We start from the raw sequence: 52,810 nt of genomic DNA, 5'->3' as shown, positions 1-52,810 counted from the left end.
CGAACTTAAAATCAATTGGGTTTTAGAACCTCCCCTCGTATTTGAGATAAAGTAAACTATATTTTTCACTTTTACTTCATATTTTTTACTTTATTTTAGTCAATGTGCATGGAATCAATGCATTCATGAACATGTTTGGTCTTGATGTTCACTGTATTTAATAATGCATGGACATTGCATTAAACTCACAGCATATAGTCCATTCCTTCCGATTCCTTCTATCTTTGGAATGACAAAAGCGAAAGACATAAACATCAAAGCTCCACGCTTGGCATGAGTAGAGAGAATCTCAGTACTTCCCTAAACTCATCACTTTAGCCAGCTCATGCTTATCATAGTTTTCAAAGTTTAAGCTCGCCCATTTTAGAAACACATACTCAATGGATCAAAATTAAGTTCGCCACTTCGCGGTTAGACGTTGTAATCATATTTTAATTCGTTAATTTCAAAATTTAAATCCAAAAACTTTGTAAATAAAATTATAAAATTTCATCATTTAGATATCTTTTTCTTTACTTTTTGTTTGTAAACTTTGTTCCCACGCCAACTTTGCCATTCTTTAATGGTATGAACAGTGGAAAAGAATTACAGCACCTTTTTTGTTTTGCTGTTTTAATTAATTTGTTAATTAACGTGTTAAACCAGCTTCGATAATTAAGCATGATTATTATATAGGCCTATTAGGAAACATTTGATTTTTTAATGGCTTCCTGATGTGGAAACATGCGGGTCCCAGGATTCGAATCAAGGGTCAAGGAAAGATATGGAAAGATCCTGGCGGTTTCTCAAGATCCTTGACAATGTTTGATCCCTTGGGTCTCCCTAAATGGCCGACCGCTTAGGCACTTGCTATCTCCATGCCAGCCAGTACGTGCAAAACACATCATACAGCGAGGAATAGGATTGTAAATTTATAACTAAATATATTGAAATTAGATCCATAAAGAGATAAAATAATTTAAGAAAATTCTGAATCATTTAAAATAGTTTAAATATATTTTTTATTTTTATTATATTTAATTAAATTTTTATATTTTATTTTAAAAAAATTATTTAAAATCAAATTATCACTTGTCATTTTATATCACCTGATATAATATGACATAGTGGATGATGATATAGCATAATGATATAATTATGTAATATATAAAAAAATAAATTATGTTTTAATTAATGATAATTAATTAATCATTAATTATAAGTGTCGGTGTAATTTAAAATAAAAATATATGGATTTTGATTAAATATAATAGGAAAATAATAATTTATTTAAAATTTCTTAGTTTGAAGATTTTTTTTTAAATTACATCATCAACAAATTATATTTATGTTAAAATGGAGAAAATCTCCTTTTTTTTGGGGGGGTTAAAGAAAAAGTTGTCTAGTCAAAGTATGCATAATTGACATCATGGCCTTGTATATTTTGTTTCCCAACTCATAAGTAAGGAGCTGGATGAATCTTATATAAAAAAAGAAAAATCTGATGTTCAAGACGGACCTGAAGATCATGAGCAGCAGCAACCAAATGGGCCTCACCCTATTTCGATGCATCACAAATATTTGAACATGCATAATCGATTCCTATTCCATCATTATACATGATGAGTTTTAATGTTTTTTATTCTTTTCATAAGGCCAGAGCCTACAGGTGGTGCCAACTGCCAAGAATGAGGGAATGCATGGAAAAAGTAATGCTAGCAGGCAGTAGCAATCAAGAGTGTAATGATTTTGACTCATTGCTGAAGCCAAAACACATGACAGTCGATTTTGTTGAAATTTGAATGGTCAGTACAGTGGTGAAACCCGCACATAAAACTAACAAGGAGGAAGCCATGTAAATCCAGCTCCGGACTTCATCGGCAAACTCATCTTTACCCTTTTTCAAGAACCCTTAGCCCATTTTATGTGGGTCTGATCAGGCTTTCATTATTGGGCTCAACCCATCCAAATATTTTAGATGGGTTTAACTATCAAAGTGGAGCTCTTGTTTTTTGTATGGGGCCATAACAATCTTGTTCAACCCAATCGGATTATGCTTTCTTTTTAACATGTATACATGTATTGTATATATACGTACTTTTGGATTAAATGGTACTAAAGGGAAAAGCAAAATAAATACATATTGAAATGAAGATGGGAGATGTTGGATTACTAGATTAGAGTGATTTGAAGGTTTTGTACAAATTGAAACCTCCAAAATTAAACAGTTTGGGATATTTTCCTTAAAGTGATACCAGGGTTTTATTGGAGAAATTAAGAATAGTGGGACATTTCAAGAGACATTTCACTTGGCCAAACCAAACAAAGAAAAAGAAAAGCTACTATGCAATGACCTCTCTTATCATTGTCAATGTATACAATCAGAGAGATTTGTCTTGTATTGTAGTGGGATTCCATAATGATATCTTTCCTATGAAATCAAGGGATAAGTTTATACGACAATGAGCTCCTTTCGTCCTCCTGTTCCTGCTCACTAGCTTATTAAGGGGTAGCTTTCCTCTAAGCTGGATCGCCTTATTTCTGTCGTCTTCTTAGCCACAAACCAGCAAGGACGTTGATATCCTTCCTTTTTACACCCCCTCCCTTTTTTTTTTTTTTTTTTTGTTCTCAAAATTATTTTTGGCATGGTCCTCCTGGCTCAGGACAGTTGGAGAGAACTATAGCAGAAGGGAAAGAGTGGACCATGCCTCAAAGACTTTATACATCATCTTTTTTTATGAAACTTGGGGGTGACTACCATCAGACACAACATGGAATCATGGCTACAACTGTAAAGTTCACTAACTATGAAAAACCCTTTTGTAGTTATGCAGAAGCAGCCTACTCCAACTTTGATTTGTCTTAGATTTTCAAGCAATATTATAATAAGTCTAGTTCAAAAGTCGATTATCCGTGCCTTTTGGCTTTTAGATTCAAATGAAAACAAAAATTTTATTGAAAGGAGAACATCAAAATCCAAGGAATACTCCAAATAAATGAACTTTGGATAAAAACTTAAATCTCCAATGCATGCAAAGCCGACCTCTTTCTATCAATGCAATACTTTTAATATTTAGTCCCCATGTCTCTCCTTTTTTTTTTGGGTTTTGTTATCTGGATATATCTTTTCGAGAGAAATCTAGTGTGGGATATTATTCTTTTCATAAAGCAAAACAATTTACATTCTATAATGCATCCCCATGCACGTGTACCGTAGAGGTTCAAATATTGATGCTATATATGTGTATATATATATATATTCTCAAAAATCATCTCGATAACTACCTTGACAAGACTCAATGTCACGTTTCGGAATATCTTTTTCTCTCCAAAATCAAGATTAGTTTTCTAGAAGTGATCATATATATACTTCTTTCTAAGTGAAATGCTTGTAAATAATCTTCTTCCCTGATTTCCCAGAGTCAACAATTAATATTCGTATAGATAGAAACATGGTGCCCCTTTTCCATTTTTTTTCACTTTCGTTTAATTTTTCATTACCCATTTCAAGCTTGATGTTTAATCTGATTCCTTCTAATTGGGTTGGTCAGTGGCGCATTAACTACTTTCATTTGCTTTTATACTGATAGGAAGAAAGATTATTGCAACTAGGACTTTTCTTTCGTCACCTGTGAACTGAATTCTTAATAAAGAAGTAGCTTTATTCGTGGATTTGAGCTTTAAAAAACGCATGCAAAACAGGTTGAAAGCCTAGGGGCAAAAAAAAAAAAAAATCAGCATTCTTTTCTTCTTTTTTAACTGTGCTAATCCTAAAAGGGGTAGAATACGTCCGTGCATGACACGATTCCCAAAGAACGTATAGGATGCTCTGCATGGGATTAAACGAGGAAACCTTCTTTCATTGGTCGGTTGCATCTTACAAGAAATCATGATCTTATAATTGAACTCTAAAGCTGCTGCGGGACCCTTCCAGTTTTAACTTTTCTCTGCTTTTGATGAGGGAGGGAGGGGAGGGAGATGGAAATAAAAACAAAAGTAAAAGGAAAGAAAGAAAAAGGAGGGCAGAAATGGAGAAAGAAACTAAGTAGATTTGATTTGCATGGAGCCACTTTCGAACAATCCCCGAGGCTAAACAAACAAGGAAAACCATATGGTTAAGGAAAAGGAAATGGGGAGAAAAAGCTAGCAAAATTGGAGAGAGTTTTTCATCTTTAGTTCGAAAAGGAGAATCTGATACCTAATTCCAAGCCTAATTGGTTACACCTTTTTGAGTTGTCATCTAAATGGTTTTGACAAAGATTTGACCAAATTTTTCTTGCAAGTTGGAAGTCAAATTATCTCCAACTGAAACATCAATCCCACTTGAGATTATATATCTCGGATATGACACGAATTGAACGGTCCATATTGATTGGCTTATAGGCACGACGCCAGGGACATGAATCGAAATAGAGTCTAGAAGGTATTGACAGCTTAGTTTCTACAGTAATCAGGGTCTTGCTTTCCAATCTTAGGAGCTTGTTAGTCAAATCATGCGCTGGTTGAAATATTCCAAGTCTTTTGTTGTTGGCTTTTCTTGTTATGAGCAAAAAAATTAAAGAAAACAAGAGATCTAATTTGATCAAGATTTAGATATATATATATATATATATTTTGGCTTTACAGTGATATAATCCAACATGGATTGCCAACCAATAGGAAATGGAAGTGACCCACCAATTAATGGGGAAACATTAAAGATGTTGATATACCAAACAAAAAATTACAAATTGCTACTAATTAAGATTGTGATGGGTCCTTTTAAAAATTTTCTGTCCAGGTGCAAGGATGGCCATGGGATCAAAACGGGCCTTCCTCTCCACAAATCTTGTCCATTGATTCCCAAAATGTCGTTTCCAATCCTCGTTTGACTGGTAGTGAGGGAGGTATAGCTTGAAACCCAAACCCTGTTTGATGCACCACTGAACAATCTCGTGGTTTTGTGCAACCAATTTTTCAACCGAGGGTCCCTTGGGAACGAACCGGAGCAACGCCACGATGTAGAAGATTTCGCCTCCCGGTAGCGCCACGGAAGTACGATTATCCCACCTGAAAGCAACCATGTATGTATTAGAACAACAAATACTACTCCCTCTATCCATTCTATCCATAAAGCTGAAAGCAGCAGCAATGATTCTCTCTCTCTTTCTGCTATTTTTATTCATTATTTTAATCAAAAGAAAACAATTCGTATATCCTAACATTATCACGTCTCCCTCCCCTTAAAAGAACAAACAATGCTTATTATGCCCAATTTTGGAACGTAAGTTTGCGCTAAAAGCTATACCTTAGAAAGCAAAGACAAGAGTTCATGTCATAAGTCACAATCTTATCCTATATATAATTGAGGAGGCTGGAACAAAAGTATCCCAGCTTTCCTCTTGTATCATTTTTAGAATTATTTGCCTTTTCAGTGCAATTTCAAAGCGGCATAACAAACTTGGTTGCTTGGCTGAAATTTACGCCACAACCGCAAACTGATGGGGTTCTGTTTTTTAACTGGTCTGAAAGCAAATACCAGTAATAACCTGAAATTCTGAATAGGTAAGGTAAGGGAGCAAACGCACGCCAACGACAATTGACAGCCCAGAATAAGGATAATGTCGTCCAAGAGATAAAAATCGTTGCTGGAGCCCAGACAAATTATGGTGTCATTATAGCTTGGTTGGCGAATAAATTTCTTTGTCGTTTCTCAAATGGCGAAGACTGCCTTTGGAAGTTACCTCACTTGAAATCTCTTTTTCCATATAAAGAGTTCCCCCCCACCCTATTACCAATATACCCCACGTTATTCGCCCAATTTTACCATAAAACTATCCATAGACGGCAAATCCCTGTTCCTCTCGAATGTCTACTTCTTACTTCGATGCAATTTGGGCAGTGAAAAATAAATGGCAAAAAAAAAAAAGGATATTATAAGGGTGGGGCCCAACCCGTATCTTTGTCCCACCAAGTACTTCCTCTACGTTTGCTTATACGTTAACACACCACCGCTGCACCACACACCTAACATGACGTAAACTGTAACACAAATCGTCGAGTACGGATATGATACGATACGGTTGAGCTCATAGTAAGATTGTACGACAACAGTCAGTACGTTTTAAGAGTTGGTTACTATGCCATGTAATCTCGTGGGTCCCAATAGTTGACTCTTTTAGAAGCAGTAGAAATTATTTGACCATCCTCCCAAAAAACGAAAAAAAAAAAAATCTTAACCACCCGATTTAAAATGGCTCCAGCCAAAGAGTCAGCAAATCAGAGTGAAAGGGCCAGGTGATTGAGGTTTGAGGGGTCGTGATTCAATGTTGTCGATGACTAAGGAAAAAAAAATGACAGTGGGTCCCTGGCCCCACAAGATAACACGTGTCTAGTTCATAAGCTTCTGGTGAAAACCTCGTCATCTCTCACGTGACAGACATGCAGTTTTGACATTTTGAGGGGTCCACAAAATAAATTGGGGAGGAGAAATACTCACTTGCTTCGCAAAAGAGGGTAGATCAGCATGGGCCCACCGATTCCATCTTTCAACATCCCTTTGAATACCGTCCGATCAAACTCAACGATGTCTGATTTGGACACGAACAGGTTCAGCCAAGGGTGAGGGCTGTCCCAAATGCCGTTGGCTTTCGCGTGTTCCTCCGCTCGTTTCACACGCAATAAGAACTCCACGTAGCTGACGTCCACCTGAAACTTCAACCCTCTCACGAATCCTAGCCGTCCAAGAAGTCTGCTTACGGCCTGCACAGGCAATTGAGTAAAATAAAGAGGGAGTCAAGGGCAATCACGCCATTTGGACGGAGCAAAGAGACAACGCCATTCGTGAATTACAGATTCCAGAAGATGATGGGCTTTTGGCCATTTGTGGAACTGTGGGGACCAAAACGTCAGCCAAAATCTCAATGATCAGCGCGGGCTACGACATCTACGCCGTAACGTTACTATTTTAACCCTGGCAAGTTGCTGATTTCACGAAAGCGACCCAACTAGTAAAATACGAGTGAGGGATCATCAGAGTCCCATTCTCGTAATTAAACCCAATAGAATGGGCATTTGCAACAATTTTTTTTTGTCAGAAAATCCAATGGAAGATACATTATACTGTATGGTCAGTTTCAACAATAAAACTATATAATAACAATAAATAATTCAGACATTATTATTATCCTATTTTATATATTTTTTATAATAAAAATTCACAGCATTAGCGAATATTTTTGGTTCTTATTATGAATGATAGAGGACGAGAATAAGCCGTCCTCCGTCGCTGAGGGTTGTACACGTGTAAGCAAGCTCTGAGTTTTCTTTGACTTTTTTTCACTGTCCGGCGGGAACATGGTTGATGATAGGACCCCACTCTTTTTGTTCGTGGTCAACAGCTTTGTAAGGGACCCACTTAGCAAGCACCTAGGTCAAAACTTAGTCATCAGAGTATCACAAGCTATATGCCCCACAGTTTCCAATTCCGGCGAAAGACTCCAGTTTTTCCCCTTTAATCATTCATCGACGGTTACCAATCAAGGTTCTATCTTGTTATGGGAATATATGACGCAGGAGATTATTAAGCCCCCTCCCCCACCTCAAAAAAAGTGTTGGTGAAATTATAAAAAAAAAATAGAAAAGATTGTTACCGTATCTACAGTTGAAGGGTGGTCACTGTTGCGGTAATGGAAAGCCACTTCGAGGCAGTAGAGGACGGAGCCAGCGGTTTGAGGGATGTGAGCCGGGTCGAACTCTTGGTCCGGGCCCAATGGCACCGATGACCAGCCATTGACCTGGTCATCATTGTTGGCGAATACGAACCCTTCGACGTAATCAAACGACTCGCCTTCTTTCTGAGTCACCAGAAACTCAGCATCCCGAGTAAAATCCTCGAACTCAGAATACACCACCCTTATCCACCTTACCTAATCACACAAATAAAAATAAAAAAAACCACCTTAAAACAACCGAAATTACGTAGCGTAAACGTGTCACTCATGCACTTAAAAATGTAGAAATTCATAATATCAACAGCCAAAAGAACAATAGAGAAAATTTGAAAGAAAGTACACCCACCATGTCCGGAGCTAGCTGTAGCTTAACCCTAGCTCTGGTAATAATACCGAACTGACCAAGCCCACCGAGGACTCCAAAAAAGAGTTCGGGGTTTTGGGTTTCGGAGCAAACCGATATTTCTCCTTTCCCAGTTACAACTTCCAATTCCGTCACGTTCGACGTCTGGGGACCATAACGGAAGGCTTGTCCACTAACGCCAGCGTTAGATAGAGTCCCACCCACCGTTAGGCTCAAGTAGTCGGTCCACGACCTTGGAGCCAAACCGAACGTCGAAACACACCGTGTCAAGACGTCTTCCCATAATGCCCCGCCGGAGACATCTATATAAGGAGAGCCATTTACTCTCAAGAACTTGAAATGGTTTTCCTCCGTGGAACGCATGTCTATCACGAGTCCCCCATCGGCCATCGCCTGACCGTTGATCGAGTGGCCGTTACCCCTCGCCGCAACCGTCAGATGGGAAGTTAGCGACGAGGCCTTAACGACTCGGGCTATATCTTCGGCTCCAGACGGTTTAATTAGAGCCAGCGGCCTAACCGAATAAAGACCGCCGAAATCTTTACCGGCTATGCCGGTTTTACCACCGCTCTCGATGCTGCCTTGTAGGTCGAGGGATTTACCTATGCTGGAAACGTCGTCGTCGGGTTTCGACTCGGCGTCGTTGTCGTGTACGAATCGTTCCAAGCAAGCTATCATCTTCGTTGGAAATGGGAATTTCGCCGGTAACCGGTAAGATTTTTTTTCCTGTTTCAGTTTCTGTCTGTTTCTCTCTCACTCTGTTTTTTTTTTTTGTTTTTCTTTTGGTAAAACAAAAGGGAGGGTTGTTGTTTGATTTAGAGCACTATAGTCTACAAATCTAAGCCTATCTTGGAAATAGTTTGGAGTTTAAGGGGGATGAGGGTCTTTAAATAGTGCTGAATTTGGGAAGGAGGAGAGATTGATGACGTCAGCTTAGGTTCAATGCCCTTGTTGACGTTATGATCCTATTGACATACTCTGTCTGCCACTTTCCTTTAATTTATTGGAAAAAATAATACAACTAAAAAAGTTTGCCTTTTATTGTTTCACCCTTTTTTGCCATTAGAATTTTTTGGACAATAACTTTCAGTCCTTTTTTTTTTTGTTATTGAAATTATTTGGATTTCTCAAAAAATTTTCCCCTTTGGGGTGTAGCAATCTTATTTCATGCTAGTTAGTGGTACTGTTTTTTCACTTACATTTTGTACTTAGAATGTTTTGTATAATTGCATTTGCCGTCATTAGAGACTATAAACTTGTAGATTAAGGCATTATCTCTATATACGCTTGATTTCATTATAAATTAATAATTAGGCGATATGATAATGATATAATTATCCTTTACTTTATTTCATTAAAAAATAAGTAGTTACACTTTATTATCTCTTTTTTTTTTTTATTACTAAAGTTACCGTTATAAGTTTTTTCTTCCCTAAATGAAGGTTAAGGTTTACGATATAAAAGAGATCTTCTCGATATCCTATAGATTAAGATCCAATCAATTTTTATACTTACAAAGAAAAATTATTTTACAAAAAATGATGCTAGAATTGGGATTTTTTTTTTAAAATAAAGCTAGGGAGAGATATCAATATTGTCTAATTCTTATCAAATTGAGTTGTTTTTGTTTATATAAAAAATAGTATGAAATGAGAAGATTAGATCAATAGTCAATTCTTTACCCTTTTTTAACTAATATATCTAATACATGGCTTTTCATCCTTAACTTATATATAATTCCTAATTAATAATTAAACCCATAAATATAAATGGCATCTATTCGGTATGCGGATTCATTAAGCTAATTCCGCCGAACCATCCATACTAAATTTGCTAAGTTGGATTTGTTGGTTACTTTGCCGAAAACTTTAATTATTGTTAATCTAAAATGTACTCAAACATTGCAATCGAGATAAATTATTTTTTTTGTAAGTCAACTGTGACTTTCCTTATTATTCAGTTTTTACATCAATTTATCTTTTATCTGAACAAAAACCATTTCTCCTTTTTCCCTTAGAAAAAGAGATAATCGCATGACAATATATTGTTACTTAATTGATGAATAACTCTTTGAGAATGTCATCCTCCTCCTTGGGTTGCTTACAATGTCACGTTTTCTAAATAAAAATGAAAGTGTGACATAAATTCTATAATAGTGATACAAATATAAATTGTTAGCAATGAGGGGAAGTCAACCTACTAATCAATTGTAGCCAAAAAAAAAAAAAAATCGAAGGACAAATAGGTGGTTACTAGTTAGATGGTAGAGGTTTTTGAAGTATACTAAATATTCTCATATAAAAGATTCCACACATTTCACCTGGACAAATAATTGACACAACACACACACATATATATATTCTTTATTAATTTAAGGTTGAAGCTTTAATGAGTCAACAGATGCACCCTTGCAATTATAAGTCAATGAATTTTATATAGTTGTGGCAAACCAAACAAGAAAAATAATTAAAAATATATATTTAATTAAAATGAGTGCAACATTTGAACTACTAAAAGAGTACATGTAGACTGCAAGGCGGAGTAGTGGATAGAAAGAAAGAAAAAAAAAAAAAAAAAGAAGGCAAAGAAGCATACAACAAGATTCGTGAAACCCATTGAAGGATTTTGGCTTAGTTTATAGTTTAGTCAAATAATTTTTTAGTTATGGAAATTCAACGCCATTGTTTTATGGGGTGGGTTCGTGAAGCATGAGCTTATACATAGTAGAAGAAGAAGAAGTGGGAGAGTTGAAGTAATGGAAGTCAAATGAATTTATTTATTATGGTCTGACACTGAATTGTCTTCATATTTAATAGAAAAGCCGGCTAGCAAAGTCTCTCTTTGAATCAATCTTTCTGATTATTTTAATTTAAGCCGGTTACATATATCAATCTTAATTTCTTATATGTATACAACAATATTAACTAACTATTAAGTGACCCGAAAGCATAACTGAAAGGTTCCTTTGTCTATTTTAATTAATTTTCCTTTTTTTTTGGGTTATTAAATATTTGTGGTGAGACAATTGACCAAGCATCTGGCTGCTTTGATCTCTAGCTCAGCTTAGCTTTCTGTCTCTGAAGATATTGTTACGATTGGGAGTATAAGCAAATCTCTCTGACTCAAAAGTGGGCAAGGGGGGCAGAGCATTTAATTCACCCACACGCGTAATGTTCTGATTTTATGCTGATAGAAACGACCAGGTTTTTCCATCAACTTGTATTTGTATGGCTACTCTATCTTGCAAGATAAGTAAAAGGCAAAGAGATATGAGAATCCGAGGCAATGCATCCCTCCTTAAAATGCACAAAACAAATATCCCAAAATTCCAAAGATTTGGAATGCTTTTTGCGACTACAAACCCATCTTAACTAGGAATACAGAATCACTTGTTGTGTTACAGCTAAATATGTTAAAGTTTTTTAATTCGCCATGTCCGTGTGATGATTTTATTTTATAATTATTTTTGAATTTAAAATTATAAATGTTCTTACCTAATTTAATTTGAATTTGTTTTAAATGTGTGAAATGTAAAAAAGTAAATTATCAAATGTACTAAATTTAATCTTTCAATATCAAATTAAAAATTTTGTATTAGTTAATAGACATATCATATTTATTTAGAACATATACGTGTAAAAAATATAAGTTACTTTTAATTTTTATCAAAGTTTTATATATTTATATATAAAGATTAGTTTAGGGAAAGAAAGCTTTCTTTTTCTTTTTAATTTGTTCTTTTGGGGGGTAAAGTTGTTAGCATGTATATACCTAATAATATATATATATATATATATTGCTTTACATCCAAGATAAAGGGTATTTTCGTCCCTAAAAAAAAAAATAGGTGATTGCTTTGTCAATTCAGATAGGATCATCTTTGCATTTAAGTATTTGGCAAGTAGGGGAGAAGGATGACAAATTTTGCCTCCATTACTTGTTTGCTTTGTCTTTAATGGCTTTTAATTTTTATTTTCCCACATTTTTTTTGCTTTATAAAGAAAGAAGGGGGGTGGGGGGCATAATGTTCCCAAAACGACAAGGAGTATGCTCTCATTTTTATCACGCTTAAATTTTTCAGTTCATTTCTTTTTGAAGTTGGGTGGAGGTGGAGGCGGGACCATTGCACAAAATGGCAATGCCCCTTTTTTCCAACACGAAAATAATTAAGTTTGGTTCTTTAATTTGGTTGGCTCATATTAATTTAAGTACGTGGTTTGCTTCTTTCTTTCTTTTTATAACTTATTTTCCATACAAGTTCCGTATAATTTTTTAGGTATCAGTCACACAAGCCCATTTTTTCCCTTTACTTTTTGGTCTTCGTTTGTGACATACACGTAAGGTCCTAGTTTAGGTTATAAATTCCAAGATGGCTATAGTTTCGTATGCCGATTTCTTATGTATTGCTACTTTTTAATCAAATGCAAATAGGCAACATAGCAAGTCTTTTACGTAAAAAATCTTTTGACTCAAATATTATATTCAAAATTTTCTTCACATTTAATTTCTTTTTTTTTCAACAATCATTCGTACGTATATGAAAGGTTAAACTATTATTTTGTTTCTAGAATCACGAAGGGATTAAAATAAAATAAAATAAAGTAGTGGATTGTTACAGTTGATAATATCTTATTCTAAGTTTGTTATGCGTAAAGATTTAAAAGTAAGTTAGAATAATTTTTACCCTATATCCATTGGTATATATGTAAGATTGAGAGTATTATGTAGGCCTACGTCAATCTTTGAATATAAATTTTAAGGATAAAATAAGAGAAATAAAAACATTTATCATCCATCTCATCAGATTAATAATATTCCTCTTATTTTTTTGAGAGGATTGAGTTATATATCTTGTATTAGAAGGATGATTAATTCTCTTTGCAATCTAATATTTCCCTTTTAAGTGCACACCAAACATGAAATAAGACGATAATTATATGTATGTTAATTTATATTTACCCTTTTGCATCATGAACCCAACTTTTTTTTTCTTTGATAATACATAAATTCAACTTAAAAGAAAATTTCCTAAAGGAAATTAGGCCCACAACTCTTTTTTTTTTTTTTTTTTTTTTTTTGTAAAATAAGGTTGTTGGAATATAATTATTGAATCTTAAATCTCCTTAATTCTCACCGCTTTTAAGGAATTATTTATGATTAAGCCAAAAGGCAATGTAGTTGGCATGAACCTTGTTGATGAAGTTGGAAGTTTTATCGAGTGATTGTCGTGATTAATCATGCTTTTGTACACCATAAATCCAACATGAACCTTAGTTACTTAAGTAAACAACAATTAAGTCACTCTCATGGTAGCCTTTATACTACAACAAAACCTCCCTTTTGAAACTGTCTTAGGCAAAAGCAAACGCTCAACACTTTTTATTTCAATGTGACCATCTACATCTTGAACAGGTAACAGTCACGAACAAACCCATTATTAAAATCAAAGGTAATCTTAACTCTTGATTTGCTTTGAGAGCCCACACCCAGACTTGTCTGTTTCCCTTTTGCCCTTGAAATATTTTTTCCTTGGGGTTAATCTTGTGCCGGATTTGCAATGGATTTTGTGATTTCAATTGACAGTGTCACTTAGCATTCCAACAAGCGTGTTTTCTGCCTTGCCCTGTCTTGCACATTACATTATCAACTGCTTCTTCTGATTGAGACTTGTTCGAAGGCGGCACTTTTTTATTTGCTTATCATGTTTTATCTAGGACCGCAGTTCCTTCATTTTGATGTTGACTTGTTCAAATAAAGGGTTCTAATTAAATTACATTAACTACGTAACTTACCTGCAACTTACCTCTTCACATCATCTGATTATTACAAGAAACTTATGTTTTTTAAATTTTTTGTTAACAATATTTGGGTTGCTGAAGATTTTATCCAAACCACCTTTGGATTTGGGGGTCTGAACATAGCCTACTATATACAAGTTTTGTACAATGAACCTAGATTATACTACATGTTCTAATCTTATTATCGGTTAATTACTTCATTAAGCATTGACAAAGTTAGTTGTTTTTGCAACTTTATATTAGTCTTAAAGATCTTCTCTCTTGCGTACAATCTGTGATATGTATATCCTGATGCAAAGAAAGATTAGGCATGATGCCATGCAAATCGATTTGAAAACGAGATGATTTTATACTTTATCTCAGAAGAAAACGTGCTCCAGTTCTACCTTCCCATATGATTTTGATGAAGAAATTTCGTCTCTTACATTGGTATAGATTGAATAAAGAAGAGGTTATTTTAGAATATTTAGGTAGGTGTTTTTTGGAACTTTCATTTGTTTCAAAGATATTCTCCTGTGCGTAATCTGATATTGTGATGCAAAGATTAGGCGTGCTATCCACATGAATCAGTTTGAAAACGAGATGGTTTTCATGGTCTTCTGAAAGGAAAGAGCAACTCAAGTTTTAGTAGCTCTCATATACATGATTGTGTGATGCAAATTGGCGTTGGTCGTCACGCCTAAAGAATTTTATATCTGTTGAATTTTGACCACATTTGCTGATAGATTTCGTGGGATATCAATCTTGTGTAGCGTTGTTTGTTAAGATATCATCTTTTACGAAGTTAGACAATATTAGACATCATAGTTAAGGTTGAATAGCCGCAACGAATCTTGCAGTTGAATATTGGAGCCGAGAATCTTGTGACATCATTCTTTTTCCCTCCCCCTCTTTTCTTGATGAGAACAGCCACAAAAGGTCAATAAGGCAAAGACATAATTTGCTGTCCTAAACAAAAGCGTTTTCTTGTAATAATGCAAGCGAGATATCTTTTGCTACTTGGGGTTGGGAAATGCCAAATTTAATTTACTCGTATTACTATTATGATGTATTGTCAAATAACTGATAATTATGGGTGAGAACTTACAAGCGTACGGGCTTTAGCAAATGGCCAGAGGCAATTGCTTGGAAGGAAAAAAGAAATAATAATCAGGGGAGCTCGAGCAATCCTGTCTTGACACGATTTGATGCTTACATAAGCTTGTTGTATAATACTTCCAAATCCTTCCGTATCATGTAAACAGGAAAGGCTTGATATGAATCTTCTGTCATTAATGCAGAGATTTGTTTGCATGGATGTCAATTGGACCTTGGAATTTCATTCGGGTTTTGAGAGAAAAAAGAGGGTGCAGGAAAAGCATGTGCATCGATGCTGTAGCTTCAGAAAGCCTGTGGCTAGTGCTGACCATGAACTTATTGACATTGGCTGCTACTCTAGGACTTTGTGATATATTGGATAAGTCTAAATCTGATTGCCTATTGGCATGAGCCGCATATATTCAAGAAGCACGTGAAAAACACCGAAGATTGAAGAAAAATCAGCTTTGTCAAGTTCATTGCCATGGTCTAGACTTTTATCTGATCGTCTAATACAGCTGCAATTGGTACGTTATCTTGGTGGTTGATCAATACTTGACCAATATCCCAAAATATGAACATTGACAATTCCGCATTGGTCAGTTTCCATTATTGCAGGTTGCATCTCTTTACACCATTTCTACTTGTTAATCAAATGAAATACACTAAACACCATTATTTTACGCACTACTATAGGAACTCGCCCTGCAGAGTCATAACTGCAAGAATTAGTTTGCAAGGCGAATGCTTACTCTCAACACGTGTAGTTTTTGTTCACTGTGAAGAATCACATGTCAACATGTAATTGAGCTTATCTCATTTTGTTGTTGATTTTGTATTTGCCTTGAGATAATGCTGAAGAATGGTGATGCACTTCTGCTTTTTTATGATGCCTATATTGACTGGATGGAGTATAATCCAATTATCTCACACGATGCAAAGTCATTAGTTTCCACGTTTACTTAATTATATAGGTTTACAATCGGATTTCAGATGTGTTTGAGCTATTAATTTGGATAAATTCTTCCCTGATTGCATGGATTCTAGCAAAAGAAAAGAGTAGCTGAATATTTGCTTTTTCCATCGAGTTGATCATTCATTGTTATGATGATATGATTCAACTTATATTGTCTTCTCATAGTGGCACAGCAACACTATTTGATTCCATAGTGCCTGCAATGTTTGGTTGAAGTAATATCTTACCTGAAATTCTATTTGTCATTCACATAAACTGAACATTGCAGATAACCAATAAGTTGGCAAAACCTTGAATCTGTTGTCTTGGAGGAACTAGACAATGTAGGATAGGTTGAAATCTGTGCCACATAATGGAAATTCGATTCTCATCTTTAGAGTCAAAACATATACAGCTTGTATGCAAGTTCACATTTAGAGTTGTCTAGTTAGGCAGATTATGATTCTGACAAAATATTCCCTCTATTTGGTACATGGCTGAGAATGAATTCAATTTTATCTGAATTAGAAACAAATATTTTGATTATCAACTTTATTTTTGCCATCTGTTGTATCTTTCAGCAAACATTCTATTCCATGTCCTTGGAATTCAAAACATAGGAGAAAAAAAGTAGATCCCTTCCAAGTTTTAACTGGATTTGCTTTGAACAATCAACCAACAAAAAAAAAAAAAAGCAAAAAAGAAATGCTTGGATAAGAACCCATCTAATCAGGTTCTCTATGCTGAAGATAGGAGTGCTTGAAAAGTACTAATTGTTCTAATTCAATAATTTCCCTTTAGATGAGAGTATTTGGTATGGTTAATTTCAGATATTGCCACTGCCAACAATTATTTCCCTTTCAAGTTTGTCTCAAATGGAGCAGTCTATAAGTCCATCTATCATAGTGAAATGAAAGCCTCCATCTAGCGTTCAAATGGGTCATCTTTGATTCAAGTCTGGAAATAAGTAAGATTTTGTCCTATCCCTTGTTGTAAAATTAATTTAAAAGAGAAGAAAAAGGGGAAAATTCCACTATGGTCTTAGGTCCCAATGACATAGCCAATCACAATAGTGTTTGATCACAATGATTTAGAATTTGAACTTTCCACTATCATTATTCAGTCTTTGGAGCATTTGCCATGATGGCTCATCTTCAGTTTATGGACTGCTTTATTCTCTGTACTTTAATAAAAAAAAAATGGGGGGCATATTCCCGGAAATGGAATGGCTTTTTTGATTTGAAACAACCCATCAATTTCTCCTTGCAATCAAGTCATAATAATCTCCAAGAATGCCAACATGTTGAACCTGCAAACTTGTATTCCCACCATTGAGATCTTCGACCGTCTACACCAAACTCAAGTTTGGACGAATTGGAACCGTCTGATCTCTGATTTTTAGTATAGGATAACCTTCAACTTGTATGCCATTTTTTCCTGTTCAACGATACTTGAATTTGATAAGCATGAATTTTCGGACTGCATTTACTGTAGTTTTGAGGTTGAGCTGGCTCTGTCCAGTGAATCTATCTGTGTGAAATAATTCAATCAATACATTAGCTTGTTGCTTCAAGTTGGGGTTTCGTTAAGAAGTTCGTACGGGTAGCTACGAGCAGTTTTATTAGCCATGGACTTACAAGCTAGTTTTTCATGGAACATAAGCAGACATTTGCTGAGGTGAATTGATCATAAGGTTGATGATGTAGAAAATGATCAAGCAGCAGCTGGGAATGCAAGCATTGTTGTCACATCATCACACTGGGAAGCAGCTCAATGCAACATACAGTAAAGGGCAGTTAGAATTAGTCTTCTTCCCCTTGGGGAAGTAAATAGACATTTAATAAATGAGTGATTAAAAATGGCTCTGAAGCCCTTAATTAAGACTTGGACTCATGGAAGAGATACAAAGTTTATCGCTGTGAAGGGCAGGTCAAATTCTGAAAGCTAAAAATCTTCTCACAGAAATTCAGCCCTTGATCACTGGGTGCAAGAAGAGAGGAAAACTATATCACGAGAAGACACAAGGACAAGGACCTCAGCCTTTATAAATTCTTTGGAATTAGGTCAAAATTAAATTGCTGTTGAGTAACTAAGAACTAAGAACCATCATAACAAGAGACTGCTTCCCTTCTTCCCCCATGTTACCCAAAAACAGAAACAAAGCAAAAGCCCAAGAAGACATTGAAGCAAACTTATACAAGTTCTTCTCTCCAGCTCTTTTTTATCAGCATCTATTGCACACTACAACTTCAGTTCTCAAGACAACTTCATCATACAGAACTTCATCTTATCGGTGGAGCTACTTGGAATCCGACTCACTGCTCTGCTTTCAGTCCTAAACTCAAAATTTTCTCTACAAATTGTTCTATGAACATCCCTTAGGCTAATTGATAACATCACGTGCTCCTGGATTATCAATGGGACCATCATGCCAACGAAAGCAATCGACAGCTACCAACCTAAGCAAATTAGATCCAAGATATGTAAATTAGCCCTAAAATTTCAAAATAAATTAGCCCATAAACTTGGTATTTCACCTCCAATTGTAAGACATAACCCAAGTAGACCCTAAACCAAACCTTAAAAACAAACAAATCAACTGAAACAAAGTTTATTTGGTAATTGTAATCTTTTCCTTGATAATGTAATCTTATTGTATCATTCTTACAAAATACGTAAATGGGATAATTTTTGGAGCTTATCACGAAAATTGAATTTAATCATTCCCACAAACAGTTAATCATTGTGATTTTTATGCATTTACAACTGTTGAAAACAATATAAAAATGGTTCAGATGAACAATTTGTAGATAATAAACTCTTTTTCTAAAGCTTATTATTTAAAATTTACAAATGCTTTGTCTGAACTCCCAATGTATCGAATCATAATCTAATCCCAATATCACTATAAAAACTAGCTAGAAAAGAAATAAAGTTGGTAGCCCAAGATTAATGAATAATATGAATCTCATATCTCTAATCTCTACCAATTAGAGACACATGCATCGTCATGAGAATTAAACCCATGATTTGTTTGCTGCAAAACGAAGACTTTGATAAAGAAATTTTAGCCTTAACTGGCATTATCTGGTGAAGAACTTCATATACTCTTTAGGAGATTTGTTCACAGTGGACTTTGGCTATTATCAAAACAGATTCTCTTGCTTCTTAAGGACATTGTTCTTCTAGTTTCCGACTAGTCCATACCATCCAAAGCAGCGAAAATGCAGGTACTATATTCTATTCCCAGTTTGGTGCGTAGAAACAACAAGCCAGGCTGTGTCATTTTTCGTCGGTACAATGTTACCCCAACCCTGCATTAAATTTGAGGTTAAGACAAAATGGGGTGGTAAATGACCAAAATTTCAACCCAAATTTGTGAGTCACCGTCTCCTGCTTGCAAAAGAATACCCAACGTCAGTGGACAGCGACGTGAAATGAATGGGTTTAGAATACGACTTCCTTGTGAAGAAGGTACCTGAACACAGCCTACTGCTATAAAAGAAAAGCCCTGTGCTTTTACTAGTTACACGTTGATTTTCAACTCAAAGCAGGCATGAATGGAGCATTTTGGCATTGGCAGTATCTAGTTGTAGCAGCATTTTTGGCCTATTCCTTCTCCTAATACCCAGGAAAGAGATGATTACACCTTCTACACTTGTGGATATGAAAGGACAAAAAACCAAAGAAATCATAATTGGGAAGAGAAATTGTTTGTTCCAGCAAGACAAAGCGTGAGGTGATTGGTGATTTTGGAGGTTGTTACTTGTTAGTATTATGAAGACTACAAATTTTTGGGGGTTGAAAGTATACCATTACAATTTTCAAAGAACACAGAGAACCTTAAGACAGGGAAGAATCCGGCATTCTTCATGAACCTAACACATTCAGGAAAAGATGGGTTTTTTTTGCTTTCTTTGTCAATTGTACCAAACTTTGTCTTCTTCCCAATGAGTCTTGGGAGGGAGACAGTATACATGAACTTTGAATCTTTCATCTTTACTAGTAATTTAAGACGTTTAGAAGGGTCACAATTCATACCATACAGTCAACTATGCCTTTGGCTACATGTAAACCTGGTTAAGCAGAAGAACATAAAACCTGGTTTTTGAAGCTTATTGACAAAGAGTCATAGTGATTCTCAACTAATTTTTGTCTTTTAATGGTGGGTTTTGATTATCACGGACTTAGATATTCCCATATCTGCCTTAGCTAACGGAACTTAGCATCATTGGCCTATGCAGGGAAGAGAAAAGCTTGCTAAACTAACTAGTCTTGCGCTGAAAAACAAACTTGGCGATGTTATCACCTGATAAAATGTAAACGACAATCAATATGCAAATAAACTTCCCAAACTTTTTGGTTTCTTTTTGCCAAAAGTAAATTGACTTTACAACAAACCGTTGGATTGAAATTAGATGGTTATAGGATCGAGGTTTCGAGAAATGATTAAGAATTTCTTCCCAAACTTCAAGGTAGATAATTGTTATGATTCTTGTCTTAAGTAAGCCCCCACAGTTTCCTGAAGAAACTGGTGTGTTACCCTAATTATTGAGTAATTTAGTACACGCATGACCAATATATACATATAAGTAATGATGGGTGGGATGTGGGAGCTAGCGGCTCCCTTATCTGGTTTTTTCTTCTTTAACTTTCAAATCTGAAGTTAGATATTATGCCTCTAATTAATAATTAAAATTCGGATAACAAGGCCTTAGAAATTTTAATATCATTGCCTCATGTGATGATCAGAAGCTATGATTGATGGGGACGAATTAATCTGTTGAACTAATCCAAAAGAGTAAAACACCATTATTTTCCTCGTCCGAGTTATAATTGAAAACGTAATTACTGTTCAATGGTGCTGCCTTGAACCTTAAAGCGTACTGAGAAGTGAGATCAGCATGTGGTGAAATCTCTATCAAGGGTTTCCCAGTGATGAAAGAGCCCGAAAGACTTTTCTTTTGGGTGCAACCTGACCAACGACTAAACAATGAGCTCCTCATGGATGTTTAATCTATCTATAGGGTTGAAATAATTGGAGTTGGAGCCCCACCTCCCCCACTTTTTACCTCTAAGATCATAAAAGGGATATTGCAGAAGGCTTGAATGAATCAGCTAGTGCGTTTTACTGGCGTTTTGTCCTATATATCGGCCTTGTTAGCTTTGCATACAACATACGGCTAATCATGTCATGTGCATCCCCGTATCTGAAGATACGTACATCAGGCCAGGCTCTTCCAAAACATATGCATCCACTGAGGTGCGGTTCCTGGAATCATCTGCTAATCCCACTTTCATCTCTTAAGATTTTTCAGTTTAATTTCCCCCTAAACCATCACTTTTACCAGGATTAGGTGATGAACCTCCCCTTCATCCTTTTGTACTCTCTCTTCTATCAGATATAAAATGCTTTATACTGAATAAATATGAAGTGGGATTAATCTTTGACATGTGAGGAAGGAGGTAGACTTAATTAATTTGACTAAAATTTCATAGATCTCTAGAAACTAAACAGAAAAAGCTCATTGATCCATGTCCAAATTTATTAAATTCCATTTCGATTTGAGCACAATTGTCTGGAATGGGCCCTCCAACACGTTCATGTAGTCTTGGCAGGTTTTTAAGTGGTGGTTCCTGTAAAATCTGTATATAGTCTGCCAAGCTAAAAGTAGAAGGGGGCCGCACCCTGTATCTTGGCCCTATCGTAGGCAAAGATGTTCTGTAGACAAGAGAGCACAGAATAAAATATCATAATGAGGGAAACAGAACTTTGTGTGACAGATGGTAAAGAGGATCATGTGCTTATAAGAGCAATGGCATCATGTAATCCCTTCAAGGATGAAGAAGAATCTAGGCCAATCACCACCATTATTTATGTTTCTCACTTTTGGCGTGTACTTTAATATTCCCCTGCATGACGATTCACGTAACATAATGATGGTTTTGACTGTTGTTTTCATCTCTAATTTGACTCTCTTGCTGTCCTCAAACTGGCTTAATGTCTTGTTCTCATCATACCCCAATTCCAATTCTCTACTAAATTATAAACATCACATGCTAAAGTATTTCATTTGCCAGTCTTTGTTTACTAGTAGTGTATTTTATTTGGGTTAATTAGTGTCGTAATTGTATAAAGTATATAGCTTGGTCTTTGATTGGAGAATAACAGCCATTGGATATGTGGATGTAGCATGAGCAGTATTAATCATGTGTATGAATATCTAACATGCTAGATTATCTTTATTCTACAATCATCAGCTAGGTATCTTTGGAAAACTTTCAGACTCCAAAATTCCAAATACTAGCTCTTGTTTATAAAATGGTTAGTTGGGATTAATATTCTTCCCAAGGAAAGGTAGCTAGAAAAGCTGCATAGAGCTGATACAATATACCACCTTCTGAACCATAAGTATCCCTCGCCAGCTTAGCATTGCAACTCCCTACCACCCCTGTCTTTCTCTTTCTGATCTGGTAATTAGTGGTGTTTTGCCCATAGCATTCAGATTTGCTTACTTGCCGACATAGGAAGAAAGGAAAGAAGATGCCAAAGGCTCCTATAAGCACAAAATGCACCAGGAAAGAAGTCAATAGAGGAGCTTGGACGGCTGAAGAAGACCAAAAGCTTGCTCAAGTCATTGAAATTCATGGTCCAAAGAGGTGGAAGTCAGTTGCAGCAAAAGCAGGTTTACTCACTGAGAAATATTTTTCTTCAGCTCATTCTTATAGCCATATATCAAACCCTCTTTATTTTATCTTAAAAATGATTCATAGTTTCCATTTTGTTTCAGGTCTGAATAGATGCGGAAAGAGCTGCAGATTGAGATGGATGAATTATCTTAGGCCCAATATAAAGAGAGGCAACATATCAGACCAAGAAGAGGACTTGATAGTAAGGCTGCATAAACTGCTCGGAAACAGGTAAGCTAGTCATACATCTGAATCCTCTCTCCCTATATATAGCTAGAGTGACTTGTGGAATTGATCCAATAACTGAGTCACATTGATTATCATTTAGGTGGTCTTTGATTGCCGGAAGACTACCAGGTCGAACTGATAATGAAATCAAGAACTATTGGAATTCTCATCTGAGCAAGAAGATAAAGCAAAATGAGAAGCAGAATAGAAGTTCAAGAATGCAAGAACCCGTTCTCGAGAATTCCAAGGTAAGCGACATGGACACTGTACCAAAGGAAAGTGAAGAAGGTACGTTCAAGAGAGATGATAATGACTCCAAATCTTGCTCCATTGGTGATATCTTCTTCAATTTTCACAGCGAGGAGCCTCTTAATTTGGACTGGATGAGTCCATTTTTGGAAATGGATGAGACCTGGTTTAACTTTGCATATATTTAAACTTTGTCTCTTTTCCATCAAAAAGTTGTAGGTATATGCACACTTGTTTTTCCAGCTGCTATAGCCAAAGAGCCTTTGGTAATCCAAGGAAAATCCTCCAGTTTCAGCTCTGTCCTAATGTTGACTAAGGTTTTTCCTTGGATTAACAAGTGGAATTGTCATCTTTCTGGTTTTCTTTTCCCCCTTGTCTAAATATAGTTCAGATTGGTCGATTTCAAGCTAGCTACTCCCCAAACAACCAAGAGATAAATACCCAAATAGTGATATTTCCTTGTCGAGCGAGAAAGAAGACTGTCAAATGTCTCGTGTAGCACAGATTTCCACCTTTGGAACTGTCCAGGAGTGTGAGCGTCTGCCCTTAAAAGACGTTGTAAAGATCAAACAGTGATCATTAAAGTTGCCAAAGTGAAGTTGTGTTTCATTATTTTCAGACATAAATTAAAGAGAAAAGAAACGACACTTAGTGGGGCTCACATTAAAACGAGTTTAGTACCGAGACGAGATCATTACAGGCACTTTGATTGATCCAAATTTTGTAATTTTGCAACATTTCTTTTTTGTATCTTTTTCCTTCTGCCTTCTGGCACCATGCTATCTACATACTCTCTCAAAGTACAACAATGGCGACACAAATTCATGGAGATAGTGGCCACTAAGATCCAAAATAGACCAAAAACCAACCCACAACGATAGGTTAGATATAGGTACAAACAATCAACAAGACAAAAACAGAGTTTTTCTTCCCCTCAACTAGTAATCAAATTCCGGAATTTGTTGTCCTTTCTTTGATGTTAGTAACTGTCTAAAGGGCTCAGTCAGGTATGAACCCAAATTGTGAACAAAAAATTGGCAAAAACCCAAACTTTTTATAAGCATTAAAGACAAAATATCTCAACAAAATGTCTAATGTTACACATGTTTGTGTTTTCTTATATATAGTACACAAAACTATGCTTGCTCTAACTAAATTACACCTTGTGGGAAGCCAAATTAAACATTCTCCCCCAAACAGGCTTTTTTCCATACTCTCTAAATATACTTACTAAACTACACATAGATAAAATTTATTGTCATTCCTTGCCACGGAGGGAAGTTAAGCTCTGGTGCAAAAAATGGGAGTACCATGTTGAGGCTGAAGAAAGAGAGAGCTCGAACCAGAAATAGCTAGTGCCATCTTTGCCTCTATCATTGCGAAGTTTTGGCCTAGACAAAATCTGGTACCCCAACCAAATAAATAGAAGGCGATTTGATTCTTTGATGCCTTTGGAAACTCCTTTAGCAAATGTCTCTGGTTTTATAACTAGTCGAACAATGTAGGTAAGAGAAGGTCTGCCCCAGCAGGGATCGACATCCTTCCCATGCTAGTTTTCTTGCTAGTATGCCGAAAGAGAGCAGTCGAAGTCTCAATACTTCATGTAATAGCATGGATACCTGCCAAATAGGATCAATTTTATGAGCAAACTATTGGACTAGGTACTTGGACTATTGACTGTAAGGTGGTCAACATGCCAGAGGAAACAGAGGAATTGAACCTAGAAATCCAGGAATGTAGGTGCAATAAAAAAGTTCAAGCACCAAAACAGCTTGCTCTTTCTGAAGTTTAAATTTCTTCTTTCCCTCTTCATATCTGATTGCACAAGCTGTTTGAGCAATAACACCAGCAGGTAGAATACGGAACTGAGGTCCAACATATTTACAAGTCCTTCAGGACTCAACAGCTTTGTCCATCTATCAACCAAGTTACCACAACTTGTGGCAAATGCTGGTATCATTTCCTCTTTACCAATTACCATGATCTATTAATCATTACATGTATTGCCATACTTCTGCTAGGTGAGCTTGGCTATCTAAACACATAGTACTCTGCTTTTCAATCCATATCAGGAGCAAGTACCACCTTTTTTTCACTTGAGACAAACTATGAATTTAGCACTATATTAAGATTCTGTCACATATGATGAAATTACATTTGTATGATTTCATTGTTTGCTTATATGTAATACATTTTGCCACTGTTTAAGTATGGAGGAAAAAGGGGGTAACCGGAAACTACATAAAGCTAATAATAAATTTTTGTTTTCCACAGCCATGGAACATCGAAGTTGGTGTGGTGTGCAAATATGGTCCATTAATTATCTTAATTATTTGACAAGAAAGAAAATTATGAAGGAATTAACGGTACTGACCATTGATTTCAATTACTTTTGTAGTACATAATATGAATGGAGGTTGCAAGCATTTTAAATTTGATTTCCCTACCTAAAGTAGAGTTGAAGATTTGGTGCGCGCATGTGGAGCAGCGGAAGCACCTTTAACTTGTCAAGGTGAAAAGCTGTTGTTATCAGCCTTCTGCGAATGGCCCCTTTCCCTCCTTCCAAGGTTGAGACTCCCAGCTGTAGAAGAACAAGCAGAGGGTGTTCCATTCGTGGCTTTACAAAATGACCATTCTTATCCGTTAATATCTTTTTCATCAGCTTGGGGGTCTGCCGCCACTGTTAGCCTTGGTCTTGTTTTCATCCAACTCAGACCAGAGAAAGGATTGCAAGTCCTAGCTAGATTATAAGACAGGTAACAATAAAACATCAACTTACCAATGCTCACCTGTACCATAACCAGGAAATAGATAAATAAATTGACTATTTTGAAAAAAATCTACGACAGAGTCATTTCTTTTTTTTTTTATAGCCTATGACAAAGTCATTTCATTCTAGTTTAATCTGTAATTTTGTTCTGATCTCACCCCAAATCGTCAAAAACGAAGTAAAGTTGTTTTGCATGGTCAGTTTTACGCAGAATGCTTGACCGTGGTTTGTTTTGCACCATTTGATGAACGAATGGTGCTACACGTGGCATAATCTGGTGGGTCAAAGCCATGGTTTGAACCATGCTCACCATTTCTTTCATGTCATCATTATGCAAAAGCTTGTAGGAAGGTGCTTTTTGATTCCTCGCTGCCTCAAACACTTCTCCAAGCTTTTGGGCCTCCACCAAACCACATATATTACAGCTTGAACTTGATGAATTAATGAATTAAAAGTTGAAGGCAGTGAGTTTGAACTATCAAATTCTAAGGAATTTGTAAGGCTTGGTCTCTTTATCTATTTGAATATGACATGCTAATAATGAAATTCAAAGTTGAGAAGTGCAGAACTCTTTATTCTGTGAACTCTCAAATGTCAGTCCAAGAACAGAAAGCTCAAGTGGTTCTCTATAGTTGTGGATCAAGGCAGGGCAAGGCGGAAGGTTTTTTTTTTTTTTTTTGACACCTTCTGTCTTAATTGCATTCAAAAGTGAATAATGTTGACTTACGGAGAAAGACTTGGAAAAACAGGAGGAAAGTGAGCACACAATTGCCTAGTAGTGCCTCGCACCCCCCAACCGCATGGCCCTCCTACAATCATCAGTCCCCTTCAAACTTTAACACTCTTTTTAAGTTCTCATTCCGGAAAGTGTGATGCTTTGAGAATCTAAGTATCTAAAAAGGAAAAGAAGTTATTACTGTGAATCTGAAGTAGATAGTTTTATCTCAAGGAAAAAAAAGAAGGTAAAAGATCATATATCTGAACTAAATAACAACAAACAAAGAGTAATTGCAATCAGAGAGAAGAAACAAACGTACCAGGAAAAGGCAGAGGGTGCAATTGTCTTCACCTTTTAACTTTTGTTACAGACTTTGGGCCATTTGGGCTCCAATGGGTTCAAGTAAATGTTTGCTTGAACCCCTGCTTTAATAGTACTACCACTACTGCATATGCACCTTCAAGCCCAGTAGAAATTCGATAAAATGGTTCATTTTTATTGAGAGAAAAAAAAAAAAAAAAAAAGAGAAAGAGACAGGAGAAACATGAGCATCTATTAAATGCAAATCATACATAGCAAACAGTAGCAACCATTGCCATAACCCACCAACATGAGGATGCAGAATCCTTCCATAGTTCCATCACAATCTGTTGCAGAGATCACATTGAGAAAAGCTTGGGGGTAAAAGGAGGAGGGTTGGAAGAGGGGGGAAAAGAGTGATGGTGGGATGTGCAATGTGGCAGCAGACAGAATTTAAAATGGGAGGAGACATGAGGACAATGTACTGTACTGAATTCACGTGCACATCAATTGTATACTTCCAAAAGGATGTCTCTCATGTCTGCAGTCTAACACGTGTCGCTTTTCCCGTTTCCAAATACAAAATACTACGAACCTTTTGGGACCCTACCACCCCAGCTGCCTTCAATATCCTACTCCTACTCTTTTAACTCTTCTCAGTCTTACATTTATTTTGGCTGCACTTACCACTTCATTCCATGTCGACCATTCTTTGCCTTTGTATCGTACTCATCATTTATTAAGTATAATTATTCACATTTCCACGCTCTTTGCCTTCCAACCGGTATATATCTCATCCAATTTATTTCTCTAGTATTTAAATGCAAACAGATGCCTTGGCCATTATAGGAGGATATATGTTTTATGGGACTATGCTATAGAATTACAAACAATGTCTTTATGAGTATTCGATTTATTTCGGATTTCAATCCATCTATGTATTTTTTTTTCTTAATTTTATGAATACATTGACATGTATTTATTATATTCTGTATACATAATTTCGGGTTCAACTTAAATCATTCAAATATCATAATTTTATAAACAAGCAAGCATGAAGTGGTGTATATATATACATATATCACTAAACTAAAAAGATTATAATTTTTCTAAAAGGGATAACAAATTTAAATTGAAGCAAATGTTGACCTAAAAAGTTGGTGAAAAATTCTCACACCCTAAAACAAAAAGTAAATCATTGAAAATAAAATGATAATGATAAGAAAAATGTATCAGCTGTCAAATTTATAGCTTACTGCTGCCTATTGATTACTAATGTGTGGTATCATTGTCACAAATCAACAGGTTTCCAAAACCAATCGCTCCAACTTGACCTTTTCCAAAAACTAATTAAAAAGGAATTCAAAGAATAATTAATGTGTAAATTAAGTGAAAATTAATGTTTAAAAGTTACTAATTGAAATTTAAGCTAAGATTAGAATTTTTAGCCATAATCCCATAGCCATAGTACTCTTCTTCTTTTTTTTCGATTTTCTTAAAAAAAAGTGAATAATTTTTATTTATTTATTTTTGGGGATAAATCAAAACCCTAACTATGACTTGCAGAAGTATCTTTATCCCATGTAACAGCTTTTTTTTTTTTTTTTCTCTTTGTTTCGTCTCTACGCTGCCTTGTCTCACAGTCTCACCTCACTCGCACCCTTTCTAGTCTCTCCTCTCTTTCTCTTTCTCTTTCTCTTTCTCTTTCTCTGGCTTTAATTCTTCTTTGAAGAGGGGAAGGGCCTATTTTGGGTCCTCTTCCATTTACACCGAACAAAGACCTCAAACAAAGAAAGAAGGAAAGAAAAAAAATATGCATCCTGTTAAATACGGTGCCCATCATCTAGAGCAACAGCAGTTAATGGATGATGACGGCTCCTCTTCTGCAGTTTTCTCCATTTCTAATCCTCCTCAATACCACCACCAACAATCTCCTTTTCATCCTAACTACCCTCAACATTCTCAACAGCAACAGAAGCAACAGCAAAATCTTTTCCAACAACTTTCATCAGTTCCGGTTACGCATCAGCTTTTCCAACATCAGCAGTTTCAACCATTTGAACAACAAGCCGAGCCTGCTCATCATCATGTCCATCAACAACCCTTTTTGGCTGTCAATTTCAAGTTGGGTCTGAATGAAAATAGTGGGAAAAAGGAGGCTGCTTTAGCTTTGAATCATCAACCGAATGATGCTACTTTTTTCGACGGAAATGAGCAACATGTTCATGGGAATCGGCGGCCACAACAACATTCCCTTTTGATGCCTCATTGTTGGCATCCCCAAGAAGATTCTCCCATCAAAGAACCCTTTTGGTAATTTATTACTAATTAATATCTATAGTAGTACTCTATTTTTATTTTTTTTAAGAAAAGGTTGCTTTTTTTGTTTTCAAAATTGACTTCTTTGTCACCCATGTGTTTGTGTAAATGTTACCAGGAAGCCTCTAAACCGATGTGAAGATAGGCAGTGTAGTGGAGATGGAGCTAGAGAGATGGAGGGGAATAAGTACAACAAGGTTTTGCAACCACCGGGTCAATGTCCAAGTGAGAGAAGCAAGAATTTGGATAACAAATATAGACTCTTTGGTGAGCTTGAAGCTATTTATGGCCTTGCGAAGGGTGGAGAAACTACTCAAGCTGGTTCTGGGTCTGCTCTCACTGGTGAAAATTCACCTACAAATGTTGGTCTTTCCATGCCCCTAAGTGAATTTCAAGGACATAATGTAGGTGCCAATTGCGGGGGTGGTAATGTTGCACATGGGGTTGATCATGGATCAGAGACTTCTATTGGAGAAGAAGCTTCAATAAGGAAGATTGAAAAGAAGAAGAGGAAGAGGAAAATGAAGGAGCAATTGAGTTCAATGATTGGGTTTTTTGAGTGTTTGGTGAAGCAAGTGACGGATCATCAAGAGGGTCTTCATAAAAGGTTCTTGGAAGTGATTGAAAGAATGGATAAAGAACGGACAGGGAAAGAAGAATCATGGAGGCGACAAGAGGCTGAAAAGCGTAATAGAGAAGCCTTTGCGAGAGCACATGAACAAGCTCTAGCTACAAGTAGAGAGGCTCTTATTGTTTCGTATTTGGAGAAAATTACAGGTCAAAGCGTCAGTCTACCTGCAAGGACTCCATTGTTACTGCAGCCGGAAAGTGCAATTGAACCCTTCAAAGAAAGCATGCCTGTGAAGGTTGATAACAGTAGCAGGTGGCCTAGAGCTGAAGTTGAGGCCTTGATTCAAGTGCGACGTAACTTCGAATCAAAGTTTCGAGAACCTGGATTAAAGGGGCCTCTTTGGGAAGAGGTGAGCTCTTTCATGGCCTCCCTTGGTTATCAAAGAAGTGCAAAAAGGTGCAAAGAAAAATGGGAGAACATAAACAAGTATTTCAGGAAGAGCAAAGAAAATGGTAAAATGCGCTCTCAGCAATCTAAAACCTGCACTTATTTTGACCAACTCGATCAGCTCTACTCAAGAATACCCGTTACTTGTCCCACTTCGCCTAGGCCTTTGATTAACAAGGATATTGAGATGCAAGAGCATGGTGATTCAGACTTTTTAGAAGCTTATATGCCTGAGGGTGACCTTGGGACTGCACAAGATAACGCTAGCGGGAGCCATAAAGTTTCTGAAATCAACTCCCAATTGGATTTTGATGGCGCAGTTGATGAGAATGTAGTAGTGCAAGGATGCAATGGAAAGGACAATGAAATCCATGAAAATTAGTTGGAGAAACAGGTTGAGCGATCAGAAGATGATGATAATGACAGTGATATAGGAGATCAGTGAGAATTGAGCTGAACCTAAAGAATAAAATGTTAAAACTCGGTTTATCACAAGGTAATTCTTTTTCCATTCTCAAAGAGTTTCCAGTGGCAATGGGGTTTAGTTCCTCAATGTTGCTATTATATATTTTTGAGTTTGAGCTAAACTTTCATTACAGCTGACTATAAGCAATTTGTTCGACCAAATTTGTAAGGATGTGAATTAGTAATTTCAATCCATCTAAAAATAGTTTACAAATTAAGTGAATGTAGACCTCTTAATTTTCTTGATGTGGTAGGGATTGCTTTTCCTTGTTCTTTGTTTTTTCTTTTGTATCATCTGCCTATGGACCATGGATAGTTTTGGTCCAACAATCCATTTTTAGTTTGAAATTTTGAACTTCAATCTATGACCTCCTCTTCTGTTCATAATGTCGTTGCTTTGGCTGCTAAGGGGAATTTGTTTTTGCTCTCACATTGTCAATTCTATGGTTGAAAGTTCTGGCTGCAATGAAACAGATGGAGAATGTATAACACTGTCGAGTAAGAATAGTACCGAGTACTTACGAATGGAGTCCTTATTGTTTTAATTCATTGATATGCGAAAAACATTACAGAAATATATATGAACCCCCAAAAACAAGAAAGATAATAAGAAGCCATGGCTTGATGCTTTTGATGCAGATCATGATTCTGTTTGGGCTAAAAGAGTGGAATCTTAATTTCTCCTGGGAACAGTGCATGCAATTGGAGAGTACGTGAGGGGGGTGGGTGGTGGGGCCAGCCTGCATGGCATGGGCGACGACACAGAGATCTGATATGAGGCTTTCCCTCTCTTCCATTATAGAGTTGAAAAATCTGAAATCTGAGTACATTTTTAATGAACAGATGAGATGACATCACTTGCAAGAGCACGCACGGTGACCCGATTCACATGCTGCATCTTATTTTCACCAGAACACTCCACTTGTTTCTCTGCACCATCGTTTATTTGACTGTTTGCATCCAACAGCCATTAACTCTCCCCCTGGAGACTGCACCAATAATTTCCTCCTTGGGCCTATCAAAGTTTTGGCTTTTATATTTCTCACTTATTCTAATTTTATCACATCGAAAATTCTAATTATACATTGTCTTCAACGTTTCTAGAGGGAATTGGTTTAATTCTAATTAGCATTACTCGATCGGTAACATGGTTGTGAATGCATGCAATGCAAGCACTTTTATTTGGACTTATGTTGCTTTAGAATTACACAAACTTTTTCTGCTTCTATTCAACAAATGACTGCCTTTAATACTAATGTATTTTCTTACCTCTTATTATTGGGTCAACATCCCTGATAGACATCATACAAGTGCTGCTGGATATAATTTGGGCTTAACCCATCTTGGGGATGCCAAGGGTTCAGCATACTAGAAAGGGCATCTGACGGAGCGTTTCGTATAAGAGAAGATGTACGTAATGTGTTCGAATGATGTATGTCACGGTTGAGTGTGCTGGACTTGGTTTAACCAAAACCAAAGCGGAGCCGAGCTCGAAACATGGCCCATGAATATGATACCTTCTACCGTCTTAAGATCGCACCATATACGGCTTCATTTGGGGTCCTTTGTTTTTCCCTTCATGTATTGCTTGTACCATTTAAAAGGAAGAGAGGACGAAAATCCAGCCATTTTTTTTGTCTTTTATTCCTATCATGATTGCAGATTTCAGCAACTCAAATGTTATGAAGAAACTCTATTGTGTTACTTCCCCATCAAATTAAGCATTCGATGCAATGTGACGGCAACATCATTATCTATCTTGGGTCATCAGATAGAAGGGCAGCTCACAAATTGCGACTGCAGTATTCTTCTGTGAAAAATGCTGTTTTCCTTTTCCAGTTGTTCCCGTGCTGTAATGAACCATGAGATTTTCAGTCATCTACAAAAGAACATTTAAAAAATTACAAAAGCAAAATGCATGTGAGAAGTGTAATGACATATATATCCAAGCAAACACCTCGCTACGATTTTTTTTACCCCTTAAAAATATGATGTTTTCGAAAATATTTTTTTAAAATTTAAATCTTATATTTATCATGAAAGTGTTTAATTTCAAGAGTTTATATTTCAGTGAAATACAAATATAGAGAACAAGTTACACGTTATATTTAAAAAATATTGTTATTAAATGTTATGTTCAAAAAATCTTGTTACAGTTAAAAAAAATTGTTATTCATTTTAACTCTAATAGTTTATATAAATACAAAAGAGCAAGTTACAAAACCATGTTTAATAGCAAAAAAATAAAAACAAAACGACACTGCAAGCTTAAACTGATGTTACATGTCAAAGTCAAAGTTTGAAATCATTGCATATACATTTTTTTGTTTAAGCTTAAGCTTAAGCAAACTACTAACTTTATTTTTTTTTTGTTTAAGCATAATAAGGTGAATCACTTATTCACCTTTGCATGCTTCATGGTATATAAAAAAACACCTTGTTTAGCCATCTGATCACCTCCAAACCCATAAAGGTGAAATCAAAGTATATTGTTATCTATACAATATGACCTGATGTCTCAAGTATAAAGACTAATTGTATGACTATCACATGAGAATATATTCCATAGACATTTGAGTGAAATACTAAATGGAGTTTTCATAACGAGTCATGTTCAGTTCAGTGAATTTATTTTTTAATAAGCACCTACATGTTATCCTCAAGTATCTCATATACTTTAATTTATGAGATCGATTGCTTACTTTTCAAGTAAGAAGACTTAATATGTACCAGTGTTTAGGCATTGTCAATACTCTGTCTTAACAATACAATAATCAGGAACAATTTTAAGAACATAGCTTTAACATATATTGATCTCATAATTGTAACAACTTTATAATTCTCTAGCTCGAGCTTTATATTCCATGAACTTCATTCAATTAGTATTTTATAACTCCTTATTATTATACTAATATGAAACAAAACCTTTATCACATATAATTATGATATCAAATATACAGTAAATGATAATATATATTACTTGAGCAATCTAATTAGCTCAAGAGCATATACCAATAATTAAGTCGACCCGAAAGCCATCCAGCTGTTTCTATTTAAATTACACTGATCATGAACGAAGGGTGCAGGTGTCGAGTGCCAATGATGTATCCGAATCAGTTATGGCACCCTGCTTATTTATTTTCACCTGTTTCCTTGTTCAGCTACAAGCCAGGTCTTTCTGTATTGGGCTAGTTGTGGGTATTGATTTTCCAGGTCTTGTCTCTTGGTCTAGCACAGTATTTTTCTTTTTCTTGTTAGATAGGCCGTGTTGAATTTTTAGCCCATAGATATTGTTTTGGGTCGGATCTTGATGCAGCCCAGTTATTTTTCTTTCTTTTTCTTGTCCTTTTTCCGCCTTTAAGTGGCGGGCGGAAACTGGTGGCAACATTATGACGACGGTGGTGATTTGGTGGAAGCAATGTTGTTTGAGGATTTTAGCTACGAATCATCATTTCATTTTGTGAGAATTTCGGGTTTCACTCTTCCATAGAGCTTTAAGACCTTTCCTGGTATTCTTTCTTTTCTTCTTTGACAATGATTTTTGGAGGTACTAATAGGGGATAAAAGAATAGACGTTGAGCCACTATCTGCGGCTCAGTCCACGGCTATTGTTCTTGCCTTGTTGAGCAGAGGAGTTGAAATTTTGGAACTGTGTTTTTCATTGTTCTTGACGGCTTTGCTGGAAGAAAGGGGGGGTGGGATCAACCCCTACATATGCTCCCCAGTCAAGGGTAAACCTAAACCATGTGCAAGGGAGACGCCGCCCTATGCTTTTCACTGGGCTTTTTTCTCTTCTTCTATTGCTTCTGGGCTGCTTTTTTCTCTGATCTTTGATATACTTACAAAATAAACCCGAAAAAAAGCACAAGTGAAATACAACAATGTTTAGTACTATATAGATAGAAACTCAATTTCGTAACAGAGTTCTTACGTTATCCGAGCAACATATGAATGCCGGCTAAAAATTCAAGTTCAAGGATCCATAACTGACTAAAATAGAATATTATTATCAAATGTACAAATATCAAATGGTTCATCCTAGGATACCTGAGTTTAGTTTGAAGAGAAGGGTGAGCCACTATCACAATCTTTAATCATCATCTCGTTACCTTCATAGATATCTTTGAAGTGAGTATGCAGAAGTTCTGATAGGCTAATCTCCTCAACATTAAGATCCTTCAACAAGTCCTGTGTGTTATAATCGCTTCCGATTGTGAAAGGCAAAATACGTTTGTCACCATCTGCTTCCTTGCTCGTCTCCAAACCTTCATCAATGGGGGCTTTCACCAATGTGCCACTGTCAACATGCTCAATTGAGATTGCTGTTGGGCAAAAAGTATCATCGGAGTATCATTTTAGCTTGGTTTTCGTAGAAAATGGTTCCATGTTCCAAGATGGTACAGTCTCATTTGAAGGTTCCTTGAGGATTTTGTCTGGCTCATTGCTAACTTTTACCTTCTTTCTTAGGATAGTATTCCAATAGTTTTTGATTTCACTGTCTGTCCGACCTGGAAGCCTTCCAGCTATCAGAGACCATCTATAAAGACCAATCATGTCATATGAGATCAGTAAAAATGAAATGACATGAAACAATTAATTAGTCAGAACATTCATTAGAAAGGCAAAACCTGTTGCCTAAGAGTCTGTGGAGCCTTATAATGAGATCTTCTTCATCCTGGGAAATGTTTCTTCTTTTAATATCAGGTCTGAGATAATTCAGCCAACGAAGTCTGCAGCTCTTTCCACATCTCTTAAGACCTGACTAGACAAACATATAAACGTTTATTCTTCAATAAGCATAAGGATCTGCACAATCCTGAAAGTTTCAATCAATGAAGCTAATAGAACTGGTAACTTACTTGTTTTCTCAGCAATCTTCCCCCACTTCCCTACACCATGGATTTTGACATGATCTCTAAGAATCTGGTCTTCAAAAGCAGTCCAAGCTCCCTTATTTAATCTACCGTCGGTATAGGGAGTTCTACCCATTTTAGGACGGCCCTTGCTCTCACAGTTGCACTCGTTTAGTCAAAAGCCACAGATTATACATCATTGTATGTGAACAAGTAATCTTTTCCTTATCTGACTTTCTTTCTATCATTATTGACATATGCATTTAAGGGCAAGACAAAACGAGAGGGTTTCGATTGGCTCTATCTGCAGGTTCTGGTGACAAGGACATCGAGTGAATATTCCATCACAAGTTTTATCTTTAACATATTTCTTTTGTTGGATCTTTCACGAAACTGAAAATAATAATATTATTGTTAAGGGTTATTCATGCAACAAGTTCTGCCCTGCTTCATCCAGAGTTAACAAAATAATCAAAGCTCAAGATTCTCAATGATGATGTAAACTGAAGAAAGGACTCACGCATCATCAGTGCTTTTATATATATAATTTAAGGAACAAGGAACTTAATTGTAAGGACAGATCAATGCCTTGTTATTTAAAACTCATTAGTAAGTCTTATTCTTTAGTGTTTTATTACTGGAAAAAAAGGGTTAATTCTTTGATCATAAATGAACCGGCCTAATATATCTTTATATATAATGACAAGTTGCTAGTTGTAATGATCTTTCACAATATCGATTATTATTATAATTGTTATAATGATCGAAATATTAAACAAAATGAAGAGTTTGAAAATGTAATGTTTTCAATACCTTGAATAATACAGATAGAATCTTAATCTTTTAAGTCTGCATTAATTACATGCATTAGTATCGTTATTTTTGTCTCCATTCTTCAAATTTCAGATTATTTAACACTTTCAAATTATAATTACTCTTTGTGGACCGACTCATATATATATATATATATATATATATATATATATAATAGATTAATTATTCTTTTTTTTTTTTTGCATGGGATTCAAAATTAGTTGACTTCAAAAAATGCTGCCAAAAAGAATCCAAAAACTCATTTTATGTGTCAGTCCCACGAATAAAGGTAATCATATATATGTTCAAAGTCGTTGGCCAAATAGAAATCCGGATTGGCTTTTGTGTTTTTGTCAACAAACATGTCTGATCCCGTTTTCATGGAATCTTCATCTCATTTTTCGATTTGCTCCTATATATTTAATTGTTTGAATTATTTTGCTCGTGTACAAATGGAATAGAATAATAGTTACCGGCATAGACTGTATAACATCAAGGTTCGAATCTAATTATTATTAATATAATAATTGTAAAAAGACAACAACGTTATTGAAATAAAGTGAGTCTTCCGAAGCTGCTTGAAAGTATCCAAGTCTTCAATTTTCACATACTATGAAGTATTAGCCGTTGATATATTTATGGGATTTTTCCTCTAATTTTTTTTTCTCCCCTCACGTGGCCTTGGGACTCCAAATGCTACAAAATCCCATAATATTCAGGCAGACGTTTAAATTGGTAATACCAATATTTTTGTACTGATGATGTTTAATTCTTGGTACTGTTTTCGTTCAAGGCCCATCAGTCATGGGTAGACCGACGCTCCCTTTCTCGGCTTTTGGCTTTTGGGGCTTTGTTTGTTTGGGTTGTATGAGTTTTGGGCTGCTCCACTCTTTCATTTCTCGATTTGCATTGTAGGACTCAAAACAGATATAGATTAATCTGCTCAGCTTCTAAACAATCATTGCTTCTGCCAGTTATAGGTGAAAGCTTATCACCATCAACTAAATTATTTGCTTCCTTGTTCCTCTCTAAACCTTCATCAATGGAGGCTTTCACCAATGTGCTTAATGTCAACATGTTCATTTGAGATTGGTACTGGCGGACAAAGATTGTTATTGGAACATCTACTTAGCATGGTTTTCTTATTAGAAAATGGTTCTACCTTCAATGATTGAGCAGTCTGATTTGAAGGTTCCTTGGTGGGATTTATCTTCCAGCACTTCCCTTCACCATGGTTTTTAATTAACATAATCTCTGAGACTTCAAGCGCAGACCAAGCAAGTGTTGGGAAAAGAGTATTGATATGGTGGAAGTAACAATATAAATAAAGCCTTTCTTGCTTGAAATAATTTGTGAGGAGTAAATATTCAACCAACAAAATATTTCAGCCAGCGTTATGAATGCATAAAATAAAAATCACAGAAAACACACATTTTTAACGAGAAAACTCCTCAATGTGAGAGGTAAAAATCATGAGACCTAATTCAGAAAAATAATCCACTAGAAAAGATCAATGAGTACAGTAAAAAGTTAACAAGTAATTCTAGAATTCATCAAGCAACAATATATAAAACTCAAATAGAAAAATACAATTTGACCATATAAGTTAAAACTCACAGTGTCAAAAACAACATACTAAAATTTCGTCCAAATTGGATTACAAATTGCCTTCCAATCGGTATCACAAAACAAGTCAAAAAATTTCCTTCCTATTTTTCCTTTTGTCGACACTATTCCTCACTTAAAAAAAACTCACATTGTTCGAAAAAGACAAAAGTCATTTTTTTTTATATATACATTTATTTTTTTTATAAATTTAAATTATGAACTCCACTTGAGGAGGACACACAACAGCAAGCTCCCTTGTTTAATCCCTCCTTGGTATAGGGAGTTCTACCCGTTGTACAGATTGTCCGATCACTCCCAATAATTTGTAATATAATGACAGGCTGCAACAGGCTGTATGTGAATGCATGCTGACCTTGATTAATTACATTACCGGCACTTTTAACAAGTTTAATTCGCCTTTTATTTTTTTTATAATCTTTTTGCTAACATTACCAGCAGTACTTCTGCTGTCACCTGGCTTTAGTTATCTAAAAGCTCTCAGATTGTTTTATGTTTAAACAACTAAAGGACTTGAAGGTATCATTTGAAGAGAGAACTGATCAGGCTGCCACACTTTTTATGTTTAAAACTCATCATATTACTCCCTTCTTTTATTTGTTTAATTTGAAAACATTCAATTTGTTCTTCTTAATCCTACAGATCCCACACAATATGAAAATCTAGCATTAGCAAACATACGAGCAAAACGCTCAACTAGTACAACTGGTAATTAAGGTTACCAAGTATTATACCTATCCATCCAATCCTTTTTATTTTTTTCTTTAATGTTCATGTAATTAAGCAATGTTGGTTCATGTGTGAATGAAATTAATTAAATAGGAATAAAAGACTTGAATATAAATTAAGATAGACCATTTATAGATCCATGCACCATGCACTACTACTATTACTATATGTAGCAGTCATAAAAAAAAAAAAACTTTTTATTTATAATTTTTTTTTATAATTGGAGAAGAGAGATTCGATTTTTACTTTATACACAGGAGATCATGTACCAATTAATGAGGTAAATACTTTGGTGCTTGTATAACTTAATTAATAATGATGAATTCAAAATTTTATATGAAAAGTGATTAAAAATAATTGTAAAAATAATAATATTATATATATCAAGTTATATATATAATAATAAAAAATTAAAAAATTAAAAGGTCATAGTGGTCACCACATGTCGCTCCTGGACTCTGCCCTGCTAGCTAGCAACTACTATATTATATTTTCATTCCTCATTATAAAACACGAAACGGCACGGACGCACCAGCAGCAAAACCTCGGAGAGGCATCGATTCCTCGCAGCTTGGTTGACAATTAGCAGCTGGTATCAACACAATCACAACTTTCCGAAAAGATGGGCCAGAGAGTTGGTAGGCTCTTGGCTGCGGTGACCAGCAGAAGCAGGTGGGATTAGATCTACCTACTCAACATAGTTTTCATTGCCTTTGGCTTTGATTCATGAACACCACGATAGAATTAATCGTTGCTTTATGAAAGCAGGTCTATTTAATATCAACTTGGTTGCACATATATGAAACCTTTCTTCTTTTTGGTTGAACTTAAACTTGTCCGCATTTCATACTTATTTATTACTTTTCGAATTTGCTCACTAATTTGGCATTGGGGTCAGAAGTCTAGGCTTCAACATGTGCTAACAAGAAGAATATAAAATTTTACGTAAGGATGAGAGCAACCCCATAAAATAAATGCATTTGCCGAACGATCTTTCCAAGGCCATATATATTGTTTCTTAACTTCCTTGTGATCTTAGAAACCCTTGATTTGCTCCTCAAATTTTGTCCACATATATATACGGGAACATGTCATGATCAAAGAGATCCTATAGTTTTCTGCATACAATTTTTTAGTTATAAAATTCTGACACCCATTTTTCTAGAAAATGAGGGAGGGCTTGTTTCCATACTATTATATATGTTCATATGATTTTGCTCGTGTAGAAATGGAATACAATAATTACCCGTGGCTTCCAGATGTTGAAGTAGGATTTAACTTCCCTGCAGATTGGCAGAGTGTAAAATTCAAGGTTCAAATTCAAAGGATAGAAAGATAATATTTTTTTTAGGATAAGAAGATAATATTAATGAAAGATTAGCCTTGGTGAAGCTTGAAAGTGGGGAAAACAATCATGCAATCAACATTTATAATAGTATTTCTTTTTGCATGGTTCACACTTCACATTCCCACTATCAAATTGGAAGGTGGCATGAGAGGCGGCTAGTGTTCAGATTGAAGTTCAAATTAATTGAAGAATCCATACATCAATGCTTGGGGTTGGAGGAGGGACGGGGGGTTAGTGATAGTGACGTATGGTAGCATATGGAGTTAACGACGAACAAAATTTCCATTAAATTAGTGGTTATGATACTAGCGAAATCAAACATGAGGAACATGTGCTAAGCTTAAACGAATCATTAAAGCCATTATTTGCTGCCACGGATGTAAAAAGAGAGAAAAAACCAATAGAAGGATCAGACGTAGCTTTATTAGATGATTAATTAGTCTCTAATCAATAAAAAAAAAGTCTTCGCCTCCCTCCCTTTGTTTCCTTCTACCTTTTATGGAAGCAAAGGCTCACAAAGTCTTACGTCAATCATCTCGTGCAAGACAAAGAAGGCGACTTAGGCTTTGTCATCAAGCAGATTAGCGTATATAGATTGAGAACAAATTAATTGCGGTTGATTAATTAGTGAGTAATGATGGAGAGAGACAGAAAACAAAGTGGTTTGGTTAATTAGTGGTTCACTGAAAAGAAACGAATTAAAGCGCAAAGTGTGGGGAAAGAAAACAAATAAAGTGATTGGTTAAAGCAAGACCACGACGACTAAGGAAACTTTTGAACAAATATAAAACAAGTAGTGGAACAAAATAAGTAGCTGGACTTTTTACAATGATTCATACCATAAAGACTAAAAAGAGATTACCTACTTTACAATATCTCATGCACATTGATGTTACAAGAAACCTGCCGGTCCACATACTTAATTAACTAAAAAAAGATGTTACGACAAACGTCCAATCAATTAACGTCTAAATAATTAAAATTTTAATTAAATAATAAATTATTTATTGAAAAAAAAAGAGAAGAATTTAATGTAATTTGGTACTCAATTTGCCTATGCATAAGAGAAAAAAATTCAATAATTGTAGAGAACTAAAAAAAATTTCAAATTGATTACTTGACACAACATAACGGACCTATGAATCCCAAATTAAGCCAATATTCTTTTTAAACAGCTGACTTATGTATATACAAAAAAACATTACGGACCCTTTGAATATAAGGTAAACGATTGAGTACTTCATTTTCAAACCCAACAGCGATTTTTTATATCGTTTAAAATAGCAGGAAAAAAATAATTATAATATATATTATGTGTATGTAATTGGGGTGCATCTATCCAATCTTTGATTAATAATTAGTTTTCCAAGATTTTGCACTAAAATAATTAATTCTTTTTGTCCACTACCCCGTCCACATATTTATTGCTTTTTATAGTTTATGAATAGGGAGAATAGTTTAAGGTAACTGATCAGTAAGAGTAAGATTTCCTTGATTGATATTTTTATTAATTTTTTTATTTTTGATAAAAATTGAATATAATGCAAAAGCAAAAAAATTAAAACTAATTAGATAACAACTAATAAAAATAAAAATAAATAAAAGTATCCATCAAATGAAATCTAATCGAAAGAAAATTGAAAGAAACGGTTAGACGAAAAAAACCTTGAAAAGATGTACATTAAAAGAACAGCTAGCAAGGACAAATTACAAGTTCAACACCTTTTATTGACCAATTTAATTCTACAATGTGCACATTAGACTTATACAGTGAAGTTAATTCTTTGTTCATTGAAGGAACCGAAAGTAAAAAAGAGCCCATCTGCATAACTATCCTGATAGCACAAACTATATATCATCTCTTATCCAGTCTGTCAGCATTTCCTCAGAAAATTGAAGATGCTGCTCTGAAGAAAGCCACATGTTTCTAGCAACACCGCTGCTTTCAGCTTCTTCCATGCTAGTATTATTAACCTGACAGCAGTTCCAAAACTCTGAATCTGAGATATCAGATGCCAAAAGCTCCCCTATATCAAACTCCAATGCTGAGTTTACTGAATGAGCTTCCTCGGATATTGTAGACAGTAGTGTTCCCTCACTCTTTGGGGGTTCCAATCTGGCATCATGCACCAGGTCTGCGTCAATGATTTCAGCTTTATATGCCTCCTGGGTGACTAAACACGTTGAGCACTTGGATGCCTTGGTCCTAAGTGCAGTGGATTGTGGGGTTTCAGCCAATGGCTGTATCTTGGCTTTCTTCAAGTCGTCCTTAGATTGCTTTGCCTGTTCAGCTTTAACCTTCTTTCCTAAGGTTGAGTTCCAGTAATTTTTTATTTCATTGTCTGTTCGCCCTGGAATTCTCCCTGCTATCAGAGACCATCTGCAATCACCGCAAAGTTGAAATCTTTTAGTAACATTTTCCTTACCAAGCTACTATATATCAACTTATATTAACTAACAGTAATAGAAATCTAAACAAGAAAAATAAAAAGCTTGAACCGGAGCTTGAGTCTTGACCACAAAAATTAAAGAATGAAAACAATGAAGTTGATTGTTCTAAAAGAAAAGACCTGTTGCCTAGCAACTTGTGAAGTCTAATGATAAGATCCTCTTCTTCTTGAGATATGTTACCCCTCTTGATATCAGGTCTCAAATAGTTTAACCATCTAAGCCTGCAACTCTTTCCACATCTCTTTAAGCCTGCACCATATACATGCAAAACCCAGTGATTTTACCATGGAGAAAAATAGAGCCGGCTCAAAATCCTACGTCTTCTTGGAAGTGTTATGTCTGTGTGGGCGTGTCTCTTTGCATGTATATACATTGATCAAAACTAACACTTACCAGCTTTTTTGGGAATATTTCCCCATTTGCCTTCACCATTGGTTTTGATGTAATCTATCAGAATCTGGTCCTCAATGGCACTCCAAGCTCCTCTGTTCAATCCTTCTTTGGAGCAGCAAGGTTTTCTACCCATTTGCGCTTCACTCCTCGCTCTCTCTCTCTCTCTCTCTTTCGAATCAATAAATTTTCAAAACAAACCTTGCATGGGATCTTGGTGGTTTTTGACGAAAGACTGGCCTGATTCTTATAGACTGTCCTATTCGTCTGGACATGGGGATTGTATGAACTCAATATAGATTAATTTAAGTCCACTTTCATTATAAAAATGAAATCAGCTTGTTTGGAATTAATAAAAAAAAAAAATATGGCCATGAGGAGTGAAGTGCATTGGGCTTTGCAGTTCGGGTTCTTTAATAAAGAAACACTTCACCGTGTTCTCAAATCTTTTTTATCAATTGTTTTCATGGTTTATAATATCCAAATTTTAAGCGAAACTTCTCTATATATATATAATTTAGGCTGTTTTGTGATTGAGGAAATTGATTGCCTTATTATTTACACGGAGAGATTGAGATCAGGGGACTGCGTGCCTTCAAGGTAGTTTGATTGACTCATGGTGTTTTGAGCTTCTCAGAAAATCACAAGAAGACAAATGCTCACTCTTTGTTTCTTTTTTTGTTTTTTGGTGATTGCCCAGAGTCAAGATTTCCCATTAAACTATGACAACTCCTCTCCAGCATCCAAATATGAAGAAAAGGCAGGAGCTTTAGGAATGACAAACGCGGATGGAGTTAACATGCAACTTACCTGTAGAAAGAAAAAGAGAAAAAAAAATCTCAGCCCCTTTTAGGACTTATCCTGCTAATCATTGACTTTAGAAACTTGGAAATTACCCCAGGCCACCTCGTGAAATACAGCAGATTGGCAAAATCAAAAACAGAAAAATCGGAACTTGTGACCATAGTACTGTAGATGATATATAATTCATCATTAGGTAATTTGTGGTTCAGCAACTGCCAGAAGTGTCAGTTTTTGATAAATTACTTCCACTGTTCCACATTTATTTTCTCAGATGGAAAGATAGGCACAAGTTGTATATCAATTGAATGAACAACAGGAAACACTGTTTAAAGGAAAATCAGAAAAACAAAAATAAAAAGGTCAATTTACAGCCATTAACAGTGTTGAAGGGACCATCCTTTCTGTCAATTCAGTGGTGAGTCGTTATATACTGTTTGGTCAGTGTCAAGTGGCCTATTTGGGGAAAAAAAAAAAAGCATTACAAGAATTGCCAAAGTTTAACTTGGATTATTTTTCTTGGAAAAAAAAAAACCTAAGATGCTTTTATGGAGTAATAAAAAAATGCATCGTCCCAGCAAACGTGCATGATGCATGCTGTAATGGTGGATTATCATGTTCCTGTTATTGTAATCATCCTACTGAGCTATGGGAAACCTATAGATGTCTAGATGAGTTTAAAATTTGCTATTGAGTCAACTTTATAGAGGAAGAGTAGAGCATTTATTTACAGCAATCGATATATGATAACCCATTAAAAATTGAGTTCCATCCAATCAGCTTAACCTACCTGTTAATATAGTGCAAGAAGTATACAATGCCTTAAATGCATGTAGTTAAGGCAACCATATTATAATTCAATCCCATATGCTAATTTGTACTACATCAATTCGCATGATCTTCCAGGAAATGAGAAACTAAAATTTTCTCCAACTTAACACACCCCAATGGAAATTAAAAATTTTATTGACATGTTCCCCAGCCCAAGATACATACATTGGTCAAAGTATCAATCTGCTTCCCAAATTCCAAGGATTCTTCCTATCTTAATTAGCGTCCACGTATAAAAAATTTTATGCACAATTCATTAATTCACAAATCCTAATGTAAATGAGGCAATATCTTTTCAAAAAGCAGTTGATCTACAAGGAGTGTTGAGAAATTATGAAATTGTCTTTAAAGAATTACTCAAGATCTAACCCAATCAATAGAATAAAGAAAGAAAGAAATCAAGCACACCCATAAGAACACAAGAATTTACGTGGTTCGGTCTTTTGATGACCTACGTCCACGGACACAGCAACAGAGAAAAATCCACTAAGAGGAAAAATCAGGAGATTACAAGAACAGTCTCAAACTCACAACCCTTATCCCACGTACACCTAAATCACTCTCTCTAAATCTAAAAGATAATTATTCTTTAATCCCATAGGGTCCTTTTATAGTGCTAAATACAATAATCTTATCCTAATACAATTAGGATTTAATATTTTAGTCTAACTAGATTTAAAGACTAATTTAATAAGGTATACTAATTTAATTATAATTAAACAATCCTAATTAAATCACAATTCAAGACTATCCTAACAAATCTCTACCTTAGGCTTGAATTCACCAAGCTCCACCTTACGAACCAATCTCTGTCGACACCGTCGCTGCCCCAAAGGGCCTCAAGCACTACAAACACCGATCAAGTCCAAGCAATGCTTGTACTTTATCCCAAAAACTGACTTAGTTAGCATATTTGTTAGATTTTCATATGTAGTTATTTTCTTTACTACAATCTCACATCTAGATTCTTGTCCAAAACAAAGATCACTAACCAAGTCTCGAAGCCATAAGGCCTCCTTCACTGCCTCGGTCACAGCCATATATTCAACTTCAGTTGTAAACAAAGCAGCTACTACTTTCCAACTGATTGCAAACTCTGAGAGAGTGAACACATACCCCATTTGAGATCTTTTACTATCTAGATCACCAGCAAAATTTGATTTGGAGAAGCCAACCACATTACGACTAATGTTTGCACCTCTTTCACACACTATGCCAACTTTAATAGTACCTTTAGGTATTTTTACAAGCTCCCATGTTTGATCCCAGTGTAGAGACTTAATCTTCTTAGAAGACTCGACATATGTAATTTTCTCATGATAAAAGTAAGGCTCATCAATCTCTACTTCCACAGATAAAACATAAGAATCAGAATCACCGTCAATACAAGTAATGCTTCGTTGAGATACCAATTCTTGTACCTATTGTAATTCTTTCTGGATTTCACTATCATCCCACACTGTCACAAGAGCATTAATTTCAAGCTCCACCTGCTTGCCAACTTCTTGGTCTGATGTGTTTGCAATTCTAGACTTTATCCCATAAAGTAATGCAGACTTGTCAAAGGTAACATCCCGACTCACCATAAACTTGGGAAACTTACAATCAGTACACCACAATTGATAACCCTTCACCTCATATGCATAGCCTAGGAATATGCACTCCGTCTCCCTCAACTCAAGTTTACCATCACTCACATGAGCATGAACAAGACAACCAAATACTCTCAATATAGAGTAATCAGCGGGCTTATCAGACCAAACTTCCTTGGGAGTCTTAAATTCAATTGCAGTTGATGGAGACCGATTTACCAAGTAGCAAGCCGTGTTGATAATTTCTGTCTAGAATACTTTGGTTAGGCCAACATTTGAGAACACGTATTTTGCTCTCTCCTGAAGTGTTTTCTTCATCCATTCTACAATACCGTTTTGATATGGTGTTTTGTCGACAGTGCAATGTCTAACGATTTTCTCATTCTTGTAGAATAGACCAAACTCACCTTTGCAAAATTCCAAACCTTTGTTTGTTCGAAAGCTCTCGATCATTTTCTTAGTCTGCTTCTCGATTAATACCTTCAAATGCAAAAAGGTGGTTAACACTTCACTCATAGCCTTCAGAAGATACGTCCACACCTTTCTTGAAAAATCATTAATAAAGATCTACATGTATAATGATCCACCTTTTGATGCCACCGAAAAAAGACCCCACAAATCTGAATAGATGTAGTTTACTGCACTCTTGGTTCGATGAGTTGTAGTGTTAAATTTCACTATATGTTGCTCACAGAAATCTAGCTTTTCACTCTTTTGACCACATAACAAACTACGCTTACTCAGTTTTCTAATCCATCTCTCGCTCATATGACCCAATCTCATATGCCATAAATGTGTTACATCATCTTCAGGATGATTAGATGAGACCACAGAAACAGTTTCAATGACCGTGTTTCCCACTAGACAATAAAGGTCATCGGATAACTTGCCCTTTATGATAGTTAAGGCTCCTTTAGATATATTCAAGACACCATCTTGGCCACTATATTTGTAGCCCTTCTTATCTAACAAACTCAAGGATATTAAATTATTTTTCATGTCAGGGACATGTTTTACCTCAAGTGTTCTTACCCAACCATCAAACATCCTGATTCGAATTGTGCCAATCTCAACAATTGAGAGAGAAAAATCATCTCTTAATTGTACAGTGCCCATATTAACAGATTGATAAGTTGTAAACTAATTACGCCTAGGACATATATGAAAGCAACAAGCTGAATCCAAGATCCATATATCCATCAGGTTACCATTAGTAATTGCAAGAACATTATCAGTTTCCTCAAAAGTATCAAAGTCATCTCCAACCACGTTTGCAGTATTCTCAGACTTATTGAACTTTTCATCATCCTTGAATTTGGTACAGTCTTGACGAAAATGTCCTTTCTGACCACAATTCCAACAAGTTTTCCCTTTTGCTCTAGATTTACCTTTTCTGTCGATACCCTTCTCTCTATCTTTTCCTCTATTCACAACCAAACCTTCTGCTTGATTTTCATTCTAGATACCACCAACTTTCTTCTTCAATTCCTTGAAATTTAAAGATGCTCTTACATCCTCGAAAGTGAGAGTGTCTCGGTCATATAATATAGTATCCACGAAGTTTTCATACGATGGAGGCAAAGAACATAAAAGAATTAGGGCTTGGTCTTCATCCTCAATTTTAACATCGATATTCTTTAAATCAAGAATAACTCTATTAAATTCATTAATGTAGGTATTAACGGACGTACCTTCACTCATCTTGAGAGTATACAATCATTGCTTCATATAAAGCCGATTCGTTAGGAATTTAGTCATATAAATACTTTCGAGTTTAAGCCACACTACAGCAGCAGATTCTTCATTCGTGACTTCTCTTAACACCTCATCAGACAAAGCTAGGAGAATAGCACTATGTGCTTTCTCCATAAGGTCATCTTTTTCACCATCAGATAAATTCTAAAGAAGATACTCTTTTCCCTTCAGTGCCTTCAACAGTCCTTGTTGCACTAGCAATGCACGCATCTTAACACGCCGTAGGCTGAATCGTTTCTTCCATTAAACTTTTCAATCTTATACTTGGTCGACGAAATTGCCATAGCGAGATTCAGATTGACCTAAGACCTTGAAGCTTTGATACCAGTTTGTTAGAAAATTACGAAATTGTCTCTAAAGAATTACCCAAGATCTAACCCAATCAATAGAATAAAGAAAGAAAGAAATCAAGCACACCCACAAGAATACAAGAATTTACGTGGTTCGATCTTTTGATGGCCTACGTCCACGGGCACAACAACAGAAAAAAATCTACTAAGAGGAAAAATCAGGAGATTACAAGAATAGTTTAAAACTCACAACCCTTATCCCACGTACACCTAAATCACTCTCTCTAAATCTATGTGATAATTATTCTTTAACCCCATAGGGTCTTTTTATAGTGCTAAATAAAATAATCTTATCCTAATACAATTAGGATTTAATATTCTAGTTTAAATAGATTTAAAAACTAATTTAATAAGGTATACTAATTTAATTAGAATTAAACAATCCTAATTAAATCACAATTCAAGACTATCCTAACAAGGAGGATGCAGGCCAAAACAAACATTGCGGAGAAAGTTTGGAGATATGTAAGGGTGGAAGAAAATGAAGAGCATATGCTTTATTGCTGATTAGTTAATCACTAGAGTATTAAACAATATGGACTCGAATATTATTGCAAAAAACAATTCAGATATGGAATCACATTTAAAGGTTTCATAGGATTTCAACGGTCGATGCTTAAATTTATCAGTCAAGCTGGTGTAAGAGGATATGAACCCCCACCTCGATTATCATCAAAAGAATCTAAATTTCCATCTATTGGAATATTCTTAAGTTCATTTAATAGGAAACAAAAACAAGAGGGAATTCATATCAATTTTTGGACAGATAATAATAATAATCCAAGAAAGGAGCAGTGCAATTCTTTTAGCATTATGTTTAATAGGAAGGAAAAAGAAAGTGCCTTTAGGACATTCACTAGCAAAAGTCTTTCTATAATCAAGAATCACGTGCCAGCATGATTTTTCTTCTATTATAATGATGCTTCATTTGTCGTACATGGCACGAGTAATCTTTGAACACATAATATTGTTCAATTATTCATACGATCATATGGTAACTAAGATAAAGTTTTCTTTTTCCTTGACTTGAACAACTTCCTATTCCCCAGGGTAAAAAAAATCAGAGACCCTGTGTGGGGATCTTGTTTTTTGTTTCCAACGGTTTAATTATTATTGTCAGTACCCTAATTTCTATGGTAGGTTTTTGGATTTTGGTGTTGTGATGAGAAGAGTTATTCTTTCTCTACCAATAATTAAGGAGACAAAACAATAAAGAGTTGACTAGCGCTTTCCTAATATTGCTCGAGGCTGCGGAACAAGGACATATTGCCTTTGATGCCGGGCTCAATTTGCTCAAAATTATTCAAGCTCATCAATTTTGACTCCATTATATGTTCCAAGTAGAAAGTTGAACATTAAATCCCTATTTCAAATTTTCCTTTTTTTTTTTTTTCTGACATTTTTGGTGCAATAGAGGCATAGCTCAAGACGAACTATAACTTTTCCTTTTCGACGAGAGGAGGAACTAAAGCTTATGTCCCGGATGTATTGATAGGGTATAATTATATATTATTAGACCATCAAATGGTATCATCTTATCACAAAGCAAATTTAAAACTTTACGACCAGCCAAGGTTAACAGTCACAGGTTTTGTAAGTAGCAAGAGAAATTACTACTCTCTTGACTATTAATTAAAGTTCCAACCATTCACTTAAATGTTTTGGTTTAGATTAATTTCATTCCATTAAGAGGGTTGTTGAAGAATATGATCAAAGATGAATACTTATTGAATCGATTATTTTATACATTAATTGGTTACACTGTTACTAGGATTGAATTTTGCTTCTTACCTACCAGCATCCAGCTGGAGAGGACTGCATAGGAAATCTTACAGCATTATGCTACCGGGCTTTTTTATTTATTTCCTTAAATAGGCAAAAATAGGATCTATAAAATCCTTGATTTCAGAAAGCAACCATGTTGCATTTGTGCTATTGAATATGCCTATAAATAGTTATAAATTGATACAACTAGAATAATAAAATAAGAAGATTTATTCATTATTGAAAATAAGTAATTTATGGTCATATTGGAGTGATGTAGTATCAATATTTTACTGAATAGATAGGAAGTTACAAGCTCAAAATTTACACATGGCCAGTTGGCTACACTCTATGGCTTTTATTCTGATGCACTTTTATTCAAGACGTGGACAAGAGCATGCATGATGCCAAGGCCACTGCCTAACAGGTGTAAGATCTATACTCATCAGTTTAAGTTAACTAAAAAAGTAATTAGATTAACCATTCTTCAGCAGATTCAAGGAAAGCAGTCAAAGATCCAAAATCTGAATCCAAGTTAGCTTGAATATAGTAGTCACTTCCACTCCAGTTCTGCTCCATTTCCTCTGGTAACAAAAATGCTTGCGATGGCGCAATTTTGCTCATATAGTTATCTGCATCATCTCCTCGCATCACCTTATCCATCTCAGAAGCACCGAGATCATGACTGAAACTTGTAAAATCAGAAGCAAAAATTTCTGGAACACTTATTTCCCCTGCACTGATATCCACCATAAAATCCACAGGATATTCTTCATTGGAGGACAGAGTAATTAGTGACCTATCGCTGGACTCCGATCCTGCTGGAACATTCTGCACTAAATTTGGATCCATGGAAGGTGGAATAGCCACGTTTCTGTGATGATTTTCAATTCTATGTTGCTGAGCATCAGGGGTGATAAACACCTCTTTGAAACGCAATGCCTTGGTGCGGATAACGCGTGAGCTAACTAGGTCCTCATCCACTTTTACAGTGATAGGTTTCTTTCCAACTTTAGAATGGTTTGATTTTGGTCCTCGCTCCTTCCCTTGTCCCCTCTTTGATAAATGGGTGTTCCAATAGTTCTTGATTTCATTGTCTGTTCGCCCTGGAAGTCTCCCTGCTATCAGAGACCATCTACAAAGTCAACAAATCATCCATTTGTGAGTAATTACCTTGAAAATTTCTAACCAGTATCCATACGTCTAGAAAATTAATTCATGAAGTAGAACAGAAACCTGTTTCCTAAGAGTTTGTGAAGTCTGATGATGAGATCTTCTTCATCAGGAGAAATGTTCCCTCTTTTGATATCAGGTCTCAAATAGTTCATCCACCGAAGCCTGCAGCTTTTTCCACATCTCTTCAGGCCTGCAAGAAAGAAAAAGAAATAAACTTGATTTTCATATAACAACAAGCAAACCCAATGCATCCTTTTTGTAACTCCATTCCTTTTGGCTTAGACGGTAATGAATTCATTTGCAGGAGTGTGATTGAACATGAATGAACCATTAATTTTTCCATCCCTAACCATTTATGATCAAGTCTCTCTCACCTGCTTCCTTGGGAATGTTCCTCCATTTTCCTTCACCATGAACCTTGACATAATCGGTGAGAATTTTGTCTTCAGTGAGGGTCCAGGCTCCTCTGTTCATTCCCTCTTTAGAACAACAAGGTCTTCGACCCATTACTGCTCTACTCTCTGTCTCCCCTCCTTGGGCGAGAGATTGAGACAATTGAAAGTTCCAATTGAACGTGCAAGTTGTTCGCTAGTGAATGCGGGGGAGCAGTTGACTATATAAGATGCACCGTTCAATTCAAAAAATTTTATATCCATTAATAATTTTTAAAGATAAAATACGCATATTACCTTAACTTTTAACCGCATCCGAATTCATTAATTTTTGAAATAAATAATGAGATTAAAAAATGTAAATACTGTTAATAAAAAATAAAAAAAAAACTAAAATACCTGTTTTTCTTTCTCTTATATTTTTTTTTTTCAAATAATGTGACCAACGGACGGTGCTCTTATTTGCCAGCCAACCGTCTCACTACAAGTGCACCGATCTGGTGCTCCCTTAGGAAGGGGAGCACCCTTAGGAGCACCGACCTAGTGCTCCCAAGGGAAGGGGGAAGGGGAGCACCGAGCAAAAGGGAGCACTGATCGGTGCTCCCCTCTCCTGGGAAGTAACATCGATCTGGTGCTCCCTCCCTTGGAGCACCAGATGTGCTCTCCTCTCCTGAGGAGTAGAGAATTTTTTTTTTGTAAAATTAAAAAATTATAATTTTTATAAAGATAATTTTTAAAATTAATGAAAAGTAAAATTATTTTTTTAATATTATCATGTCATCAATTTAATGAAAATATTAACAATTGATTAAGAACTGAATTTATGTGTTTAGCATAAGATATTTTTTTAAGACAAATGATCAATTTCAACGCGTGAAATTATAATTAAAAGTTAAAAAAGTGACAATATTTTATTTAATTTTTAATGTATAACCAATGGGACCATGCACAATTAAGATATGAGAATCTACAAAACTAAACATATTTGGATTCGGTTGTTAAAATTGATAACAACAATGTTTTTACAAATTAAAAACACAATCCCAATGTGATTCAATTGCATGTACCATTAAAAGACAAGTCACCAAAGCTGCAATTAATGATTTTACAGTTGAAACTTTGTAATGAAAAAAATTGCATTATCATTCCTTCTCTGAAAGAGTACAGTCATTTCCTGTGGAGGCACTTTAATCACGCGATTGGGCGATGCATTGCCTGTAGTATCTGGCTCAAAATAACTAATTACTTACCTAATGCTTACTTCTCTCTCTCTCTCTCACTCCCCACCCTAGTGTAG

General features: G+C 35.6%; 6 protein-coding genes and 1 pseudogene across 7 annotated transcripts; 2 read left to right on the top strand and 5 right to left on the bottom strand.

Moving 5' to 3' along the window:
- Positions 1–4,553: 4,553 nt before the first annotated feature.
- CKX7 (cytokinin oxidase 7) lies at positions 4,554–9,023 on the bottom strand. The gene is made up of 4 exons (XM_007012355.3): positions 8,038–9,023; positions 7,611–7,886; positions 6,458–6,720; positions 4,554–5,028 (listed from the first exon to the last, which is right to left on the bottom strand). The coding sequence occupies exons 1-4, from the start codon at positions 8,731–8,733 to the stop codon at positions 4,716–4,718; spliced, it is 1,548 nt and encodes a 515-aa protein (XP_007012417.3). The 5' UTR covers positions 8,734–9,023; the 3' UTR covers positions 4,554–4,715.
- A 13,257-nt stretch (positions 9,024–22,280) lies between these two features.
- On the top strand, positions 22,281–23,462 carry LOC18588148 (transcription factor MYB114-like). The gene is made up of 3 exons (XM_007012353.3): positions 22,281–22,571; positions 22,677–22,806; positions 22,904–23,462. Exons 1-3 carry the CDS (start codon positions 22,430–22,432, stop codon positions 23,238–23,240), a joined length of 609 nt encoding a protein of 202 aa, XP_007012415.1. The 5' UTR covers positions 22,281–22,429; the 3' UTR covers positions 23,241–23,462.
- A 1,278-nt stretch (positions 23,463–24,740) lies between these two features.
- On the bottom strand, positions 24,741–25,850 carry LOC18588147 (cytochrome P450 CYP72A616-like; annotated as a pseudogene).
- Positions 25,851–28,439: 2,589 nt separating this feature from the next.
- LOC18588146 (uncharacterized) lies at positions 28,440–31,723 on the top strand. 2 transcript variants are annotated; one of them, XR_001929174.2, is made up of 3 exons: positions 28,440–29,153; positions 29,278–30,673; positions 31,282–31,723. XR_001929174.2 is itself a non-coding variant. In XM_018126567.2 (2 exons), the coding sequence occupies exons 1-2, from the start codon at positions 28,654–28,656 to the stop codon at positions 30,557–30,559; spliced, it is 1,782 nt and encodes a 593-aa protein (XP_017982056.2). In that variant the 5' UTR covers positions 28,440–28,653; the 3' UTR covers positions 30,560–30,990. The 2 variants fall into 2 exon arrangements, 1 of the variants encoding a protein (XP_017982056.2); XM_018126567.2 differs by lacking the exon at positions 31,282–31,723 and having other exon boundaries at positions 29,278–30,990.
- Positions 31,724–34,516: 2,793 nt separating this feature from the next.
- LOC148760623 (transcription factor MYB1-like) lies at positions 34,517–35,671 on the bottom strand. Its single transcript, XM_088810394.1, has 3 exons — positions 35,502–35,671; positions 35,271–35,400; positions 34,517–35,179 (listed from the first exon to the last, which is right to left on the bottom strand). Exons 1-3 carry the CDS (start codon positions 35,629–35,631, stop codon positions 34,993–34,995), a joined length of 447 nt encoding a protein of 148 aa, XP_088666520.1. The 5' UTR covers positions 35,632–35,671; the 3' UTR covers positions 34,517–34,992.
- A 5,920-nt stretch (positions 35,672–41,591) lies between these two features.
- On the bottom strand, positions 41,592–43,123 carry LOC18588144 (transcription factor MYB1-like). Its single transcript, XM_007012349.3, has 3 exons — positions 42,856–43,123; positions 42,582–42,711; positions 41,592–42,391 (listed from the first exon to the last, which is right to left on the bottom strand). Exons 1-3 carry the CDS (start codon positions 42,986–42,988, stop codon positions 41,860–41,862), a joined length of 795 nt encoding a protein of 264 aa, XP_007012411.1. The 5' UTR covers positions 42,989–43,123; the 3' UTR covers positions 41,592–41,859.
- A 7,035-nt stretch (positions 43,124–50,158) lies between these two features.
- On the bottom strand, positions 50,159–51,707 carry LOC18588142 (transcription factor MYB1-like). Its single transcript, XM_018126693.2, has 3 exons — positions 51,496–51,707; positions 51,182–51,311; positions 50,159–51,080 (listed from the first exon to the last, which is right to left on the bottom strand). Exons 1-3 carry the CDS (start codon positions 51,626–51,628, stop codon positions 50,417–50,419), a joined length of 927 nt encoding a protein of 308 aa, XP_017982182.1. The 5' UTR covers positions 51,629–51,707; the 3' UTR covers positions 50,159–50,416.
- Positions 51,708–52,810: the final 1,103 nt, after the last annotated feature.

Source organism: Theobroma cacao, chromosome 9, assembly GCF_053813885.1.
Source record: "Theobroma cacao isolate CCN51 chromosome 9, ASM5381388v1, whole genome shotgun sequence".
NCBI classification, from domain to species: Eukaryota; Viridiplantae; Streptophyta; class Magnoliopsida; order Malvales; family Malvaceae; genus Theobroma; species Theobroma cacao.
Note: the sequence above shows the minus strand (reverse complement) of the source record. Positions and strands in the feature narration are given on the sequence as shown.

Excerpts from the sequence above, each read along its gene's own strand:
- CKX7 (XM_007012355.3), bottom strand. The coding sequence starts at position 8,733 with ATGATAGCTTGCTTGGAACGATTCGTACACGACAACGACGCCGAGTCG. Across the intron at positions 7,887-8,037 it reads TACAGCTAGCTCCGGACATG|GTAAGGTGGATAAGGGTGGT; the intron begins GTGGGTGTACTT and ends TTGTGTGATTAG. Across the intron at positions 6,721-7,610 it reads ACCCTTCAACTGTAGATACG|GCCGTAAGCAGACTTCTTGG; the intron begins GTAACAATCTTT and ends TTGCCTGTGCAG.
- LOC18588148 (XM_007012353.3), top strand. The coding sequence starts at position 22,430 with ATGCCAAAGGCTCCTATAAGCACAAAATGCACCAGGAAAGAAGTCAAT. Across the intron at positions 22,572-22,676 it reads GTCAGTTGCAGCAAAAGCAG|GTCTGAATAGATGCGGAAAG; the intron begins GTTTACTCACTG and ends ATTTTGTTTCAG. Across the intron at positions 22,807-22,903 it reads CATAAACTGCTCGGAAACAG|GTGGTCTTTGATTGCCGGAA; the intron begins GTAAGCTAGTCA and ends ATTATCATTTAG.
- LOC18588146 (XM_018126567.2), top strand. The coding sequence starts at position 28,654 with ATGCATCCTGTTAAATACGGTGCCCATCATCTAGAGCAACAGCAGTTA. Across the intron at positions 29,154-29,277 it reads CCCATCAAAGAACCCTTTTG|GAAGCCTCTAAACCGATGTG; the intron begins GTAATTTATTAC and ends AAATGTTACCAG.
- LOC148760623 (XM_088810394.1), bottom strand. The coding sequence starts at position 35,631 with ATGGGTAGAACTCCCTATACCGACGGTAGATTAAATAAGGGAGCTTGG. Across the intron at positions 35,401-35,501 it reads GAAGATTGCTGAGAAAACAA|GTCTTAAGAGATGTGGAAAG; the intron begins GTAAGTTACCAG and ends TTGTCTAGTCAG. Across the intron at positions 35,180-35,270 it reads CACAGACTCTTAGGCAACAG|ATGGTCTCTGATAGCTGGAA; the intron begins GTTTTGCCTTTC and ends TGGTCTTTATAG.
- LOC18588144 (XM_007012349.3), bottom strand. The coding sequence starts at position 42,988 with ATGGGTAGAAAACCTTGCTGCTCCAAAGAAGGATTGAACAGAGGAGCT. Across the intron at positions 42,712-42,855 it reads AAATATTCCCAAAAAAGCTG|GCTTAAAGAGATGTGGAAAG; the intron begins GTAAGTGTTAGT and ends TATATGGTGCAG. Across the intron at positions 42,392-42,581 it reads CACAAGTTGCTAGGCAACAG|ATGGTCTCTGATAGCAGGGA; the intron begins GTCTTTTCTTTT and ends CGGTGATTGCAG.
- LOC18588142 (XM_018126693.2), bottom strand. The coding sequence starts at position 51,628 with ATGGGTCGAAGACCTTGTTGTTCTAAAGAGGGAATGAACAGAGGAGCC. Across the intron at positions 51,312-51,495 it reads GAACATTCCCAAGGAAGCAG|GCCTGAAGAGATGTGGAAAA; the intron begins GTGAGAGAGACT and ends TCTTTCTTGCAG. Across the intron at positions 51,081-51,181 it reads CACAAACTCTTAGGAAACAG|ATGGTCTCTGATAGCAGGGA; the intron begins GTTTCTGTTCTA and ends TTGACTTTGTAG.